This window comes from Cryptomeria japonica, chromosome 1, assembly GCF_030272615.1.
Source record: "Cryptomeria japonica chromosome 1, Sugi_1.0, whole genome shotgun sequence".
In the NCBI taxonomy this organism is placed as follows: domain Eukaryota; kingdom Viridiplantae; phylum Streptophyta; class Pinopsida; order Cupressales; family Cupressaceae; genus Cryptomeria; species Cryptomeria japonica.
The window spans coordinates 153,929,568-154,001,656 of NC_081405.1; the positions used below are offsets into that span (position 1 = coordinate 153,929,568).

At 35.0% G+C, this 72,089-nt stretch overlaps 1 protein-coding gene and 3 non-coding genes across 4 annotated transcripts; 2 read left to right on the forward strand and 2 right to left on the reverse strand.

Annotated features, from left to right (window-relative positions):
- The first annotated feature begins 841 nt into the window (after positions 1 to 841).
- Positions 842 to 923, forward strand: TRNAS-GCU (transfer RNA serine (anticodon GCU)). Its single transcript has one exon. It is a non-coding gene; the product is annotated as a tRNA-Ser (tRNA).
- Positions 924 to 36,454: 35,531 nt separating this feature from the next.
- Positions 36,455 to 54,951, forward strand: LOC131079728 (purple acid phosphatase 2). The gene is made up of 8 exons (XM_058017762.2): positions 36,455 to 37,316; positions 38,744 to 38,944; positions 39,830 to 39,941; positions 44,795 to 45,018; positions 50,756 to 50,894; positions 52,222 to 52,442; positions 54,148 to 54,269; positions 54,381 to 54,951. Exons 1-8 carry the CDS (start codon positions 37,137 to 37,139, stop codon positions 54,574 to 54,576), a joined length of 1,395 nt encoding a protein of 464 aa, XP_057873745.1. The 5' UTR covers positions 36,455 to 37,136; the 3' UTR covers positions 54,577 to 54,951.
- Positions 54,952 to 55,687: 736 nt separating this feature from the next.
- LOC131079738 (small nucleolar RNA SNORD25) lies at positions 55,688 to 55,767 on the reverse strand. The gene has a single exon (XR_009114024.1). It is a non-coding gene; the product is annotated as a small nucleolar RNA SNORD25 (small nucleolar RNA).
- Positions 55,768 to 56,176: 409 nt separating this feature from the next.
- On the reverse strand, positions 56,177 to 56,256 carry LOC131079739 (small nucleolar RNA SNORD25). Its single transcript, XR_009114025.2, has one exon. It is a non-coding gene; the product is annotated as a small nucleolar RNA SNORD25 (small nucleolar RNA).
- Between the last annotated feature and the right edge of the window lie 15,833 nt (positions 56,257 to 72,089).

Genomic DNA, 72,089 nt, shown 5'->3' on the forward strand with positions numbered 1-72,089 from the left:
GAAAGAAAATCAAAAGATAAAATAAATTATACATTAAGAAAGATATAACCAATGAATAGATATAGAGCAAATTTGAATATACAAAAATAAAGCAAACATGAATGAGGTTGCAAGGATAAGTATGTGTATAAGAATATGCTTAATTAAGAGTAACTAATTATTTACATATACATAAACATAAAACATTATCTTGATTCTTATAAGGAAAGGGTATCTCTACTAGTTAAAAACTAGATGGAAAAAGAAGACCTTATTTTTGTATTCTCAAATTTATTCATATATTTATTTATTGGTTATATTTTACTAACGTATATTTTATCTTTTGATTTTTTACTTGAACTTAATTTCTCTCACATAACCCATCTTCTCCACTTTTGTCTCAAGTTGTTCATTCTCGTCCTCCCCTATCTTTCTTTTTAAGTTTATCTGAACAATTTAATTAACTTATTTTCCTTATCTTGATGGTGGATTACTACATGTAATAATAAAAAACTATATTTCCACTACAATATAGATTGTAGAAAGTTAATACCAATTAATTTATTAGTAAATGCTATGACTAATAGTTTATGGTTCTCTCCCACTAAAACGGTTAAATGTCTTTAAAAAAATGATCTTAAATGTCTAGAAAAAACTATATGATCTTTCATTTGTTTAAAAAAAAATTAAATCATTAAATTGAAGAATATATTAAATAAACAAAATGAATATATTAAAACTGAGACCAGAGTTCAAAAAAGGCCCGACATTCTCTTCGTATTCGTATCTACTTTTTCTTTTGCTTGCGGCGGCTCGTAAAAGTTTCTATAAATAAATTAGAATCCTCTTTTATAACAACAACGTCGCTTTGGCCGAGTGGTTAAGGCGTGTGCCTGCTAAGTACATGGGGTTTCCCCGCGAGAGTTCGAATCTCTCAGGCGACGAGTAGAAATATTTTATTAGTTTAATTTTTGTAAGGAATCCATTATTATTATTTTAATTAAAAAAAATTTATTATATTAATATAAATATTTTTGGTTTTATATAGTGGAATAATTAGGTTATACAGATATTAAAAAATTTGTTTATATTAGTGAATATTATTTGATGTTAGAAATGACTTTTGATTATGTTATTACAAGCATTCATTGAAGTTAAATTTGGTTCACTCATAACTTTTAAAAATTTAAATATTGGTAATTAGTTATTTATATTTTTAAATTTTATAAGATAAGTAATTTCATTTTCGAAAAAAAAAATTTGAAACGATTAAATTGATTAATGTTTAGATTTTAATTAGCAACTGTAAGGAAGCTTTTACTATTTCATTACTGTATGGGAATGAAATCTTTCATACAAATTTAATCTAATTAAATAAATGCAAACAATAAACACCAATTAACCTCGATTAAATTAAGTAGAATTTGGTAATTGAATTATAGATATGATAATTAAATAGGGAGATATATGCGCTTAGTTTTAGGAATAATAATGATAAATTAATGTTGATGATGTTTCACAAAATCTAGGTGTTAGGTACAAGAAACTAATGTTCATGGAGTGATGAATATCAAGGGCTTTGTGTAGTCTCAAAATATTAATGTGGATCAAACATAAGTCCCTTTGGATTGAACCCAAGAACGACAAGATGATGTAAAGTGTAAAATGATATGTGGCTTACAAAAATGGAATAATATGTAGTTTTAGTAGTCATAGCTAAGTTCAAGTTGTCATAGGTCACTTATCATGTCATTATGTATAGTTGTAGTAGTGATAACTAAGGTTAAGTTCTCCTAGGCCATCATTCATATCATTTATGTAAACCACATATTATTCTATGTATTAAGCCATTCTCACAATGCTCAAGTTTGATCAAAAGATACTTATATTTAACCTGCAGATTTTTTAGACTGCATAGAATCTAAGATATTCATCAAACCATAAACAATAATTGCTTGTGTCTAATGATTGTATTTTGTAAAACATCAACATTAATTCTTCATCATTGTTCTTAAAACTACGTGCATATATCATCCTACTTAATTATCACATTTATTATTTAATTATTAAATTCCAGATAATTAACTCTACATTAATTGTTACTTATTGTTAAAGATACTTATGTTTGACCTGCAAATTTTTGAGACTGCATCGAATCTAAGATATTCATTAAACCATAAACAATAATCGCTTACATCTAATGATTGTATTTTGTAAAACATCAACATGAATTATTCATCATTCATCATTGTTCATAAAACTAAGTGCATAGATCCTCCTACTTAGTTATCCCATTTATTGTTTAATTATTAAATTTTAGATAATTAAATGTACATTAATTGTTACTTATTGTTTGCATTCATTTAATAAACCTATAATTATATGAAAGGGATTGTACTCCCATATCCTCATGAAATAATAAATCATTGTAATAACTAATATAAATTTGTATCATTCAACACTGAGTGATATGAAATTATATTATTCTAAAATAAATTATTTATCTTATAAAATTCAACAATAATATTTGATTACCAATTCATAATGTATATGGGCTATAAAGAACTTTAGCTTTTATTTGTGCTTGAAATCATTTATGTACATTATTATAATGTGAGTACATTATTCCTATTATAATTCAAATATATGCTAATCAAGTGTGATGTGGAAAAACTATCATTGAGATTGAAAGGAATGTAGCTACCATCATGTAGAAAATATTGTTGGATTGTAGTGAAGTGAACGTGTCCCTACAAGTGTATCGCTAATTTCATCACACTGGAACACATGGATGAGTGATATACTTTTGTGAGAGAACTTAGCAACGCCATCTTCTTCAAAGTAATGCATTGGGATGCCACCTTCAAAAACCATTTGCATTTGCATTTTGGAAACGTTGAATTGATTTTTGTCTATGATCACAAGATAATTTTCTATGTAGGAAAATTTATGGGTAAATAAATGAAAGTATGTTTAGCTTTCATGAAAAGCTTGTGTTGCAAAATTATTGTTATAAAGCATTACAAATTAAATAAATTAGAGAAATAAGAGATACATGAATAGTATGGTCTTATATTTGTTGATGTTGTGTAAGTGTATAAAAATTATATAAAGGAAATGACAAGAAGCATAATCTTATGACCATATAGTAAATAATGCATACACTTGATTTACTAGAGGTACTTTGGAGAGCAACAAAAGTGGTTGAATGAAATAAATTGGCTTATTAGTTGGTATACTAGTCAATAGATTAGACCTAGCCAATACACTAGTTTACATAAAATGTAATGATGTGTATTTATACAATTTACTATAAACTAAGCCTTGCATGATATGTTGACAAGTATCATGCATGTACATGGTAATCCCATGTGACCAAAGCTATAGTAGGTGATGGATATATATGGTGCCACTAGTTTGTGAAACCATGTGCATCACATGTCGAACTTAGCTAAGCTTGTTGGTATAGATGCATGTGTAGGTCACATGTGCACAATACAAATGTATTGCAATAAATATAAATTTTATTGTTGAAGCTAAAGTACAAATTCCTAAAAGTGGTAAGGCGTGAATAAAGAGTGCATGTAAACAATTATTTTATTATATTATGCGTGCAAGGGAAAAAAGTGACATAAGAGGATTTTACTAGCTCATCACATTGTAAATGACCACAAGTTTCATGGGTTTACATAAAGATCATTCACCCTTTCTTGTAAAAAAATGTCTTCCATTCTATTTGGTGCACAAATCCAGGATTCGATTGATGTTGTTTTGTAAGACAACCAATAGAATCTAATTATAGTGCAGACATGTCCAATTATTAATAGCCTAAATTTGGGTAAGGTTTTGACCTCCAAGGTAAGGAGTGCATAGGTGGTACATAACCTTGCATTCCATATATACCCATCACTTGATAGATAATATATTTGTGGTCTCACAAGGATTGACACACCTACCTAAATAATTCTAAGATTGTGTAAATTGTTTGTCTATTATTGTAAGATCCACCCCCACCCCCCCCCCCCCACCGCCTTGATCCATAAAGGAAACACTTATCCTTTCTATCCTTAGGACTCTAGTTTTTGTTTTTTGTCTTCTACTTTGTGTGAATAATATCTTATTCTAAACAAAAAGAATTAAAAAAATAAACCAAAAACTAAAAAATTGTCTTTGATTATTTGTATTCACATCTTGTTAAGGTTTGGACATCAATCCTTTTCTTATCAAGTCAACCAACCCCAACAAATCCACTTCATATACATTAGGAAAAACCATCCTCTGCATCTAAAATTCTAAACTCCACCACTTATCCAACAAAATCCTACATACACAATTCAAATTTGTACCCATGCTACCATTTTTTTTAATGTCCCCTTCTAAATCGAAAAAAACCCTTTGATGGTGATGCTAGCCTTATTGATGAACCAAAATATAAGCCTTATAAAAATAATAAGAGTCATGTGGATTAAGACAAATACCTTTGATCCTTAGACTATATTGCCTTAAGTAATTTCACCACAATCTTCAACTTCCTATCCATCAATAAATACCAAGAACTAACTATCACAAGGTATACCTTTAATCATTAATGCATTTCCATTAGTCATCCTCATCCCAACCTTGACATGATATGCCAATCTTTCAATTGAAGCATTCCTTATGTCCAAACTACATCTCAAATCCCCATATCTGATTCATCCCTCAAATCTTCATCTCTATCTCCAATCCAAGAAATCTCTAGCACAAACTCCCCCGCCAATATTAATAGCTTATCCATTGATCCTTCCCTTAAAAGAGACATCTTAGACAATATTTCAATCCAAGACAATAATTCTATGGCTAGGTACCTCATATTAAATGGAACCCAGATTCCCACAAATTTATCACCTCAAACAATAATTTGTTGTTCATATCTCCCTTACTATTGACAAGGGAAAATAATCCTTCATCCTAATCCTCCCTCAATGCCAAAATATCCCTCAAATCCCTATCTCACATCCATATGAAAAATATTTATCCCTATTAGCAATCCAAGAAATCCTAGTATCATTCACCTCCTATTCCCACCCTTTTGATGGTTATTATTCCTTTTTCCTAGCTAACTATTTGAAAGCTTGTAAAGATTAGTCATCCTCATTACATAAGGCTTCAAGTCAATGGACAACAAACAAGAGAGAATTTCATAATTTTTCTCCTTTGCACTTCACATTATACAAGACCTAGGGGGTTAGCCCTATGGCAACACCAATCAATTTTTCTAAATATCAAGCAAGGTATTGTATAACAAAAAAATTCTCATATGAATTCACCAAGAAAATGTATAATCTACTTAGAATTTGGCACAATTCTTGGAGATATTTTACTATTGTCTTAAAGAATATATAATTTAGAAATGCCTTATAAAATACATGAAAACTTTTGAATGCTCTGTCATTTTAAATATCTCCTTTTGGACAATGGATAGAGTATTTTCTAGACCAATGCCTTCCTAGGGTAACATAGTCAATTCAAAGCATATAATTATATTTCCTAGCAATTAAACTCAAACTATTGGGTTCACAACATCAATGCACTACAATAACGCCCCCTACTAATGGAAATTGTTGCAACACTTCACTTGGATCCTCAAAATACTATCCAATTCTATATGTTTTGTCTAAAGCATTTTAAAACTTTCCTTGAAAAGGAAAAGCAAAAAATAAAAACATACCCCACAAGACAATAGTAGAGATGAAATTAACTATGCGGGATCATTTTATTCAAAAGAGATTGAGTGTACATCTTAGAGACAATTGCGACAATAACATGTATTCATTTATTTGTACTTTGATAAGAAACTCGCTATAGACAACTATGCATTTACAAACTGTCACCTTCTTCCAAAACACTAAGACCTCACACTTCTACAAAAGACTTACCCAAGAACAAAATCCAAAATCCTTTGTACAAGGCTTGTAATTCCCTTTTATAGAAACAAGGAAGAAAACAATCTTAAAGCCTCGTATAGATGTCGTGTTTCTATTTGACTATCATTACAAAAGAACATGCCATCAAGGCACAATTGTTTGATTAGAATAGAAAAAACATCTCAAGCCTAGAGAATATGCTACAAAATTTGTTAAAACCACTTGAGCATGTCTTTGAAAATCAACCTCAACCACATCAACACCAATAAGGCCAAATGCTATTAGATGACTAAAGTAGAAGAGAATTTGAAATTGTGTGAGTTGAAAGGTCATCTACTTAGTGGGATAAAATCATTTGAAACCTAATGAATGATTGAAATGCAAATATACCTTAATCATTATATTTTTCAACTCATTCTACATACATTTTCTCTAAGGACTATTGGAAAGCAAGCAATCTTGCAACTCTATCATTGTGCAAGGTAAATCTAGCATCTAAAATTACTCTGGTCTCCTTGATGAAGCTGTCAAGATTTGTTTTTCAAACAAACAATTCATTGAGTGTGATGTTAAAAAAAATTGTATCTACTTCTCCATTAGAGTACACAAAAGAATACAAAGTGGGAACCATTATATTGAATATATCTTTCCACATATCCAATGGTTTGATTATTTTATGATCACCCAAAATAGTTGTTGTTATCCTCTACTCTATGTTCTCCAACAAGTTTAATTTTTCTTTTACCTACTTGTCTAATGATGCAAGAGAAACTCACCCTCTACACACATATAATCTTGCAACACAAAACACACCCAAACAAAAAATTTACACAACATCAAACTTTTAACTTATAAAAATTCAATTCCATGAAATAACACACTACATAAATCTGCAACACCAATTATATAATTGGCCTCTCATGGCTCTTTCTCTTCTTCTTTGTTCTTTCCCTTTAACTCTACATTCTTCTCTCCTTTATTGCTCTCCCAAATGTATTTTATTTATGTTTATGAACAACCCAAAGAATGGAGTATTGTACTCTTTCCCAAGCAATATTTTCACCTTTTTTCTTCCACATTACCCACCAATCCTTCCACTTCTTTCCATATTGCCTTCTTATAATTAAATCTATATTTTAAAAAAAAACAAACAAACAAACAAACAAACTTGCTTCTTGTGAGGTATTTTTTTTGTCTTTTTATAGTTTTTCCATTTTCAAAAGATTTTTTAAAAGATCAATATGTAATTAATCGAATGGGAATGTGACATGTACAAATGCTAAACATCTAATTTCAAAACTTCCATATATACACTATTTTGGGCTCCCAAACAATTTTTTTTTGCCCAATTTCAAATTCAAACACCTCAATATTTTTATGCCATTCAAAGATGGAGCATAAAAGAATAAAAACCAATAATTTCATTTCTACAAAATTTATATTATAAGACAAAATAATTCGATCAAAATTGATGCTTTGGAAGTGCTCAATTAGATGCCAGAAAATAAAATTTGATGCAAATTTTTCTCAAGAGCTTTTTCTTTAAAACTAGCCAAGATAAGTGAAATAAAATCATAACGCTTCCCTCTAAGAATTTTTCCTTTTTAAATTTTAAAATTCTCATAAAATTGTCGACACAAATTACTAGCACTAAACTCTCCCAAACAATGAGGAATTGAAATGTGATTATTTTTACATATTTTTTGAAATGGAATAATAATTGACCCTTAAAATGAATTTTGTCCAGCTCTTATGCATATTTTAAAATAATTGTTTCCATAAAATTGCTTGCAACACATTAAAACTGCAATCTAGTGAAAACTTGAAATTTGCAAATTCGAACACATGGAAGCTTTTTTAGATGTTGAGAGATGCTTAAAAAATTAACAAAGAAAGCCAAAACACATACACCAAAATTGAGAAAACAAAACTATAAATTTTTTGGGTGATGTAGGATCTATGGACCCAAATGCTCCCGCTTCATCTAGTTTTGCTAGATATGTTGTAACCTCCTCCATTATAATTAGCATATCATTTGTTGAAAGAAGCTCTTCAAGAACATGTCTATCATACTTTGCACATTAGTAGATAAATTTGGACATTGCGGTCTTGGGGACCATATGCCTACTATCCACTTTAAATTATGTCTATAAGTTAGGTAGTTTTGGTATGCATCCTCAAGATCTGAGTAAGCTTTCCATGTGTAGAATAATGTTACTTACAACAACTTTGAAAGATAGATTGATCAAATTAATTTATTGTTTAGAATAAAGTTATATGTTATATTAATAAGTAATTATTGAGAATAGATAATATCTCCAAGCAATTATTATTTTTTTGATCAATCACAACCGAAGTGATGTTTGTTTTTTACTAGAGCTATGAACCAGTGAGACCACATTTTTTATAGGCCTCATCCTCATGTTTGTTTGGCAATAACACCCTTATATCTCTATGTGTTGCCATGTCTTCCACACCCAGGCATCACCTTCATGTGCGTGGGACACATGGGCCTTGAGTAGACTTGAACCCAAGACTTCCCATGTAGGAGGCTCGCAACTAACCACTGCATTATGGGGTCATCCCCTCCAAGCAATTTTTATTAAACCTATTTTAATGATGATAATTAATTTTGTAATATTTGATAATCAAATTAAAATGATCAATTAGCTTCATAAGCTTCTATGGTTAAGAGAATAATTCTTTAATTCTTATTAGTTATTCAAATGTGCAAATAGTAGTTTAATTCTTTTATTAGGGAAATTAGTTTAATTTATTTAAGAAATTAATAATTGCATTGACGATATTCTTGAAATCTATCTCTTGAGCAATAGATTATTTTCAAAATTAGTTGCACTTATTCCAAAATATTTTGATTCATTTTCAAGTAATTACTATTAGTTGATTTTAAATAATTTCATTTCAAGCACTTAGTATTAATTTTCAAGTACTAGTTCCATTTTCAAGTTTTAAGGAATTCCCTTTCAAAGCAATTAATACTTTACAAGTATCATATTCATTTACAAAGTTTTATTATTTAATAATTTTCCTCTCAAAGCAATATTACTTTTCAAGTATTTAGTTTTTTTTTTCTTAAGTTCAATTATTAAATAGTTTTCCTTTCAAACAATTAATTCTTACAAGTAATTAGTTTCATTAGCATAGTTTTATTTTCAACCAAATAGCACTTGTCAAGTAAATTGATTTACTTAAACTTCAATCATTTGATAGTGAATAGATTCTTTTCATGTAATAAAGCTAATTTCATCTTTCATAGTTAGAAAACTAAACAATAGGATTTAAACCAAAAACTAGACACACCTAATATCAATGAAGCCTCTGGGTCATGCTTACAAGTATTGTTGTTGTGTTGAACTACTACACTTATAGCCTAATAAAGCTGCAATAATGACATCTATGGGGTCATCCTTTTAAATCACAAAAGAGAAATAAAGAACATTCGGAAGATAAAATTTAAGGGGTGGGAAATCTCCCTTGGATCGAAAATCTAATAAGATAAATTTTCTTAATGAATCATCTTTCACATTAAAATAGTAGAAAACCTTATAATAGAGTTTTTATATGTGAAATATTTTTTATATTTTCTTTATCTTTAAAAGATTTTATGAATTGATAATAGGTTAAGGGTGACGTGATTCATAGGAAAAATGACTTAGAGGAAATAGACAAGTAGAAGGTCACTATGGACAATTTTATGCTTTATGAGCTTCCCAATGTAGGTAGTAACCACAAGGAAATTGTCTAGGACAATGAACCTAGAAAGGGTTGCGTACCTACTATACAGTTTATATCAAACCTAGTTAGAAAATAGAACTACATATATGTTATGCCTTGATTCATCTTGAAACAATGTATGTTGGCAATCTAGGGTTGGAGTTGTCCCTAATATGCTAACATTTGTGGATGGGGTTTAGGGTTTGATTAAGGGAGATTGTGATCACATTATTCAATATTTAGGTGTTTAAGATATCTATTGGTTGAAAAAAGATGGATAACTCTAAGTTGAAAATTTTAATATATTTGTTGTATACTCATAAGGAATCCCAGATGGATGCACTTGACTCCCTGAGGCTTTGGGCCAAATTCTAAAGTGGGACTCAAGCTATATTATATTTTCGCATACCCCTAAGGATGGCAATCTCAGTGTGCTCCTAGTAGAGGAGTGTAGTCTTTAGTGAGTATCTTAGGACCCATTCTATTAATAATAATAAAAAAATATTAGATTATGGTTAAAATAAAATAATATATCTAAAATATATATTAAACAAATATATTTATATTTAATATATGCATTATTTATTAGATTAGGTTAAATATATTAATAAAAATAATAAAATAATATATAATCATAAGAAACTTACATAGCTTTTTTTTATTGGTGAAATATTGTTTTATTAATATTATTGAAATAGTTAGAGGTTTACATCTTCGAATCGTAGCTTTTCCACATATAATCATTCTTTTGCCTTCCCCTGAAAAAATATCTCTAACAACTCATACTATTTCCCCCTGACATCTTCATAGTAAATTACAATTGTATTATCATATCTACCTATTCTACAAAAAGTATGCATCTTCAAATCTTGGTTTTTTCACAACTAATCCCTCATCTACCATGACGCCAAAAAAATTTTACACAAAAATTGTTATTTTTTCCCCTTTGTCATCTACATACAAAATTACAATCATACTCTAATATGCCCCTTTACATACAAAATTACAAAATTTGGGTAATAAGACATTACGAAAAAAATATTTTCTTCTCCTAGTATACCTCCTAGAAGTCCTCTTTCTTGAACACCCACTTCCTTCTTTTCTTCAGTGTGTCCTTCAGCGTTCCCCACAGGTCCTCCTCCCACTCCTACACACATTCCTTGAGGAATTTCCATCCTACTAGATCTTTTGTCTAGCAATCTTCTTTGTCAGATGATGCCTTCTAGAGGAAGAATGATCGTAGAGGTGGATTGAAATTTGGAGGATCCATCAAGTCCATCCATTTGCTTCTTGTGAAATTTATGGGTTGTGATATTACATTCGGAAGTAGGTTCGGAAGAAGATCCAACACCTTTTAGGACAATCTTGGGTCTCCAATTAGAATTTTCAAGGTTTTTGTCCTTGATGATAATGGTAGAGACGTAATTGTCCATCGAGATGTGATTGATGGTTGAATCATAGTTGTAGGATGCTCTAGTATAGTTAGCTTGATCATCTGTGACTTTAGCTTTTCCCTTGTCATGCTTTGGGAATGGTTCCTTAAACATCTCATGTTCTTGATTGGATGAGTGTCCCTCAATCTCAATGTCACCTCTATCAATGAGATCTTGTACGATATTCTTCAGTCAATGACAATTTCCTGTCTTATGACCCTTGCTCTTATGAAATTCACAATACTCATCATCATTCCACCAATTTGGTTTAACCTTTGGTTCATATGGAGGAAAATCTGGAACTGTGATTACCTTGTTTGCCACCAGCTTTTTGAAGACTGATTCAAGTGGTTCTCCCAATGGAGTGTACTTCCTTCGTGATCTAGAAGTTGTTTGAGTATTCACTTGATTGTTTGTAGAACTTGATCCCGAAAAGATGAATTTGGTTCGCACTATATTGGCATCAACAACACCATCATCGACTGTGTTTTTGTTTTTATTCCAAAATCTTGGCTTGTCTTTTCCTTTGAAGTCATCTTTGTTCTCCTTAAATATCTTAATGACTCCTTGCTCAATTAGGACCTTTTCTATTGCTAATCCTTTTTCAATGACGTCCTTGAAAGTGGACAAACAAGCTTTCCTTAGATCATAGCCAATGTCTTTGTTAACATTTTGTGTGAACATTTCTACCATTTGTTTCTGTGGAATTTCACAAGAGCATCTGCTGGCTGGATTTCTCCATCTTTGTAAAAATGATGCAAAAGACTCTCCCTCTTTTTGCTTGGTGTTGCATAATGTAGTGACTGATATGTCTGTCTCTATGTTGTAGGAGAAATGTTGAATAAATGCCTCTGCTAAGTCACCCCATGACTTAATTCCAGGTGGAAGTTGGGAGAACCATTCCATAGCTTGATCACCTAAGCTTTGTGGGAATAATCTCATCAAATATGTCTCTTCTGCTGCTACCTCAATGCAAGCTGTGAAAAACTGTCTTATGTGTGCCTTAGGATCCCATTTTTTTTTTTACTTATCAAATTTAGGCGTAACAAAGTGTGTAGGAAATGGAGGCATTGGAATGCTCTTGTCAAATGGATAAAGACATATGTCTCTCATTGTGTATGTTGGTTTTGGTGTATTTATGTCCTCCATTTTCTTTTGTAAGTCCCTGATTTGTTGTTCCAAATTGCTTTTAGGTGGAGATCAACTTCTTGGACCATACCCCATGCTTGAGGCACCAATTGGAGGAGGAGCATGTTGCATATATGGATGATATTGATCATACACATGTTCATATGGAGGAGGTCTATAGTGGTGTTGTGTATGTGGACCACTTGGTATAGATTCGTGTTGAGGAACACCATATCTATTTTGTGCATGTATACCATACTCTACAGGCATGTCATGTTCTATTGTATTGCCCCCAAATTTGACACGGGGTTTCCTTGTGTCCAAATTTTGAGCATGCCTTTGAATATCCCATTGCTTTGGTTGATCCATAGCTTGAGCATATCTATCTGCATAAGACTTCCATGTTGGTCTGCGAAGGTGAGTATCATATGCTTGACCATGTGTATGTGGGACCTTTGGTTTTTGAAGCAAAGATGATGGTGATTCAGGTACCATATATGGTCCTCTATTTCCTCCACTATTAGGTCTCCTTTGATCCATGTTGAAGTGAGATTGTTGCAAAGGTCGGTTTTCCATTATTTGCGACATGTCAAAATCATGAGGTATCTTGGCTCCACTTTGTGCCATCATGTGTAAGAAGTATTGTCTATCTCTCCTCATTATTTCCTCAATCAGTCGATTGAAATGGGGATTCATAATGGATTCTTCCACATCTGCTGAATGTATTGATAAGTTGTCCAAATTGTCATTGTGTGTAACATTGTTGTTTGTAGTGCCTGTGTTTTCAACATTTGGAATGTTTCTATAGACATCCATGTCAGGTAATGTAGTGTGATCAGTGTTGAAAAAGATATCATTCTCATACTCATAAGAACTCATGTTTGCGGACTCTTGAGCCTCTTTAGTTTCTCTCCTAGATTTTTGAAGACGAGTTTCAACCATGAACTAGGTATTGACCAAGATGTGTGAGACTAGATGAAAATGGAAAAAGTATGGAAGACCAAGAGTTGGATGGAGTGTAAATGAATCTGAGGTGTACTTGCAAATGTCCAAAGTGTAAGACCAAGTATGTATGTAGTAGAGTAGGTGTGACTTCCAAAGAGAGGATAGTTTCTCTTGATGAGGTAAGTTGACCTTGACTCTAAGTAAAACCAAATGAGACCCAAAGGTAAGAAACCTTGATGAGGGACCACTTAGCAAAGTGTTGTTGTATGTAGTGTGTTGACAAAGTATGATGAGGACAAGCAAGTGACCTTTTGACTCAAGTTTAGACAAATGTGAATGTAATGTAAGGTGTAAAGCAATGATGGATTTTGTGAGACCCAAAGACAAGTTGAATGCTAGATGAAAACCTGGAGAAACAACCTAGGAAGCTCAAGAATTCTGAAACTGATTGCTCTTGTTTGCTAGACTGTAAAATTTTTCCAATTTGTGAAGTTATTTGTTGTGACCAAATCTGAATGTTTGACTGTTTTTCGTGACAAGAGGACACAATGTTGATGAGGACTCAATGTTTGCAAGTGTTTAGACTGACAATGACTCCAAGAAAAGTGTGTTGTTTGATGTAAAATTGTTTTGCATACACTTGAAGACACAAAAGACACAATGTTTTGATGTTTGGTCTTGAATGTTTGAATGTTTAAAATAAGTCAAGCACAATTCTTATGGCTGGCCAAGACAATAGTTGTTGATCCCACATGGGGTTTTACCCCCGAGGCTACGCTATTCAAAGCGGATACTTAGATGCTTGACCTCACTGGCTCCACCCTCGGCACTCACTTCTTGGGTCAGCCAACCATCAGTCCCCACGAAAACTCCCCGTGGTGAACTTTGTATCTCTACTAAGAACCGTATGTGTGTGGGCCGCTACCAGAGGTCCGACCTCCTGCCCCAACAACTAGAAGGATTTGGGCTTCTAAAACAAAAAGGTGCTAGTAAGGGCATCCGCTCGTGTGGCCATACATGTGGCACTTTCAGCTCTATAAATATAGAAGGCTCCCAGCCGGTAGGGGTTACGCCCTACAAATGATCAAATAAATTTGATCAAACGGGTTTATGGGGAGACATAGTGTCAGTATGAACTAATCTGCGCACGTTATCCATAGTTTTCACCATGAATACATTTGTTTATAGTGGTTCAGAAGAGGTGGGTTTTCCTCGCTACCACTTGGGTCATTCTCTTCTCACTGGTAGTCCTAATGACCACACGGGAAGACAGGCCCTCTAAAGATTAAACAAAAAAAGCCTATTGCTCAAGACACAAAAGACAATGATTCAATGTTAGTGCACCAATTGAAGTGTTTGCTAGTCTATGAAAACAAGGCACACAATAAAAATCCAAAAACCCTTGCCAAGGACCTGCAACAAATATTTATTAGTAGTTTGGATTGTTTGAAATAATCACCCCTTCCTACAAGCACACAAGTTAGGTAAATTTTAGATCCAAAAGACTTTGTGAAATAGGGGCCTTCAACAATGCGTTTTGTTGACCAATTCAAAGATCTGATTCATCATAAAAAAAAGAACATCTATAAAATTTCAAGAGATTTCCAGAAATGTAAGAAAATCCAAAAAAATTGCTAATTTGCTTCAAAAATTAATTTTTTATGAAAAATCATAAAAAATTCATATAAAATGCAAAATCAATCCAAAAAATCTAAAATTTTTACTGGACAGTCTTGATGGTCTTTCAAACCTGCATAAAAAAATTCCTGCAACAAATCCAAGCAGTTTTTGAGATATGAGTAAAATAATGCAAAACCCTAATTTTCAAAGATCTGATTTTTGAGGAATTATTTTGTATCAAATTTAAAATCACAAAGACCATATCCTATGTATAATTCTGAGAGATTTCCAAAAATGTAAGAAAATCTGAAAAATTTGCTAATTTTCTCTCAAAATTAATTTTTTATGAAAAATCATAAAAAATTCATATAAAATGCAAAATCGATCCAAAAAATCTGAAATTTTTAGTGAGCCTTTCCAATACTTTTCCTAACTTTTAAAAAAAAAATTATGTCAAAATTCAAAGCCGTTTGTGAGATCTGATCAAAATAAGGAAAAACCCTAATTTTTAAAGATCTGATTTTTAGAGAAACATTTTGCATCAAAATTAAATTCACAAAAAACAGAAACTATATATAATTATGAGAGATTTCCAAAAATATAAGAAAATCCAAAAAATTCTCTCATTTTCTCTCAAAATTAATTTTTTATGAAAAATCATAAAAAATTCATAGAAAATGAAAATGTGCTCCAAAAATTCTAAATTTTAGATTGAAAGCTCCTGATACTTTCTTCAACTTTCAAAAAAAATTTGGTGCAAAATTTCCAAGCCGTTTATGAGATATGATCGAATCTCTCCAAGATCTTGATTTTGTGTCCAAAACCCTAGCTGCACAAGGTTATTCTCCAAAATGTTTTACAAAATAGCAATATAGGGTTAGAAAAATCTGCAAAAAACACAGATCTAAGAAAAATCCATGTCCCACGGGGTGTGCCAAAATGTATATGGTGAAAATGGATAACAATAATAACAAAATTGAAAGGCTAAATGAATTCAACCACCAAACCCTAGCCTAACAACAACAAAGATCCACCATAACATATGAAGATTACCTAAGACAATGCAAATCAAATGAAATTACAAAGATTATACCATCACATGTCCAATAGGGTTTTGATCTCCATTCTTCCTATCTCCATTGATCTTGCTTGATATATTTGCTCTCAGATTTTATGTGCACAAGAGCTCAACAAAGAACGGAATGTGGTTGCAAGTAGGATTGTAGTGTAGCCAAGTCTTCAAGATTGTCGATTAGGTCATTAGGATGAATGATTAGGATGATTGATTAGGATGATTTATTAGGGTTTGATAATGAAGGAAGCATCTCCTTATATAGAAGACACTATATGAAATGGAGGGATAAGATTGAGAGGTGTAAAAGGAGGTCGGCTATGATTAGAGGGTAGGTAAAAGAAATAATAAAATAATGAGAGGGGTAGGTAGTGTATGAATTAAGAGATGAATGACATGTGTCATGTGTAGAAAAAGCTAATGAATTAATTAAATAAATAAAGATTTATTTAATTTATAGAAGAAGTGGGATCAATTAAATAAATAAAATATTTATTTAATTTAGGAAAAGGATAATTTAAATAAATAAATGTATTTATTTAAATGAGAAATAAGGCTAGAAGAGGATAAATGAATTAAATAAATAAATAAATATTTATTTAATTAATAGAAGAATTAGGCTTAGATAATTAAATAAATAAAATATTTATTTAATTAGGCATGACAATTTTGGGTGTCTACAGAAACCATGACCTAGCACTGCCATTGCAATGAAAACATTCATACCGCAGCACCACTCTTATCACACACATGTCTACATCACTTTCCTAACATCCTTTTTCTCTCCTAGCTCAAGCCACCACACTAAGAACATCAAGGCAACATCTGTGTTGGTGTAATATTTGTATTTTGCTTTCAAAAAATCGTCACCCAAAAGCATTTTCACCTCTTGGTAAAAGAAACTGTAAAGCGGAAAATCGCGATCGAACCCTAGTTGCTCTCCCCTCTTCCAACTCCGAGGAGAGAGAAGGGAGGTTACTAGGGTTGATGGTTTTCACTTAGGGGAGAAACTTTACATTCAAAAGAGGGGTTGAAACCCACAAGATCCAATCCCACACAATGCAAGATTGGATGCTAAATGAGTTTCAAGGGTTAAGAAAGCAAGGCTACCCTCTTTTGTAAAGAATGTTGATAGAAGAATTAAGCTAGGAATGCATAGAAAGTGACAAAGATTCGCTTATAAACTGAGATAGGGATATAGTATGAAGCTGCGGACCTGGAATTAGCAGTAAAATGTCGATACGGCACTGTCCTGCAAATTTGAGCAAAAGTTGTCGGGACGATGGCGCCCGGCGCCACGGTCCTCCGAAAAATCTGCGAAACGAAGGGGGATCTGTTTGTCTCTGCACAAGGATTCCAGATCTTCAATTTCAGCCGCGTACCTGCAACCTACACACAGAAAAGCGAAGACGATTGGGGGGTTAGGGATTAGGGGTTTGCCTTTAGGTCAAACCCCGGTTTTGGAATTAACCAAGAAATGAGCAAGTGCTGTAAATGTAAATGACTGTAAAACAAGTACTAATACCTTGTTCTAAGGATGTTTGTATCCTTATGTGTGAAGGTATAGATGTTGTATGTTGTTGTAGTATGTTGTATGTAGTATGTAGTAAGTGATCTCCTCTTCAATGGTTGAATCCTTGTCTTGAATGCAACACTTAGCCTTGAATGGAAACTTAGAAGGAATGCTTGAATGCTTGAATGCTTGAATGTTTGAATATAGTTTCCATGCTTGTACACATATCCTCCTTCTCATGCCAAATGAGAGAGAAAAATGTAGTTTATATACTTGTCAATTAGGGCTAATAGACTGATTTTCCAGACCTTAGGCCGACCAGGAAAGTTAATTTCCAAATTTCAAACAAAAAGACCCGAGACCCCATAGGAGACCGGGCCCAAAATAGGCCCAGAGACCAGGGCGCTGGGCGCCATGGTCCTGGGGGACCAGGGCACTGGGCGCCCTGGTCCTGGGCGCTGGGCGCTCAGGTCCCACCTCCCGGGATAGCAGGGTGCAAGGAGGTTCAGGCCAGGGTGCTTGAAAAATGCAGTTTTTAGTGTCGTGAGCAAGTTTCAGGGTCTCCATTCAGGTTGCGTGTTGCGTCGCCATCGTGAAGACCGAAATGCAGTCGAAATTGCAAGTGTCACAATTTTAGGACGCTACATGTAGCCCCCACTTTAGCGGGAGTATAAGCGTACGCTCATACTTCCGGTAAAGTACAAGGAACAATCATTGAAAGACTTTCACCACGTCAAGGAGGCAAGACACACCAAGCCCCCAGTGGACTAAGGATCTTACGACTTCGATTGACAAAGTAAAAGGGAAGATCACGAGGGAGAACCATGACTGTCAGTAGTAAGGTTCCCTCACTATGAGTCATGCAAGAGAAATACCTAAAATTTTTCAAGGCAAAGCTAAGTTCGCCAAGAAATTTTCAAGTATCTTGAAGGGATAGACAGGGTGTATGCCCCCCTACGTTAAAGCGATCGCACACGCCTCAACGGGGGTGATTGTTTTAACGTAGTGATACACATAAGAGATGAGAAAGGAAAGGAGCACGTTATCACAAAGATTTAGCCCCCAAGTGTGAGATAAACCCAAGGATAATAAACACAAAACACAAAGCACAAGGTGACTTCGCTTTCCTTGGGGTCAATATGCTGTATGATAAGTCATGTATATATATCATATGTATGTATGCATAATTGTTCTTCATTCCCCAATCAAGGAAGGTCACCTAGAAGAAGGGAACACATGTGTCTTTTGAGTCAACATGAGAGAGACCAAAAGAGATCTCAATGCTTTGCATCGTCCTCAAGTAGACAACACTAAGGACGACAAATAGAAGAATGAGAATAACATATAGAAGAAGTAACAAAAGAGAGGGGGAGAGAATCTGCTATGCTAATGTAACTAGTCTAGCACGTCATCTACCCCCCGATCTTGCTGATCAATATTTCGGGAAGGCAGGGAACACGCTAAAGGAGGAACATCCAACACAGCAGATGGAGCTATCACAAGATCCAAACAAGGGCTATGTTCATGTTCCAAGCCACGTTGTTCTTGTCTAGGAGCTAGGATAAGTGCTTTAGAAAATTCGTTAGATAAATGGTTATCAATATCAACAAGTTCATATTCACTATCAAAAGCAAGAGGAGTAACATGTTCATCATGAATAACATTTTCATCTATATCATCATCAAGATTTATAAAAATAGGATCTTTAACTCGCACAGGATCAAGACCATCATGCATCTTATGTTTAGGAGATTTAGGCTCAATTTCCGGCTGAGGAGAAAATGGAATAATGCTTGTTGAAGGTGTTTTTGGAGATTGCAAAGTTCTCGAAGCAGCTACTTGAGCCCTAAGATGACGCTTTCGTCGGCGTTCACGTGCAGAACGATTTCGTCTAGTCTTAGTAGGAAGTGGAGAAGATTGAGGAGGAGGAATGTTCTCATCCTTATCACTTGGGTGCTTAGGTTGTGGTCTCTTAGGCTGGATAATAGGAGAAGAAGAAGGTCTCTTCTCTCTATAAAAGGCAGGAGGAGGAACTGCTCCATATAAAGGAGGAATTTTTGGTTTAGGAAGAAGACCAAGTCCATCATGACGAGGAGGTATAGGTCTACTTTTAGAAGGTTTATTAGGCATAGACATAGTCACATCCATGGGGATGGGTTGGGAATCTTCTTGAGGAAAGACATTAGTTTTATCTTTCAAAGGAAGAACTTCCTTCTCAAGAACGATAGGAATGTCAAGTTTAGGTGTTCTAGGTTCACTTAGAGATAGGATCATATCTGTTTTCCACTTTTGATAAGATTTGAAAAGATGATCACTTCGCGGAGGAAGAGATTGGAATTGTTTAGGCCAAAAGTAATCAATAGGAACACTAGAAGTTCTTTTAGCTGGTTTAAAGAGACTATGATTGACAGTAACAACTTCACCATTATGGGGAAATTTCAAACACTTATGAATATGGGAAGCAATAGCTTTCATGGAAGATAGCCAAGGATAGCCAAGCTTCACACGAAATTGTTCGGATGAAGGAATAATAGCAAAGTTCACATCAAGAGATTTGTTATGGACCTCAATGGGTAATGTAATAGAACCAATTGCAGGAGAAGAAAATGCATCAAATAATTTCACAACCACATCTGTTTTGTCATAGATCACTTGATTCAATTGCAAAGTAAAAAGAAATTCTTCAGTAATAACATTAACCATGCACGAAGGATCAATAAGCACTCCACGGCAAGGTGTATTCTTAACTTTTGCAACTATGTATAAAGGACCATCAGGTGCCCTGATAGTTTCACTAGAATCAAATGTGATGGAAGGTTCTTTAGGGTTTTCTTGCTGCTCTACAAAGTTAATCACATTCGGAGTCATAGACACAAGACCAGCAGATGAGAGAGAGGAATCATTAGCCTCAATCGCATTAGAGGTATGAGAAGGTAATGGATCAGTAAAAATCTGAAGATTTTGGTTAGGAGGAGCTACAGATGTGTTGCCTTTATCATTCACTCTGAAAACAGAGATAGTATTATTATCAATCAAATCTTGAATTTTACCCTTTAAAGAAAAACATTTTTCAGTATCATGCCCAGGCTGACGATGAAATTGACAAAAAGCTTTGTTATCAAAATAAGGTGAAGTAATCTTTGCAGGATCAATTTGTCGTACAGGAGGAAGAGTAAGCACATTTTGTTCCAATAACTTATTCATAATACTATGCAATGATTCATTCAAAGGAGTATACTTTCTTTCTTTCTTGAAAAACTTAGAAATAGGAGGCACACCTGATGCTGCATTCACATTGTTGTTGATGATGTTTTCATTAAATTTGATAGAATCTCTGTTCGGTTTAAACTTCCCAAATGGTTGTTGACTGCTATCACCCTTATCACTCGGAGCCATAGGATGTGATTGTTCCATTTGACTCACAGTCAGTTGATAATTGTGAAGAGTGGCACACAACTGTTGGAAAGAAGTAAACTCAGAAAACAGAAGTTTGTCTCGAATATCTTTTTGTAAATTAGAAATAAAGATTCTTTGAATATCATTGTCAGGCACTGGAAAAGAAATTTGAGCATACAAATGCTTATATCTACCAATGAAATCAGTCACTTTTTCTTTAACACCTTGTTTACAATGCATTAAATCAATCAAGGTAACTTTAGGACTTATATTGTTTTGAAATTGTTGAATGAAAGCATTTGCAAGTTGTTCGAAAGAAGAAATAGAATAAGAAGGCAACGAGCAATACCATTGTAGGGCTTTGTCTCTTAATGTTCTAGTAAACAGTTTCGCAAGCAACCTTTGGTCATAAGCAAAATCAGTACATATTGTTTGAAAAGTCTTAACATGTGTTAGAGGATCACCTTTACCATTATAAAGCTCCAAATGCGGGATTTCAACATGTTTAGGAGGGATAGCTCGAACAATGTCAAGAGAAAGTGGGCTCGCAACATCAAATGTGGGCACACTAAACTTAGATTGATTCATAGAGGCAATTTGTTGCTGTAAAGAAGAGACAGCTTGTGCAAGATTATTAATGGCGCTTCAGTCGAAGAATTCATATTAGATGTGTTAGATTGAGATGGAGGTGTTATGTTATTGAAAGAAGGTAAAGATTAAGGTGGTGGGACTCTATGATAGGTAGTCATAGGAGATGATTGGACAGGAGGAACACTACAAGGAGGAATGGAATGGTTGAACGAATTGCCCCCTTGCGTCATGTTCATTTGTGGAGATGAAATAGGAACACTCATTGAAGGAATGAATGAAGAAGTTGGATTGAATGAAGGAAGAGGGTTAATTGAAGAAGAAGGATTGCGCCCATGACTAGTGATCATAGGAGGAATGTCTTGTATAGAAGTAGTCATTATGTTTGATGTAAAGGTAGGTATGCTAGCAATAGAAGTTGTCAAAGGAATAGAATGATTAACTTGTGTGGGAGGTTGTGTATAACCTAAAGTTTCGGCACAACTCTTTATAGGCATCACATTCGAATCCACGATGTGTGCAATACCACGCAAAATATCAATTCCATTCTTATCACTTTGAAGCATGCGTTTTAGACCCTCAATTAAAGGAAGAGCTTGACTCTCGGGATACTCATGAGACATCCATTGGTGAAAATCGTCAAATTGGTTATCCAATTTCGAAAGTTGTTCTACAGAAACCTCATGGAGAGCTTCTTCATCATTAGGAGGATTAGAGGAATTACCCATGTCCTCGTTAAAAAGGCTATTCAAATTAGGTTCCATCTCCTCGGTAATTAAACCTCGGAAAGACTTAATTCTACGGCTTCGTCTAACGGGAATAGTGTAGGTGGGGCTTATTGTTGTAAAACTCATGCACTAGAAAGAGAGAGAAGATTTTGAATTTAGAGGTAGCAATTTTCAGTAAAATCAGCCAATCTTCTGGATTTAAGCTGTTAAATGCAATCACGACAGTCTCCCGAAATTTCGGAAAAAATGTCCGGGACCGTGGCGCTCGGAGTGCAACACGGTCCTTGCAACTTTTTTCAAAATTTGCAGGGATGAAAGGTATGATGATTTTAGAGCTAATCTGAAAAAATTGAGTGATTTTACGATCTGTAGATAGGCCAAATTAAAGTTGCAAATTCAAAATTGAACCCTATCAAGATTGTCGAAAAATGCAAAACTTGAATTTTTAAAAAGAGAGGGAAATTGAAATTTTGAATTTTATGATTTTAGAGGGAATGCCAAAAGCAATGCAAATTTTGAAATTCAAAAGTTGACTCAATTTCACGCAAAATTCAATTTTGAAAGCGGAAATCAAAGTTGTTGTAATTAAGCACTTAATTTCAAAAGTCACAAATTGCAAGAATTTGAATAAAGCACTGAAATTTCGAATGAATGCAAACACACTTTTCAGATTTAGGACAGTAAGAACACAATTTTGACACAAAATTTCAATTTCGATGATTTTTGAATGATTAGAAGCCTTAATCCAAGCAATCACAAGACCAACTTTGACTGTAATTTTGAAAGTGTTATAATTGATAAAATCAGCCAAAATTCTGGATTTTAGCAGAAAAATACAGTAAGATCTCGCTCCGAAATTTCGGAAAAAATGTCGGGGACGATGGCGCTCGGAGTGCACACGGTCCTCGCAACTTTTTTCCAAATTTTCAGGGATGAAAGATATTGTGATTTTATTGCGGAATCCAAAGTTACAGCCGATTTGGAGATGTTTTGATCAGTGAAATTGTCGGACAAAGGTTGAATCAAGAGGGTTTCAAAAATTAGGGTTTTGACACTTAACCACTTAATTTTCAAAATTAAAGCACAAATATGAATTGATAATTTGTAATAGAAGAGCAGATCTGAAACAAGCATTAATAATTAAGCATTTCACAAGTTCAATTTTCAAAAAGAAAATTTAGGGTTTTTTATGCAATCACCTCTAAAATTTTGCAAAAGATCAAACATGGAAATGTAATCAAGGAACCAATTTTCAGATCTAAGCATGAATAATCAGAAAGGATGTTCACGTCGGGTTCACCAAAATGTAAAGCGGAAAATCGCGATCGAACCCTAGTTGCTCTCCCCTCTTCCAACTCCGAGGAGAGAGAAGGGAGGTTACTAGGGTTGATGGTTTTCACTTAGGGGAGAAACTTTACATTCGAAAGAGGGGTTGAAACCCACAAGATCCAATCCCACACAATGCAAGATTGGATGCTAAATGAGTTTCAAGGGTTAAGAAAGCAAGGCTACCCTCTTTTGTAAAGAATGTTGATAGAAGAATTAAGCTAGGAATGCATAGAAAGTGACAAAGATTCGCTTATAAATTGAGATAGGGATATAGTATGAAGCTGCGGACCTGGAATTAGCAATAAAATGTCGATACGGCGCTGTCCTGCAAATTTGAGCAAAAGTTGTCGGGACGATGGCGCCCGGCGCCACGGTCCTCCGAAAAATCCGCGAAACGAAGGGGGATCTGTTCGTCTCTGCACAAGGATTCCAGATCTTCAATTTCAGCCGCGTACCTGCAACCTACACACAGAAAAGCGAAGACGATTGGGGGGTTAGGGATTAGGGGTTTGCCTTTAGGTCAAACCCCGGTTTTGGAATTAACCAAGAAATGAGCAAGTGCTGTAAATGTAAATGACTGTAAAACAAGTACTAATACCTTGTTCTAAGGATGTTTGTATCCTTATGTGCGAAGGTATAGATGTTGTATGTTGTTGTAGTATGTTGTATGTAGTATGTAGTAAGTGATCTCCTCTTCAATGGTTGAATCCTTGTCTTGAATGCAACACTTAGCCTTGAATGGAAACTTAGAAGGAATGCTTGAATGCTTGAATGCTTGAATGCTTGAATGCTTGAATGTTTGAATATAGTTTCCACGCTTGTACACATATCCTCCTTCTCATGCCAAATGAGAGAGAAAAATGTAGTTTATATACTTGTCAATTAGGGCTAATAGACTCATTTTCCTGACCTTAGGCCGACCAGGAAAGTTAATTTCCAAATTGCAAACAAAAAGACCCGAGACCCCATAGGAGACCGGGCCCAAAATAGGCCCAGGGACCAGGGTGCTGGGCGCCATGGTCCTGGGGGACCAGGGTGCTGGGCGCTCTAGTCCCACCTCCCGGGATAGCAGGGTGCAAGGAGGTTCAGGCCAGGGTGCTTGAAAAATGCAGTTTTTAGTGTCATGAGCAAGTTTCAGGGTCTCCATTCAGGTTGCGTGTTGCGTCGCCATCGTGAAGACCGAAATGCAGTCAAAATTGCAAGTGTCGCAATTTTAGGACGCTACAGAAATGATCTACAAATGTAAATATCTTCTTCAACCGGCTATGGGTGATGACACCCCAAAAAGCCATTTGTTGCTTTCTAGTTTACATGGAGAAATTCACTTTCATTCTCACTTTGAACTTGGCCCTTTTGCACCCTCTGCAAACAATGAGTTTACCATTCTCTACTCATGGCCTTATTGAGATAAATAATGATCTCTTTTCCTTTTATTTCTCCTTTATAAATGGTGTCCTATTCTATGCATTCCTTGCATCTTGTCACTATTAATGTTGCTCGCTTCTATCTTCTCCCCAGGGCCATCATATATCCAACTTCTCCCATTGTATGCCTCAAAATTGTCAAATTGGACTTCATTATTACTCTAGCTTAAAGATGTTGCCCACTTGGAGAGAGTGTCAGCATATGAATTGGCCTCTCTATGTAATGTCATAAATTGCATCTCATGCAATTCCGTGTCATATAAGTGTCTTCGCTCCATGTCGATGGAGATCATGCATCATCATATTTGTCCTTTTTTTTCCACATGGATCGCCCTGTCAGCTTGAAACTTGTCTTTTATCGACCATGCTAACCAATTAACCATGGGACTCTAACACATCATGGACATGTCTACATGTCACACTAGTGTCCCATGAATCTGTCAATCTGTAGCTGGTCGTTTGAGCATTATGCTTGCACCCAAAAGAGTTTGTAACACCTCTATCCACTACCATCGACGTCGGGATTCATTTGGGAGGCTATATCTTTCACATTTCTAGCCTTTCTTGAGACTTCTTGATCATTTGGAGATACTTAGAGCTCTAGGCATCCATTTTCCTCTTATCTTGCACACATTTTCTAGCATCTAAAGGACCACCATTGTTGCAATCTCTTGAATAGCTCACGGTGTTGTCTTCACAAGTGTTGGAAGGGGAGTTCACTTACTTTCCTTAGTTTATTTGCATACTCATAATATTTTATTTCAATCTATCTACTATCCTATTCATGTTTCTTTCATCTGTATTGTTCCATTTTCATCATTTCTATTATCTGGGTTGTTCGTGGAGGTGGAAACACCAAAACGAGGGTCTAATTGAGGCAAATCTCTAAACATAGCCCCCAACATTTTCCTTCTTGCTTGTGTACAGGTTTATAGTCGTGGGAAGGCGATCATCTTGCGGGAGGCTTCAATCATAGACCAGTTGTGAGTTTCACTCATTCTTTTTCCTCACTTCATTCTAGTATTTCACATTCTATGTTGTTAGCTTAATTTGTCATTTTCTGTGTTTATTTAATAGTACAGTCACATCTGTTGTTCCCATGCAATCTTTGTACCTCATCCATATAGGACGAAAGTGTGTCACTCTTGTCCTCAAGACAGAGGCTTAGCAGGGTTGTTTGGGAACTCTGTTTGTTAGTCATTTACCTTATTCTGTATTTAGTTTTACATTTTCATCCCTTGGTTCACCTTTAGCTCCAGTATAAGTGAGGTAGAGTGAAGGAAGGTTTCTTCCTTGAGGTTCATCACCTTGAGGGTGATAAATCTCGTCCTCTACGTTTTGGTGAACCTAATGTGAACCAACTGTATCGTCATTTTCTTTAGTCATTATTTCATAACTACATTTAAAATCTAAGGCAAAGTAAAAATAGAGAACCAAAAAGACAAACATAATATCAACCTTGAAACACACCTCAAAACAACTCTCTTTTATCACAAGAGTGTTATAGACTTGTGACATCCTAGTAGTGTGGTTGAAGTGTTTTGGAGCTTGTCCATGACCTTTACGACCCAGATTGCCACAAGAGTTGTTGTGAGAAGGACTGCTAGGAAGAGCATTCATGCGAATTGCTACAGTCCACCTAGGTCGAGTCTAATGTTTAACGATCAGCTTCCTGACCCGAATGATTTCCTAGCTTCTCACCCTCTTGAGACCATTTTGGTAGGGGTTCCTTCTCCACCTAATTCACAATCCAACTCTCAAAAAAATTCTCCAAGGAATTCTCCTCCATCTTCCCCTCCTATTATTGATCACGATTTTGTCATTACCATTGATTTTGAACAGATTAACATGTTAGAGCAGAATTTGAGAGACTTTGAGGGTTTCTTAAATTGGGAGAATGTCCTCCCCTAGGCCGACAATGTTGTAAGTACTCTGAGAGACATGTTGATCTTAGATAGGAGATGCCTAGAGATGTTGAGGGTGTTATCTATGATTGTCAAGAGTCACATGCCTTTGGCTAGTTCCTCTCCTCAAGATAGACAGTCTAACACTTGTGGCTCTCAAATTGGCATGGACATACCTAGTTTAATGGTGCATATGGTTGATCTTGGGCCTACCATTCCCAGCATCAATGCTTCTACCACTCCCCTAGGTTATACTGGTATGGCTAGTAGTTCTACTACCACTTTCGTTGCAGGGCACACTGCTTCTGTCAGTGTTGGTCCAGATGTTGGTGCTATCCTTTATGGTAGTATCGGTCCTCATGTCAGTGCGGGTGGAGGTGGTGGTGTGCATGGTGCTCCTCCCCGTTCTCTACTACCTACTAATCCTGTCTTGAACACCATTTTGCAAAATATGGGTCAGTTGCAATTGCAGCTCACAAACCTAGCATCCACCTCTAGTTAGTCTTTGATACCTTCATATTATCGTATGAGCCCACTTGACATCACCATCCTTAATACCATCTATCCCCAAGGGGATGAGTCTCTAAATTTTAATCGATTCAATGGTGATGGAGATCCCAATGTGCATATCGACTCTTTCATGACCATGTGTAGTGATTATCACAGTCTGGATTTTGTTTTTCTTAAACTATTCTCTTGTTCTCTTAAGGGGACCATGTTAGAATGGTATAGTTCATTGACTAATCACTCTATCCAAATGTTCGATCAACTTATGGATCTTTTCCTCAAACAGTTCCAAGAAAACATTGGTAGCAAGGTCACCATAGTTGACCTTGTTCACTATAAGCAAAGGTCGAATGAGAAGATTACAGACTTTATCTCGCGGTACCAATCTATCTCTACTAGGATCACCATTACCCTGCCAAATAGTGATTTGCAAAGGATGTTCATTAGAAATTTGTAGTTGGCATTAAGGGAGAAGTTATCACTCAATTGATATCAAAAAATTTCCAATATGTGTTCAGCACTCATCGATTACCAGCATATGTTGACTCAGTTCGAAGAGTCCTATTTGGTTTATGTCATTTCTATGCAAACAATTGATAAAGTTTAATCTATTTAAATTGTTGTTTAAAATCTTCTTAAAAATATAAAATAATTATGGATTTTAAATAAATATATAATTGTAGTGTAGAAAAGTGTGTGATGCTCTGCAAAAAGGCAAAGGTTAGTCAATGATATCAAGACACAAACAAGAAGAAAAGGCAAACTGTTAGTGTCAGAAATCACAAACAAAACACTTTCCTACACAAGCATATCAAAATAGATATCAAAAGCATGATAAAATATCTAACAAAGAAGGTAAATATGATGAGGCATCTCCAAATGCCTCCTAACATGTTCTTGGTTTCTTCCCCCTTGTTCCTCTCCTCTCCAAGTTCCAAAATAGTGTAGCTCTCAGCAGCTTTTTGCACTATGGATGCTTATGGAGGTTTGAGATTGAAGTATTTGCTCTAAATGTAAATAAAGAAGCTAATACTAAGTTATTGATATTAAAATGATTTATTTTAACCAAAATGACAATATTATTAGTTGATTATGCTAAAATGTTCTCTCAAAATGCCTATAGCTTAAATGCATACAAGTTTTCAGGATCTTGGATTATGAAGAAATGGGCTCTATTTATAGGAAAAATGGAGCAATGGATGGTTTAGATTGAGCAATCTCAACAAGGGTCAGGATTGAATGATTTGAGATCCATGTGAGGGCTTTCAACCCAATCCTAGGATGACAAGTGTCAATGTGAGATAGGTTGAGAGGAGAGGGAATAAGCATTAAATGCTTGACATGACTTTGGGAGTTAAGGTTTAAGGTTAGTTGAATGAATAAACTCTTTATTCAAAGAATAAAGCTTTTATCCAATGGATAAACTCTTGTGCAAAGGCTAGAGGGATAAATATGGTCAAAGCAATAAATGCTTGAGGAGACCCATGAGTGCAAGTTGAAATAACCATAAATGGTTATGTAAGAGCCATTAATGGTCATGTAAGAGCCATTAGTGGTTTTGGAAGACTTTGAAGGTTAAATTGTTGAACACACAAAGCATTTAATGCTTTTCAAAGACTTTGGAGTCTTTGAGAAGTGACTTAAAGTTGCTTAGGAATGTGACAATAATTAGGGAATGGATTAGGCTAATTAGGAAGGGGTTTAGGAATGCAAGTGGGTTTGGTGGGTGAGGGAAAATAGGATTTTATTAAAATAAAAATTCATTTATTTCAATAAATGTGTGCAAGTTGCATTTATAGGAAAATGCAAGTGGGGGGGGATAAATGATTTAAATAAATGTTTTATTTAATTTATTTAAAAGAGGAAAAGGGGGATTTAATTAAATAAATAGATTTATTCATTTAGTTGATTTGAATTTGGTTTAAATGAATTAATTAAAATAAATTGAATAATTTATTTAATTAATAGGAGAATGTTTGGAGATGAATTAATTAAATATTAATTTAATTAACTGATGACTAGTGGATTTTTAATTAAATAAATAGAAAATATTCATTTAATTAGAATGGACATATTTATGTGACTACAGTGTGTATTTCTTTTAATTGTTGAATTTGTTTTACTCATGTCTAAAAAGATATGTTGTTTTAACATTTGGTTCAAAGTCATATACAAAGAATTGATTGTTATATCTTGTTTAGTGTTATTTATATTTATTTTTAATAAGATCACTATTGAGATCTATTTGTCAAATTTAAATTTGATATTGATTTTATACATTTTTACCATTGGTTGTCAAATTATACATTAAATAACTCAGATTTAGATTTAGGTTAGCATATTTTAAAAGATTTGTCATATGATCCTAGGTATAATCATCAAGGATTCATAATACATCATTAATAAAAATTAATGCATCAAATTCATGTTTAAAAATTAGCATAGAATAATCATAATAGTTTGCACTAGCATCTTATAGGACAAATATTATGCCTCTACATTCAATCATTAGAGCAAAATCGAAGAGGTTTGCTCAAGCATGAGGAAGTGAAGTACTTCAATCTTAGCTCAGTGAGCTGCTAAAGGTGTTCTTCAACACTGCACTATCTTAAATGAGCTAATAGGTGGAGGTGAATACATTTTTTTTATTTTTTTCCAAAGGAGGTGAATATATTTATCAAGTCTAGAAGCACATGAGATATAGCGTGGTATAAAATGACACAATCACATAAAGTATATCTAGAGCATAATAGCAATCATGTCTAGGTGATGAAAACAATGAGGTTGATTCATTATAGCCATCTACAAATGTTCTTGGTCTCAAATCCAACTCATAGTCAACTTTAGCTTACACATTAACCTATCTATCCTAATGAAATAAATACATAATACTTCTTCCCCTTTTTTGTCAATTTATGTTTTTCATTTCTTGTATTTGACCTAACCAATTTTGTTGGTTTAGTTTTGATCAATAATGGAAATATTGTATATTAGACCTAGATTAATACTTGGTAAAGGAATTAAAAGAAACACATTCTTATCTCATAGGGTTTTCATTTTCCTTCATTTTGTTGATCCTAACATTTACTACATGTCATAGGGTTTGACCTTAGGATATGCCCTTTTTCTCTTCATCATATCAAATATGATTTATAATTGCAATCATTTTACTTTTAGATCTAAGATAACCTATAATGTCATAAATTTCATGTTCTTTGCAATTTCATGTTATGTTGTGGGCTTGCTTTGGTATCCATTTCCCTATCATATTTTAGGACTCATTTTAACCTTAAGTTTGGTCCTTTACTTCACTAGATTGCCAATTATCTTTATCATATTCTAAGTCTTGTCACTAAGTTGAGGCCAAATGTTGAATTTTGAGTGATTTCTTCAAGATACAAGCGTTATACATGTACATCTATGTGACACGCTAACGCCCCAAAAAAAAATTAACTTAAATTTTGATTTCTCGCATAACTACTTGTTATTGCTTTATGTAATGCCTATTTGTTTGAAAAATACCCCTTGCACCTAAATCTAATACTTCAACTTCTAAGAAACCCTTTTGAAGACTTATCTTTTGATTTGAATCCCTCTCTCCAGCAACAATAACCCTCTCGTGGCTATGGTTGGCTAAACTTGCCTCCATTTTTTAAGCTTGTTGAGCCTACATGCTACTAGATTTTCATTAACAAATCTACATGCTCATTTATTTCTTCTACATCATGGAGGTAATATCTTCTCGATAAGTTATTATTCTTATTTAATTAATTTTGCAGATTTTCTTAAACTATTCTCATGTTCTCTTAAGGGGACCATGTTAGAATGGTATAGTTCATTGACTAATCACTCTATCTAGATGTTCGATCAACTTATGGATCTTTTCCTCAGACAATTCCAAGAAAACATTGGTAGCAAGGTCACCATTGTTGACCTTGTTCACTATAAGCAAAGGTCGAATGAGAAGATTACAAACTTTCTCTCGCGGTACCAATCTATCTCTATCAGGATCCCCTTTACCCTGCCAAATAGTGATTTGCAAAGGATGTTCATTAGAAATTTGTAGTTGGCATTGAGGGAGAAGTTATCTCTCAATTGGTATCAAAAAATTTCCAATTTGTGTTCAGCACTCACTGATTACTAGCATATGTTGACTCAGTTCGAAGAGTCCTCTTTAGACCCTCATATGGGTACTTTCCCAGGTATGTCCTTGGAAGGATAACAAAAGAACAAAGTTGTGGATAATGTCATAGCTACTCCTTTGATAGTTGTTGCATAGAAACCACATCGCAACAGGGTCTTCACTAAATTGAATGACTCTTACCTTAGCATAATGCAAAGATTGTTGAAAGACAATCTCATCACCCTTCCTGAGATTAGACCTCTTCCAAACAACAAACCATACCCTCACTGGTATGATGGTTCAAAGTTTTGCCAATATCACTGTGTGCTCGGTCATGACACTGAGAAATGTTATCATCTTAGACACATAGTCCAAGACCACGCTGATAGTGGAACTATAAAGGTCGGTGATAAAAAGCATAAGTCTATAGACAAAATAAATAGTGAGTTGCAGATATGCATAGATCCATTCCCTCTGCATTCATTCAATTTCATCTCCGCATCAGATTCGGTGTCAAATGATGGTCCTTCTGTTAATATAGCTAACATCACTTCGATCTCGCCTCCTAGTCAAAAGGTGAGAGTATCTAATATATCATTCACCCTTCTAGATGCCTCATATTGTGGAGAGACTGCTCCTTTGTACATCCCTACAAAGCTCAACGATTAAACTATTACAGGCATGATTGTTGACCCTTTGTGCAGAGTCGATGTCATCACAGAGGAGACCTTGTTTGTCAATGGATGGCATAGATCAAGATATGACGAGTGTTGTGTGACTTAAGAACACATAATGAACTATCTCTTTCTCCATTGGGCAGTATCACCTTGATGGTCCTGGTGGGACCCAAGCCTCTGTCGTCTATGTTTGTGATCATTCTTGAATCAGACCTATTTTGGGTTAAACTAGGTAATCCTTGGTTGATTGCTATGGATGTAGTCCCTTCAATGATTCATAAATGCCTCAAGTTTCCTCATGAGGGTTCAATACATGTCATCTAGGATACTGGATATCGACCCCTAGTAGCCCGTGGGGATTTTTCACTGGATCATTTTTTGCCTGCTCCGGTGGGGCCCATGCTTCCCCGTGGTGACTTGATGTACTGCACAAATTATCGATACAAGACAGGGGAGTCGGCCCCTAAATCAGTCCAGCCTGGTTATTCGTTGCCTCTTCTTGCATCGACCTCTACTTTGTCTATTATGCTATTGGAGCGAGTAGTACCTTACACCCCTTCATCATTGGGGGTTGTAGCTAAGCCCGTTCCTCCGAATAGACCTCCTCATCTACCCAAGACTACGCAACCTCTGGTGGTGTCTTTTGTTCCTGTGACTGCACCTAGTGTAGATAAGGGAAAGGTACCCGCACTATCACAGTCTGGGGCTCGCCCTCCCTTTGAGCTCCCAATCATGGTCAATATCCCTCGACCTTCTCTATATGAGAAAGGGAAGCATTCCTCTCGTGTTCGTTTGTCACCACTTACACCCATTTCACAGCCCATGTCGACACCCTTTGTTCCTCTAGTTGTTTCGTCAATGCTTGAAAACGAGAGGTTGACCGTCTTTATCTATTGTTCTCTCCTAAAGGACCCTAGTTACTCCGTAGGTGCTCGAATACAAGAGATTTTATGTTGTAAAACTTCTTCTATCTATTATCTACTTATTCTATTTGTCGTATCTTGCTTTTTGAAATTCAGGGACGGTGTAAAGTGTTGGGGGCATTTAGGCCTTCTTCCATGTTGACCCAAATTTTTATTTCCTCTTTGTCTTCATGTGCTCTTCTTCAGATCCAAAAACTTTGGCATTATGATGAAACACCCATCTGTAGTTCTATTCCATATTTTTTCTCTCTGCTATGGGTTCTAATGTCAAATAATCAGATCCCCCTGTGCTCCTTATGTGTCATCCGTCAAAGATGACATTCCACGAAAACATCTCGCTATGTTGACGTGCCACAACATTGCTTCTCCTTAGAATGGCATGCCTTTCATACATACCATTCTAAGGGGGGGCTATCATATCTGCATTATCTGCATTTTGCATCTGTTTATCTCGGCTTTCTTTGTATCATGTTTGCCTTGGTGGGGGCCAAACCACTTGATCTATTTTATTTATCTCGTCGCATTTTGTGGGGACCAACTCACTACTTATCTAATCGATCTACAATCGCATGACTATATAGCACTTTTCTATTCATGTCAACCAAATCTAGCCCAATCGCATGACTATCTAGCATTTTGCTATTCATGTCGGTGAATTTTTGCCCCATCGTATGGCTATCCAGCATAACACAACTTGCTACCCATATTGGCGAACTCTTGCAAATCATTGCCCTATCATATGACTATCTAGCATAACACACTTTTCTACCGATACTGACGCTCTCTCTTTTATCATGGCAACTTTTATTCCTTATCTTTCGTAATAAGATTTTTCCTCCATTAAGCAGGGTTTGTTTCTATTATGTTATCTTACCTATCTTATTTATCCAATGTTCAATCAATTTTTTTACTAACACATGGGACTACAGCCGACGTGTTTGTCATGGAATAGCTCAACAAAATTTACCTCTATCTCAAGTCATCTAGTTGGGGGCAACCTCGTCTGATCGAAAAATGTTGATTCATCTTCATGAATCTTGATATCATATCTCTACTTTAGCTTCACATTTCTCAACAAAGATATGCTCGCTAAAGTGGGGCCAAAATGTTATGTCGTAAATTGCATCATGTGCAATTCCCGTCATATAAGCATCTTTTCTCCAAGTCGATGGAGATCATGTATCATCATATTTGTCATTTTTTTCCACATGGATCATCTTGTCAACTAGAAACTTGTCTTTATCGACCATGTTGGCCAATTGACCACGGGACTCTAGCGTACCACAGAGACATCTGTGCACTGCGCTAGCATCCCACAAAACAGACAATCTATAGGTGGTTGTTTGTGTGTTATGCCTGCACCCGAAAGAGTTCCTAACACCTCTGTCCATGGCCATCGACGTCGAGATTCATATAGGAGGCTATATATTTCACATTTCTAACCTTTCTTGGGACTTCTTGATCGTTTGGAGATACTTTGAGCTCTGGGCATCCATTTTTCTCTTATCTTGCACATACTTTCTAGCATCTTGAGGGCCACCATTGTTGTAGTCTCTTGAATAGCTCATGGTGTTGTCTTCACAAGTGTTGGAAGGGGAATTCACTTACTTTCCTTGGTTTATTTGCATATTCATAATATTTTATTTCAATCTATCTATTATCTTACTCATGTTACTTTCATCTTTATCGTTCCATTTTCACCATTGCTATAATATGGGTTGTCCGTGGAGGTGGAAACACTGAAACGGGGGTTTGACTAAGACAGACGTCTAAACACAACCCCCAACATTTTCCTTCTTGCTTGTGTGTAGGTTTATAGTTGTGGGAAGGCGATCATCTTGCATGAGGCTTCAATCGTGGACCGATTGTGATTTTCCCTCATTCCTTTTTCTTACTTCATTCTAGTATTTCGTATTTTGTGTTGTTAGCTTAATTTGTCATTTTTTCTGTTTATTTAATAATATAGTCACATCTATCATTCTTGTACGATCTTTGTACCTCATTTGTATAGGACGAAAGCACGTTGTGCTGATGTCCTAGTTCCACGCGCTCGTCCTTGGGATAGAGGCTTAGCAGAGTTGTTCGAGAACTCTATTTGTTAGTCATTTACCTTATTTTATATTTAGTTTTACATTTTCATGCCCTGACTCGCCTTTAGTGCCAGTTTATGTGAGGTAGAGCGAAGGTAGGTTTGTTCCTCGAGGTTCATAACCTTGAGGGTGGTAAATCTCGTCCTCTACACTCTATATATACGTGGGATAATTTGAAATTTGGAAATTATGATAATTTTTCACTAATTAACTTGATTATTTTATTCAACTTCCATGCTTAAGCGAAGTCATTTTTTATTGCATTCAAAATTATTTGAGAATCACCCTCAAGATGGAGATGCTCAATGCCCAAACTACTCGTCAAGTTTACAACGAGTGAAACCGCCATAACTTCAACATCATTATTTGTTCCATCCTCCAATCTCTAGGTGCCTGTAGCTATAGTATTCCCACTCCAATATTGGGCAATGCATCCAACTCTTGAGAATCTGTTGAAGTTGATCTTGATCCATCTCTCCTCTAGCTTCTCCCAAACTACATCCCTCGAACTTGGTGGATTTGGATCAACCCAATTATGCCCATTAACAAACAAATTTACATAGCCATTATTATTAAAATAATAAATATTAAATTACAATCAAAATAAAAGAATATAAATTATGAAGTTCATAATCACATTTTCTAAGTTATTCACATGTCCATAAATTTTTTGAATCAATTAGATGGAGAAAAGGTAATTTCTACTAACATTTTGTTAAAAAAAATTACATCTATTATTAATCAAGACAAATAAAAAAATCATCTATGATTTGTTAAAAAAAGAATTATAAAGAATTACAAAGAACCACTCGCCTATATATATATATATAAAATAGCATTTTGTACGATTTTCAAAATGTGCAAAACACAACGGATTTAAACGAAATTTTCAACATAAAATCTTCATGATCTTCATCCCCATTGCTGTAAAAACGTCGTGTTTTGCACATTTGAGGATTTTTTTATTTTTTTTAAATCAATACCATTTTATGTGTAGATTAGCCTGTTCCATATATATATATATATATATATAACCCTTTTAAAAGGATTTTACATCCTCTCTTTAGTACGCTTGGACCATCTTACATTGATAAATGATTTGCAATGGTTCGTAGATAAGAAACACTCTCAAATAATTATATAGTTCTTTACAAAATCAATAGACTTTTCAAAGGGAAAAAACTTTGTTACATTTGTGGTACTATGACCAAGGTAGACAGCTGTTCATATGAAAAATTGACTCATTGAATGAATGAATGAATGCTTTTAATAAGCCAAACAGTCTATGGGACCCACGGATAGCCAGTAAAGAAGACTATGCAAAAACCAAAGACCAATCTTAAACTGTGTAAAGATCACGGCAATAATACAAAAATTTGGTTCAAAGATGCCACACTGGTAATTGGTGGAAGGTTAGACTTATTAACAAAAATTTGGTTCAAAGATGCCACACTGGTAATTGGTGGACTTATTAATGTTCTCATCCTATCTCACACGTCTCTTGGCTTTTATCTCATTACCCAGTCAAACACATCGATCCCCCAATCCACATGATTTGAGGTTTGCTTGAATATAACTCAATCATTGAACAATGAGCTCAGTTGCAATGAAAACTTGTCTTGTATACTTGACTTACGTTGATATATTCTGTGGGCACATAGTTATCTATTATGTGCACACAAGTCATTGGATTCGTGGCCTTTTTAGATGATGAACCTGGGTGGGTAGCCTACAACTTGCTTCGTTCATGTCTGACCTTTTTAAATTTACAGACTTCACCCAACTTGTCTTCAATAATAAAATGACTCGCTTTAAACTTTTCAGCATGTGAATAGAATAATTTAGCATCTGGAAAAGTCCGAAATCCAGATTCCAAGAGAAGTCAATGCTTTAACACTGAGTAAATTCAAACTAAGAATACCCGTTATGTGTAATCTCCAAGTCAAGGCTATAATTATATAGAATTTGAAAGCATATCCTCACTGCATATTCCAGTTTAGTTGTCATCCTCACCAGATCTTCAGGGACTGGGCAGGTCTCATCTTGCATTTATTAATTGTGGGGAGATGACGGATGTGTGATAAGCAGAGTTTTGTGTATACGATTAGAATGCAACATGGATTCCCAGAGGAAATTTTCAAGTTTATTCGTTTTAGTCGTGTGCTTGAATGCTGTTGTATCATTTGCAGCAGCGGGAGTTACCAGTAGATATGTGAGAAGGCTTGAAGCAACTCTGGATATGCCCATGGACAGTGATGTTTTCAAAGTTCCCGAGGGTTACAATGCTCCTCAACAGGTAACAAATGAGTTGCTATAAAAATTTGGAGTCTAGTTGTAAGATTCTCAATTTTAAAATTCTAGTTTCTTCTATTATGAAAATGAAGATTGCAATCAAATGAACAGGCTGTATCTTGTTGCCTATCAATTTTTTAACATTCTACAAGATTTTCAGTCTGTCAAAGTTTTCGTAGCATGGCTGGTTGCAAGTTGACTCACCCTTTGGCATGGTAAGACATTGACTGGTCCACTTAATGTGACTGTCAAATGTTTAATCCATTGTCAATGTGCACAAATAATGAATCTCCAAAACAAAATCTGTTACAACATTTCTTTAGGCAGAACTTCTATAAACCTGTCAAGTGACCCTTGGTCTATCAGGGGAGTTGTTGAATGGTTCACAAAGAGACGACATCTATGCAGGGATCAGAATGCTCTGTTGATCAGAATTTTTAATTAATTAAAAAAAATTTAAAATGGTTGTATTCTTATTTTATTATTTTTAAATTAATTAACAATTTCAATTCTGATCCCTACATAGATAAAAGTTCATAAAGAGCCGCCTACCAGGGGTAATATCTTGCTTAGTGCAGGTCCCAACAGCATATCCTCTCGAATAATAAATATATATTTTTTTTTTTAAAAATCATTTCCGATCATATTGACATTGTTGTTTGCCATCATGTTTGCCATTCCGGTTTCTAGTTTCTGACCAAAACTACTTTTATTAATAATATACTTAAAAACTCTAAGCTTTGTAATACTAATGAAACTGAAGATGAAAATCGTTTCCTGCGTATTGGTTCAATATAATTTTAAGAATATAGTAGTAAATCTTCTAGTTTATGAAAATCAGGGTTAGTTTGACTTTATTTACAATATGCTAAATCACCCCAAAAAATGTTCTGAGTCATAAATAACATATGATTTTTTACCTAGGTCCAACAGATTTCTGTGTCCGTAAAAATTTCATTAATTCGGTACTCAATGTATGAGGAATATAAACGTGGCGTATCTTACTATGTTCATCTTGACTATTTTAGGAAGCATTAGAACTACAGTTTTTACCCAGTTCCTTGCTGATTACAGCCGTCACAGTTCTGAAGATTTGCAAAAATGTTATAAAGGCTTTCTCTGTCCCTTGGTTCTATTGCACAGAAATATTGTTGTTGTCAATATCTCTTTTGTTTAACACCAAATTTCACAAGATATGCTTGATTTTGAACAATTAAATTAAGTCCACTATCTACATTGTTTACTATGTTAGGAGCAACAAGGGATCAACATTCTATGCAAAGAGTTTGAGAGTTTCTGAGTGCTAACTCTCCGGCAAATGTGAAGGAGAGTTTCTAAAGAATTAAATGCAAGATTCTGATTCTAATCATTCTATTTAGGATTATCTGTTAAAAGGCTTTAATTTTGATCTAATAAATACCTTATTTCCAGGTCCACATCACTCAAGGAGACCTTGTTGGTAAAGCTGTAATTGTATCATGGGTTACACCATCAGAACCTGGATCAAGCACTGTTTTATATGGAACCAAGGAGTACAAGTACAAGAATGCAGCAAATGGTATTGTTACAACTTATAAGTACTACAATTATACATCGGGATATATTCATCATTGCACACTGAAGAACTTAAAGGTATTTATACACCCGAGAGAATTTCCTTTTATTGCACAATACGTCAATATACTGTTCCCTTGCAGGAGAATGTGTAATTTCATTTCTAAAGAGAGAAACTTGCATTGCTAGACTAAAGTAGATTTAAGCCACCTTGTTCAAGTAGCATGGAAAGGTTTTAAAGAAAAAAAATCTGCAATATATTGCCTTCTTATGTAATAATTCATCCTTCATGGGCCTGGGACCAGAAAATTGGCTTTTGATAGTGCAAACTAGTCACACATATGCCAAGAAAGGATAAGTGAATGCATGATCTAACAAATGAAATAATGTGATGTTTTGATGCTGATGATGTGCTGTTGATAGTCTATGACTATGTTAAGGGTCAGCACCCTGGTTAACGCTGCTTTACTAATAAAAAACAAATGAATTAATGAGTTTTGACATATAGAGATGCTTAATCCGTAGTTGCTCAAAATTTATGCAAAGGATTTCACAAGTGGTAATAAACTATAAATACATGCACAAATATGAAAGCTTGCTTATAAAAATGTTAATTAAATTTTATCAAGTTTATCAGGCACCAGACTATGGCCAGAAAGTTTTTATAAAATGATTAAAACATCTGCCACACAGATCTAGGCATCCACAAATTATAGTCAACATTAAACACATGAGAAAAATATAATAATATATTAGAATTATGTGTGTATTCTATTTGTAAAGCAATTATTGATATTGAATCTCAGCTAAAATCTCAAGTCGAGTGTCATCATGACTTTGGTGCCTTAACTTTATAATACAATTTTTTTCAAAGGTAGATTCTAGTTCTGTACTTTTCTTCAAGAATTTTTTCTTCAGTGCAAGGCAATATATTCAATTTTTCTTCATTTCTTCTTATTGCAGTTTGACACAACATATTTTTACAAGATTGGAGAAGGAAACACAACACGTGAATTTTCATTCTCAACTCCTCCAAGACCCGGTCCTGATGCCCCATATACTTTTGGTGTCATTGGTAAGTCCAGCTTGGAATATTATGTATCACTATTCTAATTTGTTTTAGTTTAGTTATAAAGCAACTTTTTTGTTGACATGTCTAACTTACTAAATTTTAGCTGGTTAGATTATGCTTCCTATTCTATGTAGTTTTGATTTGGCTTCCCACCCTCATTCAAATGAAATACTCTTGGCAATAAACTCCAGCTTGTTATAGATAGGGCAGCCATATACGGCCGAAATTATAAATGTATAAAAGAGGTTTCTGTGTAAAGAGAAAAACAAATTCGCATACATCTGTAGCACAATCTGGACAGTAACATTCAATCACAAAAATTCCAGAGTCACTGGATACTTCCCCTGACTTGTTTGGATACATATATTTGTGAATCAGATGGCAAATATGGATAGGATACTGTGGATACAGCATGGATATAATAACCAAACGTTTCCACATACAAGCCTATATTTGGGCTGTATCCAATCACCCTCTGCGGCATCCATAAAGGCTTTATGAAAACATTCAAAATTTGAAAAAAAAAAAAAAATGTATAACACAAAATATGTGTGCGAGCGTGCACACACACACAAAACAAAGTCACAAACTTAATATACAAATAAATAAAAATGTTATAAACAAAAATATAAAAACATCCCATATATGCTTGCTGCTGTTTCTGGATAAGATTGTGTGTGTGTTTACATCAATGTTTTGGATCACATTAGTGATCCATCATCAGGATTTTAGAGGGTGTGATCCAAAATGTTGATGCAAAAACACACACACAATCTTATCCAAAAGCAGCAGCAAGCATATATTATGGATTGTGGAAAACTGATATCTTTAACAACATATATAAATAAATATTTTTTAAATTATGTTCTATACCCTTCAATGTATAAATAATTGAACTGTAAGCATATGCATATTTTACAATTGGCATGTCTGGCTTATTTGTATCTATACCCAATGTCGTATTTGTTTCCATGCAATTCTGCAAAATTCATTATGGCACTGAAAGCAAGTTTTATCCTATGTCTTACAATGAAGCATGCTTATATTTTCAAATATATGTTTGATTGTTCTACAGTACAGAAATACCAAAAATTCTATAAAGCAATACTAATTGGAATGGAAATTTCACAAGGATAAAAATACCTATTTACTGATTTAGCTATCACCTTTGGTTTTAACTCTTTCATACTGCTACAGTAAGAGCTAGTCTAGTTTTGCCCCAACTCCAATTCACTTAAAGGTAATAGTAAATCACGCTCATGATAAAGTGTACAATACCCTTGTTGTGGATATGATTTCCAAGTCATATTGAGGACTAAAAGACTATTACAACCTAATCATAACAACTTGCTATGTTCCACAAGGACACATCCCCTAGGAATTTACACCCTTCCTACACGGTGAGCACAGGGACAGGTAAAAAATTTCCCAAGGAATATTCCCTAAAAAACTGTAAACATTTCTGGTTATGCTGAAAAAATCACAAGGGGCAACTAGAAACGGTAGGGTATGGCTAGTCATCCCTGAGACAGCCAAGAGACACCTAGATGTTCCTTCACCATCCCGAGGATGGCTAACCATCCCCTATGGCCCAACCTACAAAAATTTCAATTGAAAAAGAAAACAGAAAGGGGTGTGGGGTAAGGGCTACATGGATGCCCGTACCCCTTAACAACAACCCTAAACTAAAACAAAGACACAAACACCTAAAAACAAAAAATTTCCTCGTTTTTTCCATTTTTTATAGCAACTGTAAACTTCTTTTGTAGCAACAAAATACTATTGCACAACAACTAAAGACTTGCTGCGCAGCAACTGAAAACTTATTGTATAGCAACAAAAGACTGTTGTGCAGCAACTGAAGATTTTGGGCATTAACTATTGTGCAACATCTAGAGCTTTTGGGTATCAACTATTGTGCAACATCTAAAGATGGGCATTACACTTAGTCATTTGAGTCTTAATCCTTTTTTAAATAATTGTTTATAAAAACATTTGCTCCTTATCTCACCTGTTGTGTGGTCATTAGATTTGCTTTGGTAGATGAAGAAAGCAATTCATAGCAAAGATCCTGATTTGGGATCATATAGGAGCATATCATGCCCATGGTGATGTGACGAAACAGTATGAAAACCTCATTTTATATGGTAGCCCGTGCTTTCAATCCCAAATGGTATGTGCTAATGCCTCAGAGATTTTCTCCTTTTGATGATAGAAGTGGTGAAAGATGGCCCATGAAGGCCCTTAGAGAGATATATAGCAATGAGAAGGCAACTATACTTCAAACACCGTGGCTTTTCTTTTGTCAATCTTTAGGGTCCAACATCTAGAAACCAAAGGTGAGGATAAAGAGGGCTACATAAAATAAATTCAACTTCATTATACTCTATTAGACAATGGAAATGGCATGGCAATGATGGAGGAGAATTAAGGATACTTCCCACTGCCTTCTTTCACAATGTGCTAGTTCCACTATTGTAGAGAAGAACTGATCCACGTACAACTTCATTCAATCAATTAAGAGGAAATAGGCTTAACTCCCAATGAGCTGAGAAGTTGGTGGTCATACATCGTGCTCTAGGACTTCAAGATTGACAAATTCTACATGCATGATGAAATGCTAATTCCAAAAATGCCACACAAATTGATGAGGTATAGAAGGGATTGGTTGGGATTCCATTGGATGAAGGAGTCTTAATATTGGTAGCGACTCAAATTCAAAATTTGATTTTGATTTACATGAAGATGAAGCAGAGAGGCATAGCAACAACAGATTTAATTGTCCACATTTTGTCATTTTGCAGTTGAGACCTTTCAGCCTTTTCGTTTTGTTGTATGTGTATTGAATCTTGATAATGAGAACTCAAATGATTAGACATTGAAAAGTTGTTAATTTGTATGTTGACTCGTGTGAATTCTCAATTCAGCTATAATGTTTCATAATGTAGTTATAAATCAATATGGTGAATGTGTTATTATATGAAAATTTGAAATTTCTTATATTTTTAAATTTTCCCTATTTTTAATTGTTCTCTTGGCATCCCCTAAAAAATGGCCTCCCACAAAAACCATCCCAGATATGCATCTCCATGTACCCTACCATCCCTATCCTGAAAAATCGGTGGAACATAGAAAACAAGTAAACCTCCTCAATAATGGCACAAGGTAAGGAATCAAAGTGTACGTTTGTGATCTAACCCTTTAATTGATCATAGCAACTTCAAGGAAAATCCTACCCAACTAGAACAGTCACAAGCTGAAGTAGTAGCAAGGTATGAAGGCCCTTGTCACCTCCAATCATCTGACAATATGTGACAAATGTTGATAGGTTAGTTGCCCGGAAAAAGGGCACTCATAGAATTGGCCTAACAGAAAACTTTAGTGTTACGTATATAAACAAGCATTAATTGATACCTTCATCAAAATTGCATCATCTTTTAGTGATAATCTACATCAAAGATATTTAGTCTTTAAGATTAAACTTCCATCATAGGAAGTATGATCTTTGCTAATAGGGGATTTTTTATTCAATTATGCAGTTTAGGGTATCTGAAGTCTAATTGGAAGATCAGAAACATCGATTTACACTTTTTGGGGCAATCTACAACTTACTTCATTCTAAATTTATAGGAAGTCTTTTGCAATTCTTCATGCTATAGAGATAATTGTTCAGCAGCTTCTTGGTGATAGTAACCTGATTCCTTACAAGATTGACTGCAAGCTTGCCTTTTTTGTAAGTGTGAACCCAACAAGTTACAAAAACTTGCCAGGCATTTTTCCATTAGTGAACTGTTTATGAAGAATGAATAGTCACTCCACTCTTTGCAGTTTCCATCAGCATAGTGGTGATAGAAACCTGATTTCTTATGATATTGACTGCAAGCTTACCTTTTTTCAAAGTGTCAACCCAACAAGCCACAAAACATTAACAGAATATTTTCTATTCATGAACTGTCTATGAAGAATGAATATTATATGCTTTAAAGTTTCCATCATCATACAATACCTATGGAAAAGCTATGAAATAATGACACCACCCCTTAATGAAGTATATGCTAGTCAAATATTATTCTGAGGAAGATGACTGGCAGCCAAGATGCGTTTCTACTTAAATACCTATTCTCCCACAGAATCGAAGAGCTTTAACACAGAGAGCAACCTCCTCAAGTGCAAAGGGAATGTGAAAACATAAAATATCCATCTAGCATTGCATTGTAATGCCCAATTCCATGCCATTGCCTTCAGTGCATATGATAGTAATGCCTTGTACATGACTCCTCTTCTATTTGGCACTAGTCATAGGAAGAGTTTAGCCTTGAAGCCCTTGCTGATAGATATGCTATGAGTAAGTTAACTGCCTCAGAGATTGCGTGGTAATATTTGATTTCCAAACAGGCATTAGTAAGTTAGCTGCCTTAACATGGTGCTGTTGAAAGCTTCCAGGAAATCAAAATCTAGGAAATCAATTGACCTCATGAATTAATTAAGGCCTCGTCTTAAATGAGAATTGTAAAGTCACGGACCAGCTTGTTCATTAACTCATTATTATCACCTCAATGATAATTTAGAATGCTCTTACCAGTGATGTTACTATATAGAAAGCATGTTCACCTCATTTAAGAAGGGTGCGCCCTTAGTTTTCAGTGTAGGAAAACAACCCAAAAAGATCAGAAACCTTAAACCTTATCTGTCCCTAATATGTCACTTACTGGACCCTGCTGCTATTATTTAAGCTAATTATTATGAAACTGTCATGTTCTTTAATAAGGATCTTATCAACCAGAAACACTTTTTAGCTTTTCCATGAACTTTTTTATAGTTGCAAGTGAAACCTTACAGATAAAGTGTGTATGCAGGGGATCTTGGTCAATCCTTTGACTCAAATAAGACCCTTCAGCATTATTTGAAGTCCAAAGGACAGGCAGTTTTATTCGTAGGAGATCTTTCCTATGCAGACAACTATGAATTTCATGATAATAGGAGATGGGACTCATGGGGAAGATTTGTTGAAAAAAGTGCAGCTTATCAACCCTGGATATGGACAGCAGGAAATCATGAGCTTGATTTTGAACCTGAGATTGTATGTGTACTTCTCTTTAAGCATTACTGTTTTGAGGATAATTAAATGTTTTTAATTTTTATCACAAATTTGCTACTTGAAATTGTGTACACTGCAAAAACCACTACTAACATAATTAAGAAATTAATTTGTAACTTGGTCTAATTGGTTGTGTTCTTTTAGCTTCTTTGGCCCTTATATTTCTCAACTAGAGTCCAAATATTAGTTATTTAAGAAAACTGATGTTTTAAATGGAAAATATGATTTCAGAAGTAAAATAGTATAATAATATTCAACATGTTAGTATTTATTTTTATTAGCAAGGAGCCCTTTTCTGAAAGTTTTAAGTATTTTACTGACAACATCAAAGTCAGATTATACAAGTCACGTAGTTGTAAGGGATTCGAGAGAATAAATAACTTGGAAGACTTCTTATTAAAAAAAATTGATTCCAGAAAATCTATACATCTTCAACCAATGTTACTAAGAATAAAATGCCCCCGACTTTCCCAAAATTGTTTCTAAAACTTCTCCATGTAAATGCTAATCCATTGCCATATGGCAATAATGATAATTTGTAAAGAACCCAACAACATAGGCCGGTAGTCAATAACACAACAAAACTTTAAGAAACAGAAAATTAAAGAGAAAGAATAGCAATGCCAGTAAATACTTTAGACAGATAAATTTTTAAAAATAAATCTTTAAACTCATCAGTGCTCTTGCTACACTTTCCAACAGTCTTGATTTGTAATTTAAATTGCTCAATCACCTGATAATAGAGGAAACCATACATAAAGCATGTATTTCTATATATCCATACTGCACGAACAAGTGGTTTAACTACAAGCAGAAATTTATGAGCTTGAGAAGTTTAGCAGGTCTCAAATTTTCTCCACACAAGAAAATATATAAATGGGGTGTTGATACTTTTTAATTTAAGCATAAAGAGGATTTATATCATTTAGTTCAAAGACCGGTCATTAGACCTTCCCACTCCCCTGGCATACACAGAAGATATGCCCATATATAACCTCACCAATAAAAAACAGAGGAAAATATAACACATACAAGTCCCCATAAAGAATGCTTAACCTGCAGCAAGTCCTCGAATAGCATTCATGAACTCAAATTTTTCTTTTGTTCCAACAGAGACTTTATTCGCTAGGACGGTGGACAAGATTTGAAGTTATCTCCTAGGGTTCTATTCTTGTTGTAGTATGTCCCTCTGAATAAAATAAGAAAGACAACGGTAAGAGTGGGCAATCAATTCTCTCCCCTTAGAGTGTGTTTTCAAAAGCTTCAAAGAAATATTTCCACCATTCCCTCTTCCACAAAAATGCAAAGACAGAATGACAAACTAAAAATCTATCATGTAAGCTGCTACATAATATTTGGAAAAAAAATGTAAAAAACATATCGTCCCATCTAAACCTTTAACATGATGTATGTCTACCCATTCCTTAGAGAAATGGACTTAACAAATTGTTTCATTTAGTTTAGGTAACCACTGTTGGAACTCTCCTTGCATTCCAAACCAAACCGTGAAAAATTACAGCCCCAAATTGTAATTTTCCATTATTATAGAGTGATGAACTTCTCTAATATGACAATCCTGTGAATCACATTATGAAGAGTCAAGGGCATGCCTCTCGTAAAGTGAAAGACATCGATGCCCACACAACTGACTACCTGTATATCAATACCCATACCCTCATGCCGGTATAGAAAAGATTCAATTTCAGGGTTTCTTTTTTCATTCATGTATTCCAAATGGCAAACATGCAAGCTATCATAGCACCAATGACCAACAATGGGCATTTGGCCCTGCTTTTATGGATCTTTTTTAAACTCTTCTTGGTCTCTATCTGAGCATCTGCAGCCTTGGTAACTGCATCTAATTTCCATGGGTGTATAAATTACATGGATGTTAGGCATGAAAATAATTCTGGCTTTCAAACTTATCTCTTTCTGTGAATCAGATGGACCTCACCAACTAGGCAACAATCTTCATGAACTACAGACCATTTATTTCTTCCTAAGATTTGTTACTGCATTAAATACTTCTCAGAACTTTAGTTCCTGATCTGTAATATCCAGTGCATACGAACTTCTACATTCTTAGATTCTGAGCTTTCTCTCTGCTCCTGCCAATGGTTCAAGACTTTGTTTTGCTTATTATATGTATGTTATGTGGTTTTCTGAACTTAATTCCTGTTTTAAGGCTAACATATGTATATATATGTTTAAGATTTTTATATGTTTATTGTATATGGGGGTACCCAAACACATAGTTAATTATATGCTGTTATGTGTTTGAACTTAATTTCCGTTTTTAGGCTAAAAGTTATGAATACATATATATGATTTGTATATGTTTTTATATATGGACGTACCCAAAACATGCATAATCCCCCCCAAAAAATTGCCATACCAGCATACCAAACTGGAACCAGTAACTGAGACGAAAACCCCATTAGTAGTCATCAAGAAATTTTACTAGTCCTTTAATAACTAGTTTCCAAGGCACACTCAACAGAGCAGGAAGTAAATTGAAAGGTTTAACATCATAGACTTAAGCACTGCAATCCTTTCAAGTTTCAACACAGAACTCTATTTCAGGCTTGCACTTTGGGTTCTGCCTTGAGAAGGGGTTATGCCATTAATACTCCCAAGTAGCATAAAGAAGAATTCCCATCCATCCTTGGAATGTGCAAGAATGTATATAATCAATGCACAATTTGACTTGTACAAATTAATTTTTGCACCTCGCAGATATGAAAATGGTTAGAGCATGGTGCTATGTTTAAGTCTCTTCCAGTCAAGTGCCACTTGAAAGTATAATATTATTTAAAACAGCTGAGATTAACCACAAGAATATCAACAATATTTCTAAAAGCGATTACAACTTAGATGGCACTCCACACTTATCAGAGTGTCCAAATTCAAAGTTTGGTTGTGAAGAATTTCGACAAGCAAGTGTGCACCTGTTGGACAAGGTCGGGCAATCACAGTGACACAAGGATTGCAACTAATCACAGAAGCAATCATCCCAACCCTGCCAATGGTAAGATTCAACAGTATCACCTCTACATATTGTACAGAAAAGGTTTGCCTTACCTGATTGCATATTAGATTAAATAATTTTTAGTGCATCTCATAAGGTATCAAAGGTTGTCTTCTGCCATTTGATACAATAATGGCGATTAAGGCAAACCTTGTTTTATCGCTCCTAGAGTGACAAAATAATGAGATGGGGACCCATTCACCATAACTTTGTCATTAGTTCTGCAAAAACTAGAGTAGAGAATTAAACTGTGAATAAAAATCATATCCCAAATGATCATAGGTGTAATATAAAATCAATCTTTAAACACAGTTAGTTGGCATGAAGAGAGGAATAAATTGTCTCCATGACAACAGTAAAGCTATTATTAACTTTCCAGCCTGGCACACACAATTTAATTTTTAAGAAGCCTTTCCATCAAGCCTCTTAGAAATTACTTTCACAAAAAATTGTAGCTGATTATATGCAGAGAAGCCACCAATTCATTATGTATTCCAGGTTCCCTTCATCAAGCACCCAAGCAACAAAAGTAGATTTGATTGCCAAAAGTACTCTGCCTGTAATCTAAACTTTCCTTATCACCTGGGACAAGATACTTGCCAGTAAATCTATTTCAATTTGGCGCTGAAGCCTTTTCGTCATACACATTAATAACAGCTTTGAACTCTCAAGAGTCCTTATTACCTGGTCCCTTCCTACGTCATATTTTGTGGAGTCCGGTATTACTCATAATCCTGTCTTATTGAAACTTGGCTTACTTTTAGAAAATGCTTGAAATAATGAAACACATTCTCTGCCTTCCTGTCCTATATAAGTTTGCTTCATGCATTGACTTTATCATAATATTCTTCAACTTTAAGCTCATCCAACTACAGATGGATAATCCTGATCTTTCTTATATCCAGCATCCACCACCCTGTAAAGGTGACTAATTAAAGATGTTTTGGATCATCAATCGAGCTTTTCCTCCAACAAATATGGCAGAGAAATGAACCTGTCTGCAAAGGTTTGGCCTTATTCTTGATAGACTTGAAAATTAAGAACTTTCTTATCTAAAGGGGAACTTGATTCCTGGTGTCAAATGTCTCATCCCACCACTGGTGACACAGCATATAATGATCAATTCCTGGTATCAAATGTCTTATCCCACCACTGGTGACACAGCATATAATGATCACTACGACAAATTATCAAACCCAAAAGTAACGGTATGTTATTGATTGCAAGAACAAAAACTGTATAAAGGATAAATATCATCCAAAATCACCTATAGGGTCAGTCCTTTAAGCATGAGTCTTAAACAAATCAACCAAATAAGTCCAACGAGCCTCCTTTAAATTCATCAACCAGTTTGTTGTTTATCTAGGTCTGCTGCATGGGACCATTGCTTGTAACTTCCATCAATTTGTCCACATCTTGGCATAAGCAGATCAAATGTTATGTCCATTTTTCTTTGGTGAAGACATTAAATATTTTCAGTTATGAACTCTTGGAGGGAGATGACAAAATATAATTGATGAAATTGACCTTTTGAGGAATTGGAGGCTTTGTACGGATATAGGAATAAAGACATGCTCTGGGTAGTTTGACGTACAGTAAGCAGACAGGGCTGATGCCATGAGTAGAACTGATGCCTCAGTTTAATGTATTGAACACCCATGGTGCTAAGTGCTGTAAAAGGACCTCAGAGAGTGTAAAATTGATTGCCTAACATGGATAGAACAGATTCAGAGGAAAGTTTTGTGGAGAATTGTGTCATTTGGGTGAACTAATGGTTGGATTCCTCATGTAAATGTCAATCGTTCAGAGGCGAATCAAACCCTCAATCTTAGCTCACCCTGTGCTGAATAGACAACAGTTAAGGTGGATTAATGATGTGAGTTTCAATAGAAATCTGCAGTGAAAATGAAATGATATACTCGGTTAAAAATTTGTGCAGTACTTATGATTACTTTATACATGATATGATGATGGTTTTATGCTGTGTTAATTGTGGTGAAAATCAAGTGACGGATTCATAATCCCTTCTTGTATAGACAATCATTTAGTTTAGGATCGTATCTGCTAAATGTTAAGCAGTAGATGCTTCTGTAAGTGTTATTGGCTTCTTGATTGGTTAATGGAAAAGAGCTAAGGCCTCAATTACAGGTTAACCTCCAAGACCTTGAAATAGCTGGAGATGCATTTTCAAGATACCTGGTTAGAACCCATCTAGAAATCACATAATAATTCAGTTGCGTGTGTAATGAAGGGAAACTGAAATCCAGTTTGGCTAATGTAAGAGCTAGAGGCTTCCAACGTTTTTTCATAAGAACCCTCATCTGGAAAGCCAATTCGAAATCAATGCATACTAAGTGCAACACATTAATATCCATGGAGAAAGAGTTGCATGTGATCGGAAAACAGTTTATGGTGCATGAATTGTATTAGCTGCTCTACATTTAAGAAACAAACAAAGGGCTTATAAAGTAGTTTTATTGTCTGCACATGTTACACAAAAAAATATATCCTTCTCTCTGGGGGATGTCATGGAAAAGAAAGATTCTGCTTCCCAATTTTCCTTGTGATCTTCATCCTGTTAAAACATTGATACTTAAATGTGTACATATACTAGTTTGAAATCAGTGCCATGAATAAAGTATTGTAAATAGTGAAACGATTTTCTTTTCATTTGATTTTATTTTTATGCAGGGGGAAACACAGCCCTTTAAACCATACAAGCATCGATACCATGTTCCATATCGTGCTTCAAACAGTACAGCTCCATTTTGGTATTCAATTAAGCGTGCATCAGCATACATCATTGTTCTCTCCTCATATTCGGCCTATGGTGAGTTTTTCAACATGATCAACTTCTTTGTGTACTGGATATAAAAGTAAAATCTTATTCAAGCTTCTAAAATTTAATTGCATCTGTACTAAAGTAAGCTATTCTAAGTAGAAGCAAAAATAAATAATACAGCGAATACAATAGAGTTGCAGTTCCACATTACGCAGATACAAAAATAGACAACTCACAGACAGAATGACAATTAAGTTCAACAAGAGAAATTATAATCATCCATGCAATGTAGCGAGAATGTTGGTCTCATGAAGTCTTTACACACTGTCCCATTTCTCTTATGTGGTCTGAGATAAATCAAATCTTTTACACCTCTTTCACTTGTGATACTCTGCTTCTTGATTTGGATTATTTGCATTCAATAATGCCTCACTGTATTTGCTAATTACCCATATCTCCTAATGCCAATCCAAATTTTGCATTCTTGACACTAATTCCCAAGAGTTTGATAAGGTAGATGCTCACCAAACAAGTAACAACATGCATAGGATTCCCTAAATTTTTTCAGTGCCAAAACAATAGTGGTACATATGGATTGTTAAAATGAGCTTGGCAGAAACTATCACAGTTCACCAAATAAGGTGACCCATTCCTGCTAGAATTTAGAGTTACGCTTCAAATGGGCATACAAATGTAACCTCAAGACCAGTGAAGTTGATGGCCTTCTCAGAAACCATAAACCTATGCACCTTCAACACAGGTCCCTGCAATACCTTAAGGCAAATTTATTCTGCATTTAATCCATGCTATTAATTTTAGTGGTTCTGTTTTGGGAGGCTTCCACAAGCCTAGACCGGTTATGACAGAAGGCTAGGTCTAAGACACCAAAGAGCTCTTTTGTTTTATCGGCTTCTGCAACCATGCAAATTCTGGGAGTGCTCTCAAAGGCCTTTTTTAGGGTTGTTTTTATATATTAATCATTAAGTATCATGGCAGTAAAAAGTAATGGCTGTGGGATTCTCCAATAATCTTTCATGGGAAAGGCACGCCACCTATCTCTGATGAATGGAGTTTTATTTTGTATATACTTGTCCTTTCTTAATATATATAATATTTTTCCTTATGATAACTTCGCAACAAACCAATATTCTCCTTTGATAAGATGCCCAATTCCAACGACTACATGGCTGTCACTAAACTACAGTGGCCAAAAACTATATTCCTGACAATGACCGTAATAATTCAAAGACATCTATAACTATAGTTTTAATTGCACTAGTTAAGTTAATTAGTTACTCCTGAGAATTAAAGACGTGACTCTGTTAAATTTGATCTGCTCTCCAAGGTATAACAAAATTGTTCAACCAATGTGCAGGAAAGTATACTCCCCAATATAAGTGGCTTGAGAAGGAATTTTCAAAAGTTGACAGGAAGGAAACTCCATGGTTGATTGTGCTCATGCATACTCCATGGTACAACAGCAACAACTACCACTTCATGGAAGGGGAGACTATGAGAGTACAGTATGAATCATGGTTTATAAAATACAAGGTTGACATTGTCTTTGCCGGCCATGTTCATGCTTATGAAAGATCTGTAAGTTCAAAATATTGTGCATTTTCCAATTGAATTTCATTTTCAAGATTTTTTATGTCCTTTCTATTAACTATAAAGTATACATTCATACTATTTTTTCAAGCAATCATTTTCTTTACATAAATGGAATGACGTCCCTCAAATCCTAAACTAGGTTATCAAAGGATTAAGAGTAAGATAATAGCAAGTAAAATCTTTTTTGTAGTCCTGGAATGTAGTGGACCGTGGAAGGAGGCTGCCTGCAGTTTCTAGCAGGTATTCTGAGAAACGTTCAAGCCTTATGCATGAGGAATAGTTAAGTGAGTGGTCTTTTTAAATTTTCTCAGCATTATCTACTGAGAAAATTTATGATCTTTTTGCAAGAAACTCCCTGTAAATTCCACTTGGGATCAACAAGCAAGATGCAATCTCTCACTGCAGTTTCCTCACAAACGCTCCAGCCGAAAATGTTGCCACTCTTTTTCGTCTTTTGGAGAATCTATGTTTACCTGTATTTGCAACTGGCAGACTTCAAGGGGCCGGCTCTGCAGTGAAATAAAAACGATAGCCTCTCCATTTGTCACTAAGCTGTCATATAGCTACTTGGCTAGAAACACATTTCTAGGTTTCTTAAAAATTCTCGTCTCAGAAATAAAACTACTGAATTTTGATGACATTTTTAGAAAAAGTTCTTGGAAGTTGTCTGCACTGAAAGTATTTCTAATAGGGTAGAGATCCATTTCTAGGTTTCTGAGACATTCTCTTATCTCAGAAATAAGACTCATGAAATTTGCAAACATTTTCAGAAGCTTCCAGCCAGTTTTCAAGAATTCTTGGAAGTTTTCTTGACTGGAACTGAGCTTTCCAATGCATTCCTTAAATTTTCGATACTGTTCCAACTTCTAAAACTTCCATTTGGTTTGAAATAGCAATCCCAAGAGTTCCTATTTCCTAGATCATTTTCTTCTTAAGTCTACCCCAAAGTTACAGCATTTTCTAGTATAGATGAGAGATATCAGTCTCAAGCTATTAAGAATTATTTTACTTAGAAAAGTTATCCTTTTGGTAATACACTTGTTTTACTTTTGTATGTAACTTTTAAAATTACTTTTTTCTCCAATCCAAACTATTACTTCTTTTTATAAGTGTGTGCTTTGTTCTCCTCCATGAAAAGCAATGAACTAGAACTCAGACGTAGGACCTCCCATTGGCATGCTGGGGCACTCTACCTCTAACCTACCGACCCCTCATAGATTCTGTTTTTGCCTTGAGTGTGGATTGACATTCCAGCACAGCTTTCCAAAATACATACACCAGCTTGAACTCATTTGGCTTTGCTATAAAACCATGATGAAAAGCATGTATGAGCTAGGACTCAAACCTGCAGCCTTTGATTGGCATGCTGAAGTGCTCTAGGATTGAACCTCACATGGTTTCTGTTTTTGCCTTAAGTATGGATTAATCTTAAGGGATACCCCAGCCTTATTCTGATCATTTTCCAAGATTACGAAGATAACAATGTGCGCGTATTTTTTAATTTAAGATTCTATTACATATTAAATTAAACATTGTGTATTTGATATTCTATCTGATATAAACAAAGTTAATCCACCATTGAAACTCATGATCCGTTAATTAGGCCTGTGGATAACTATTGTGTTAATTAGTAGCAAACCAACAAAGCTCTTTGACCTTAAGTAGCAATTCAAACTGTTTGTCACTGCAGAAACGCATATCAAATGTGGCTTACAACGTAGTGAATGGGAAGTGCACACCAGTGCTTGATCCATCTTCTCCTGTTTACATTACCATTGGTGATGGTGGAAATCTAGAAGGCCTTGCAGCTAAGTAAGTTGAAATTTGAACATCATTTCTCTCGCTCTTGTTCTTTTTTTGCATTAGGAATCAAATGGGTGCATTTACCTGAAGCCTGTGAATATCAAATGTTTGGGGCTGCAGTTTTACAGAACCACAACCGCATTATTCAGAATTTAGAGAAGCAAGCTTTGGGCATGCAGTTCTTGAAATAAAAAACAAGACACATGCTTACTACAATTGGCATCGTAATCAAGATGGAGAAGCTGTAGCTGCTGATTCCCAATGGTTTTATAACAGATATTGGTATCCCCAAGAAGAACCTACAATGGAAACATGAAGCTGTAAATTTCATAGCCACGTTAGGTGAAGATAGTGAGGTCATACATTCTAAAGTTGTGGATTTTAGTTTAGGGCATATCTTCCTTTTGTTGCAAGCCTTAGCGTATTGTCATGATAATTCGTTGAATAATAGGCATGTCAGAGATCCCATCTATGAGGACTGGTGATGCATCAGATAGTGCATTCTAATAAAGGTAAGAACGAGGGCTGCAAATCCAATTGTTGGAACTCTCATAAAGAATTAAGTCGGTCTCTTGTTCATTGGCATGCAAATTGTCCTTGCAATGCAGACGTTCAGGTATCTATCTTGGAATTTAGATAAAATGCTGCTTAAACAGAAAAAAATATGTGAATCTCGTATTTTTCAGAAGTATATCCTCTGTGGTTAAATGTCTAGAAAGTTATTATATTGATTGTTAATTGTTATAAATTATACTGTTCCATATAGCGTAACTGGTTTCAATATGGCAAGACTATGAAAAAAAACTCATTCCATATAGTGGAACTGGTTTCAATACGACAGAAATGGAAAATATCTCGTTCCATATAGCAGAGAAAACTGTTTCCAATAATCAAAGCTTAAAGAAGCAATAGCTGCATCATTCTGGATTTTTTTTTTAAAACTACTGAGGCAGTACCATTCAAGCATAATAAACACAATTAACAATGAGCAACAGGAAGACGATGTGAGAATAGCTCAGTCCGAGTTAACAATGTATTAATCACCAAACCATTTGCTCACTACCCAGGACATATTAATAACTTGTATAAACACAAAAGTACATATAAAAAATAATTGCATAAAAATGAAAATAAATGAGGCTACAAAGTATTGCAAATAAAGTACAATTCAGAATGTATGGCCCAGATTCAAATCCCGCCGCAATAAGGTACGATGAAGTCCACAGCTGCATGCTACTCCTAATAAGGCCCCTGGTCTAAAAGGAGAATAACAGAAAAAGGTTGCAATTGTGATAATGACTAATGAGCAATTTTGCATAAGAATAAGCCATCAAAAAACCACATTACTTCGTTTGCGAATCCCAAATGATGCTATAATAATCGTATTGGACCGTACATGCATTAGATGGCACGGATGTTAAAGCATGGGCAACTCAGTCCCTTAGATGTTCTTTGATGCGATCATTTTCGCATTCATCGAGAAGATTATTTGGTCATCATCGCTGCCCATCCATAGAAACCCTAAAACACTTAAGCTTCCAATATCAAAACAGGTTTACAAACAATTTCACCCTGGGGACATATAAACCCTAAAAGATTTCTCCTTCCACGAATGAAGAGAAAACAAACCAAATTGAATAGCAGTTGGGAAGATACAAGTAGTCAATAATTCATAAGTGCAGAGCAGATAAAATTTGCAGAAAATGCTGCACATTTCCTGGCGTCTCATTTTTTTAACCTGAACTTTTACCGACATTCTACAAGAGGAATTGGAAAAATGGGTTTCGAAAGAAGAAAATTTATTTATCAATGACACATCAAATTCCCAAAAAGGTATATTAGGGCGAATCCCAAATGATGCTATAATAATCGTATTGGACCGTACATGCATTAGATGGCACGGATGTTAACGCATGGGCAACCCAGTCCCTTGGATGTTCTTTGATGCGATCATTTTCGCATTCATCGAGAAGATTATTTGGTCATCATCGCTGCCCATCCATAGAAACCCTAAAACACTTTGCTTCCAATATCAAAACAGGTTTACAAACATCGCCCTGGGGACATATAAACCCTAAAAGATTTCTCCTTCCACGAATGAAGAGAAAACAAAACAAATTGAATAGCAGTTGGGAAGATACGAGTAGTCAATAATTCATAAGTGCAGAGCAAAAAAAATTTGCAGAAAATGCTGCACATTTCCTGGCGTCTCATTTTCTTAACCTGAACTTTTACCGACATTCTACAAGAGAAATTGGGAAAATAGGTCTCGAAGGAAGAAAATTTATTTATCAATGACATATCAACTTCCAAAAAAGGTACATTAGTGCCAACATTTCATGGAGATAAAACTTGAGAACCAATTTTATCAACTTCTTTATGAGAGAGAATGTTGGAGGAGGTCAAAAGAGGTTTGGGAAGAGAGAGTTTGCACTTATTAAATATCAATTGTTTGCATAGAAATGACTTGAATCAAATGTTAAAGCAACTTCTAGTCCTGCTCTCGAAGAGATTTCAGCTTTAGGCTGGTAGATAAAAAATCTTCTATAAAAAATAATTCTCTTTTTAATTTTAAAAAAGAGAATTATTTTTTATAGAAGATTTTAAATCTACCTGCGTCAAGCTGAAATCTCTTCAAGAGTCAAGGACTAGAAGTTGCTTTAACATTTAGTTCAAGTCATTTCTATGCAAACAATTGATAAAGTTTAATCTATTTAAATTGTTGTTTAAAATCATGCTCTTAAAACTATAAAATAATTATGGATTTTAAATAAACATATAATTGTAGTGCAGAAAAGTGTGTATTTCTTTTAATTGTGGAATTTGTTTTACTCATGTCTAAAAAGATATGTTGTTTTAACATTTGGTTCAAAGTCATATACAAAGAATTGATTGCTATATCTTGTTTAGTGTTATTTCTATTTATTTTTAATAAGATCACTATTGAGATCTATTTGTCAAATTTAAATTTTATATTGATTTTATACAGTTTTTACCATTGGTTGTCAAATTATACATTAAATAACTCAGATTTAGATTTAGGTTAGCATATTTTAAAAGTTGTGTCATATGATCCTATGTATAATCATCAAGGATTCATAATACGTCATTAATAAAAATTAATGCATCAATAAAGCATCAAATTCATGTTTAAAAATTAGCATAGAATAATCATAATAGTTTGCACTAGCATCTTATAGGACAAATATTATGCCTCTACATTCAATCATTATGAAGAGCAAAATCGAAGAGGTTTGCTCAAGCATGAGGAAGTGAAGTACTTCAATCTTGGCTCAATGAGCTGCTAAAGGTGTTCTTCAACACTGCACTATCTTAAATGAGCTAATAGGTAGAGGTGAATACATTTTTTTTATTTTTTTCCAAAGGAGGTGAATACATTTATCAAGTCTAGAAGCACATGAGATATAGCGTGGTATAAAATGCCAGAATCACATAAAGTATATCTAGACCATAATAGCAATCATGTCCATGTGATGAAAACAATGAGGTTGATTCATTATAGCCATCTACAAATGTTCTTGGTCTCAAATCCAACTCATAGTCAACTTTAGCTTACACATTAACCTATCTATCCTAATGAAATAAATGCATAATACTTCTTCCCCTTTTTTGTCAATTTATGTTTTTCGTTTCTTGTATTTGACCTAACCAATTTTACTAGTTTAGTTTTGATCAATAATGGAAATATTGTATATTAGACCTAGATTAATACTTAATAAAGGAATTAAAAGAAACACATTCTTATCTCATAGGGTTTTCATTTTCCTTCATTTTGTTGATCCTAACATTTACTAAATGTCATAGTGTTTGACCTTAGGATATGCCCTTTTTTCTCTTCATCATATCAAATATGATTTATAATTGTAATCATTTTACTTTTAGATCTAAGATAACCTATAATGTCAAAAATTTCATGTTCTTTGCAATTTCATGTTATGTTGTGGGCTTGCTTTGGTATCCATTTCCCTATCATATTTTAGGAGTCATTTTAACCTTAAGTTTGGTCCTTTCCTTCACTAGATTGCCAAATATCTTTATCATATTCTAAGTCTTGTCACTAAGTCGAGGCCAAATGTTGAATTTTGAGTGATTTCTTCAAGATACAAGTGTTATACACATACATCTATGTGACACGCTAACGCCCCAAAAAAATTTAACTTAAATTTTGATTTCTCACATAACTACTTGTTATTGCTTGATGTAATGCCTATTTGTTTGAAAATAACCCCTTGCACCTAAATCTAATACTTCAACTTCTAAGAAACCCTTTTGAAAACTTATCTTTTGATTTGAATTCCTCTCTCCAACAACAATAACTCTCTTGTGGCTATGGTTGGCTAAACCTGCCTCCATTTTTTAAGCGTGTTGAGCCTACATGCTACTAGATTTTCATTAACAAATCTACATGCTCATTTATTTCTTCTACATCATGGAGGTAATATTTTCTCAATAAGTTATTATTCTTATTTAATTAATTTTGTAGATTTTTTTTCATTTTCTTTTACATTTATATTGGTAAATCTCTTGGTGGCTATCACCACTCATTTATCTATTTTTCATACACAAGCTAATTTATCAATCCTTGTGGACCTAGCATTTTATATTAGTTTTATTTTTATTTTTGTTCTTAATGCTAGATACACTTTGGCTAAGCATGCTATCATTTTTCAATTTTCTATTTGATTCTTTGTCAATGTCAAAAAACAAAAAAAGGGGTTTGACCATTTTTTGCAAGCTCCTAACCAATCTCAATCGTTTTTTCTCATCCCTAACTATATTTTGTTCAAATTTCTTTTCTCCTGCAAACTTTTGCACTCTTCTAACCCTTTATTTTCAATTTCACTTATTTCCTAAAAATAAATAAATTTATTGTCACTTGGCTTTGTTTTAAGTTGTTACCTATATTTCTTGTTGTCTAATTGTGTTTGTTTTTTGGCAAGCAAAATAGGTCATTTTTTTGGGTATAAATAGGGTGTTTACTAGCTAGTTTGTCCAATAGTTTCTATTCACACAAGTTCACATGTTAAGTTTATATAGGGTCTAAGGATCTTTCTATAATTCTTAGTTGTCATGTGATCTTATCGTATCTTATCTTTAGTTGTCTCATGCCACGGGATTAAGACACTTTTCATGATCTTGTCTAATCTTATCTCTCACCTTTCTTACAAGGCCTCTTGTACATTATAAAATAATAGGGGTGTGTACAATCATTGATCTATTATCAATAATAGTACATTATTGCATCCATAATCAAGAAAGTTATTCTCTTGTCATACTCTCTTGTGGGAGGTTTTTTTTTATTTGCAAATGATCTAATGGTGTGTGAGCTCACTCTCAACTCGTACATGGTATCAAATCTCCATATTTGCAAACTCCTTAGATCTAAGGTCAATTTGGGCATGAGCTTTTTTTCAATGCATTTTGGGACAAACAATCCTTGTCGTTCAATCCAAAAAGCCCAAAAACATATATTTTCATATTGACACTTGATATTTGGGTGACAAAAAACATTCAGCCATTTTTGCTAGGGTTTAGAAAAATTTGTATTTTTCATTCATACAATTGTGCTAATTGTATGAACCTATACAACTGTATGAATACGTATTGTCCATACAATCTGTAATATTTGTTGACAATGACAAGTCACAAGTGAGTCAATATAGAGCATATTCCATGGGAATGTTTCTTTTGCATAAGTCTGTCACCTCTAAGTAATTCGATATAGATGTAGTGTCATAAAACAAACAATGTAAAGAGTGTGAAAAGTAATTTTTTAATTTGGTTTTAGTGTCCAATCATGGATTGAGGCTAGCACCAAGTTCTATGCCCACATGTGGGGCTTAACCCAACAAGGTACACAATCTTTGTCATCGTTGATAGTTTCCCAATGTTTTTTATTAAGTAAGTAGGGAAGGGACCTAGTCCCATACAATTAACAACAGAGAACAACCAACCACAAAACAACCATTAGAACAAAACAACTAGTGGCTCCAACCAACTATCAAACATACATAATAAAAAACAATTAAGTATTATTAGATTATCTATGTCAACCATAATTGCTAAAGTAAATAACTAACCATCCAAACATGTAATAGGCACGCAGGACAGATAATAACATTAACATAAGTCTTAGAAGAACCACCATAAACTAAAGAAAACCTATAATATTTGCAACCAAAAATGCAAGCAAACCCTAGAACAACTGCCTATTTCTTTTTGTCTTTGATAAGACCCTAGTTCTTTTCCAAAATGTGGAGATTCTTCTTCCAATCATCGACATCTGGAACACAATCTTCAGGGTCTTTCCATTTCTTCTATTGTTTCTTCAACTTGCTTTTTCTTGAGACCACACCCATCACTACCTTCCTCATGATTCCATTTGTGATCAAAGTAAGGAATTTGACTACCTTCAACATGAACTTTTTATCAACTCTAAGGCTCTCCATAGTAGTTTACATGTTCTTCAATCTTACCTACATGTCAACCACTTGGACTTTAAGATTAGCCATCATGTCATTTGTAGCCAAAGGAGAATTATCCTATACTTGAGTATTATCTTGCATCTCCTGTACTTTTGACATGCCCATCTCCCGCACCACAACATTATCCTTGACCTCCTCTTCTTTCTCCTAAGCAACAGTGGTATCTTTGATTTCCTCATCACTATAGCTCGACTCTTCACTATCTTCATCAAACTCCTGAAGGAATTCTTCTTCAAAAAGGCATCTCAAGGTCCTCATCTTCTTTAGGTTTTTTTGTAATATATATATATATATATATATATATTTTTTTTTTTTTTTTTTTTTTTTTTTTTTCTTTGAGTCTTGCAGACCTTTGACCCCCCTGCACAACTTCCTATTTAGCAATGTCTTTTTGGAGAATCTTCTTAGCATTAATCTCTTTCTCAATATTATCCAAGTCAATAATAACACTTTTAGCTTTAAAATGCACATCTGTCTTTCTAATTTTAGACCCCCCGGGTTTAGGGCCTGTAGGTTTCCTTTTTTCTGGGGTCAACTTGAGGAGTTCATCTTCTTTTGTCTCCATGCAAGGCTTTTCAACTTTCTTCTCTTTTTTCTTACCAGAGGAGTTAGGTTTTTCAGGGTATGTGCCTTGCTTTCAATCAACTCAATTTTTATAGAGGTCTAGGGATCACCTTAGGTTTATCAGTTTGAGTAAGAAGCCATCTGCTCTTAGGAGTGAGGCTAGAAACATAATTCTACAAAGTGAAGATTAGGCCTTGGTGTAACGAGGGATTGGCTCCCTTAACTTCAATATTAGCACACAAATTCTTTATGTCTAATGTGGTTGAGGACGGAAAAGTGATGTCTTCAAATGTGTAGTCTCATGGTTAAAACACTTCATTGGTGAAGCAGCCACCAAAGTTCAAATCCCTGTTGGGCCATTGAGCTTGCATGCCTTGTGCTTTTGTTGGGTCATTGTGCTCACAAGTTTGATCAAGTGAAGTGTGGGGATGAGGTCCCCCATTTGTGGACACACTGGTGCATAGCTCTGGGTCAAAAATGTTTCACATGGAGCCGAAGGGCATGTCAAGCCAGCGTCACCGATCCTGTTAAAATTTCTACCAGACGTAGTTTTTTTTAAAAAAGGATGGGGAAGTGATAACTATTAATAGTGGAGTAATGACCCTCTAAAGTTAAGTATCACATTACATGATAACTAATCAAGGCATAAGGGGAGGGGGAACCGACCTATCAAATCCATTTTGAAGAGCAACCACGCTCTCAACTTCTTCAAAAAAATTGTTCATGAACATCTTATGATCCTTGCTGCTTCTTCTAACCACTTTCACGCCTTTGCATTTTAGGCCCATCGCCTTGGCAATTAATTTAGGGGTGACTTGAAGTTGAATACTGTCAACTATCACTTCACCTTTTTTTCCAAGAATTGCATATACTAATTTTGAGACTACGATTGTATCCTCTCATAGCTTCAAAGAACAATATCAAGCCAGCTTCAAAGAACAACTCCCATAGCTTCTCATTTTGCTTCAGATCATTACACTTCCTAGGCTCTAAACATTTCAAAGGGCCTCCTATCTTGCGTTTTTTGTCGCAGATAAAAAAAGTCCCTAAAACCCAACTGAAAATGTGCATATAAAGTTTTCGATTGATGACCCAACTCAAAATGTGGCTTGTTGGATATGTATGAAAGGATATGAATAATTATAATTTAAAGCTAGCACACAAGCAAATTGATCATCAATTAATTTAACCTTTCCCCTAGGCATACTTCAACAAAACTTGTCATGATTACACAACATGCAAATATAAGGAAAGATACCGCCTTGGGAATGATTACCTTCCCACACTGTAAACAATGTAGCAAAGAGGCTCTTGCTAAAAAGATCTTCAATTAGTGCAGACACCCATAACATAACAAGCTTATTATTATAACACATAGCCATAATAAATGAGGAATTAAAAAGGCATACCATTGCAAATAATATTTCCTCTTTCGTTACACAATTTTTTTTCACCTTGGGCAAACAATGATTGAATTGAATACCCCTCCACTCATTAAAGTTAAGCGCCCAATTTGAGACTTCAACTGCAATCTTATTAGATTCCTTATAAATATGTCAAACCTTGGATTAAAGAAAACTCTAGATATTCCATAAACTATCAGCATGTAGTGTCCCTCCTTGATTCCTCTTTTGATTCTTGCATCGATAGGCTTACATAGAATTTATGATGATGTTTTGATTTATAAATATGACTATCTATATCTTAGATGTTATTTTGATGATGCTAGAAATCTATGTTGATATATGTTATATGATGACTCTATGGATGATGACTTGTCTTGGATTATCATGATGATGGATTTACATTGGATGATTTATATGCACCTACTATTCTTAGATGGGTCATATTGCTTATTGGATTATGATGGTATAATGATTATGCTAATCTCACCTTGTAATAATATTGGATGAGATGATGGTATGATGTGAGTGATTGTCTTACCACTATATTCATGATTGCCTTACCACTGTATTCATGATAAGGACAATGGTGTATCACTCATTACGAGCATGATATGGCGTTGTGATTCTCTATCACTTGCTTATTTTATGATGTATATATGTTATTGTATATGTTGTCTCGTAGTTATTGGTGGTTGCAGGATTGCAGGTACTAGACATCAACTCCATCTAGTCTCACAAGTATGGGCGTGTCTTTATCCCAAAGGCAAGTTGATTGGAGATGACATGAGTTCCCTTTACATAGTATAGGCTTAAGTTGTCATCCTTGTCAGTTGAGCGTCTTAGCGTGAGTCATTGTGATAGTCGTCATGTGGTGTTTTGAGTATTTGATTATTTATTTGATTATTTATTTAATTAATTTATTATATAGTTTTGATATTTAATTATTATTGAGGTTTAATATTTATTATTAGTGTTTGATTAAGTTTTATTGATCGATTAATATTTATTTGGTGCTTTTATATTTGTATAATTGATTTAATGATTTATTGCTTAATTGATTGTTTATTATTTATCTATTGTTTAATTATTTATGATTTTATATTTAATTGTGACATTCATTTATAAGTGCCCTTTATTTATTTATCTTTGCCTTTGGTTTATTTTATTGGGCCTTGTGATGAGCCAAAAGAATGGCTCTATTTTATCTATATGTATGTGTCATTATTGGGACATTAGGAGTCTAGTTATGTCTTTTGAGTTCAGAACCTTTGCGAAGTGATAAGATTTTATATGTTTTGATGATATGGTCATGTGACATGAACTCGTTTGATATATGTTCCTTTTTGATGCAATATAATAGGAAATTATTCTATGAGGAATATCCATGGTAATGTTGCATGTGGATTTTGAATGTTACTTTAATAGGGATAATTAGGCCTATATTTGTGCACGTTGACAATTTCATGCAGGGTAAAAGAAGAATGTTGAACCGGTCTAAGGTGTTCAGCAATAAAGATTATGGATTTGTTGGCCAGGAAAAGGGACAAGAAGGATTGCCATCGAAAGAGTCAGCTGGTAGTTGAAAGTGGTTCATTATGACTTATCTGAAGACTTAATGATTTACTTTGTTGAAGGAGTAGATTTAGGGTTGAGGTTACACTAGATTCTCTCTGTTGTTCCAACAACCTTTGACTGATACTCAGCATTTGTAATTTCACCTTCTTTTTCTCCTTGTTCAATAAAAGAATCCTCCTTGAACTTTGGGAGTGGTATGCTAGTTAGTTAGGAATTTCTTTCTTTAAATAAACTCCCACCTTCTCTTGTTCGATGGTTGAGAATAAGATAGTTTCAGCTATTGTAATACAGTTCTGAGTTAAAAGAAGCAGTCTTCCAACAATTTGTTGTTATGTTGTCAAGTACTTTTAAAACTAATAGAGATGATACTTTAAGCTCCAAGCGTGTGATTTAGTTGTTTGGATGCTTGCTAAGGGGGCCCACTTAGTGAGTATTCCTTTGATTACTTTTATCATTCATTTCTTATTCTGTACTTAGCATTATCTTGATCATGGATTGTTCCTACAGCCATTGGAATACTTCCTGTGATTGTTCCTGCAGCCACTACGAACTGAGTAGAATCTTGTTTGTTGATCATAGATAAGTCTTTTATTTCCTAGTTTTTTCTTATAAGTTAGTTAGTTTTCCTTGCAAGCATTTCATTTATTTATTTCCAGCATTTTCTTAAAGTAACATTTCAATTCCAGTTATAGGAGAAGTGGTCATTTCGGTCTTTCTAGTGCATATACCTTGTAGGCCCATTTCAAGTATGTGCCCCAGGTTGACAACTAAATGAACCGTCATGATGAAAGATAATTACTTAGTCGGATGTCCAATCCCTGAGGTATGATTTCAAGGTCTAAATATTGAACCATTAGGAAGGTCAGTCATTTTTGGCGCCATTGTTGGGGATGGTGTCAAACTAGAAATCTTTGCAGTCATTGATAATTGTACTCTATTTTCACTAGTTAAAAAATTATGTTTCCATTTACCTTTCTAGAGTAATGACCCATAATACTATTGTATGCCTAGGAGAACAGACGCTTTAGGGAGGTTTCTTCCTAAGGACCCCTATCCTGGTAATAATCTTGAGCAAGCTTATAATCTATTTGAAGATGGAGACCAAGATATAAACCCATTAGCTGAGTTGTTTGCCAATGTTGAGGAGCTAGCAGACCAAGAACTTGTTGAGAACCCATTTGCTTTAATACGTTATCTGGAAAGAATGGCTGGCCAAAATCCACCTAACCAAACTACCTTTGAATTATGTATCACTGATCAACAAGATAATAACAACCTCAAGAATATCCTTGCTTCAGTTCTCCCTAAGTTTTATGGGCTTGTAACAGAGGATCCAGACACCTTTTTTGTTTGAGTTTGATATTCTTTGTCGGAGCTATTATTACACTACTGATGCTCACAGACTCAAACTGTCTCTGAAAGAAGGGACCATGAGATGGTTTATGAGTCTAGGGAGAGATGTTGTTGACCATTAGGAAACCATGAAAACCAAATTTTCTAAGAAATACAAAGAATATTGCATAAGTGGTAATAGGGGAGATGGCATCTTCAAGATGCAACAAAAATATGATGAAAATTTGGAAGACTATATTTCAAGGTTCTTGTTCTGCCTAAAGAAAAACTCGGATTATACTCTTAATCAAGAGTCCCAAAAGTTGCTTTTTCTCAGAGGAATAAGTGACGACTGTATTGAAGCTCTGGACCTAATAGGAGGGGGATACATCACTCAAGTCCCTTGGGATGATCTAAAGAAGATATGTCAGAACTATCCTCGAGCAGTTGTGAAGAAGGGAAGAGGATATCAAGCTACCAAAGGAAAATCCTCCAATGGAGTTTCAAGGATGGAAATTACTCACTTTTTGTCTGACTTCAAGCAAGTTATTATAAACAACATGGCCACATAGCTAGACACGCTTCAGGCAAAAAGGAAGCATGAGGAAGCAGAGGAAATCCTAACTGAATATTTCCCTCACTGCAGGCAGAAGAAAAGAGACTGCAATTGTAAGGCAGTAGCGAATATTGAAAACTATCATGATTCATTAGAGTTCAAACCTATTGAAAGAGAAGAGGACCAAATCTTTTGTGTAGCTCAAAGAAGACCATGGGCTCCACGACAAGGTATGCCTCCTAATCCTTTATCCTTTAATGGTCCTTATTCAAATTCATATAATCCTAGTAATCAATGACAAAATCAATATCCTGCTTATTATGAGAACTTTCCTCAACAACATTGAAATAATTCCTAGATTTCATGGACCAATTATCAAAACTCCCATCCTCCTTGGTAGCAAAATCAAGGAAGTTGGTATCCATCTCAAGGAAACTGGCAGTAAATACCTCAGTGGAGAGGACGACAACAATGGCCAAATCAGTCCTCTGGTTTCCTACAGCCTCCTCAACAACCTCAAAAGCAGGCTCTAATGCCTCCACCTAATCAAAATACTACTACCCCACCTAAACCTACTTAGGTGCCAGCTCAACCTATTCCAAATCCTAATAGTAAAAAACCACAACAACAACAACAGGTTTATGCTACTGATCCAACTCAATACCCTACCTATGATGTTAGTATTAGTGATATCCATTTAAGGTTAGGAGCAACTCTTCCTGCACCTTCGCCTCCAGTGATAACTAAAATGCCTATTGAAGGCCACATCCACCAAAGTGTCATAGCCCCACCGGTTCCATCAAGGCTAGAATAGCAAGAATCAAACACTACACCTCCATTTCCTCAAAGATTGGAGGTAGAGCCAACCAAACAAAAAGAGAAACCCATATTTGATATTGTGGATCAGTTAAAGAATGTATGTGTCAAGATTCCTTTGTTTCAAGCAATAAAGGATGTTCCAATATATGGAAAGGCAATTAAAGAAGCTTGTTTGAAAAAGTTAGGAAGAAAGAAGAAAGACCCACAGACGGTCCATGTTGTAGGCCAATTAGTAGACCTCATGCTAGGGAAATTATGTGTCCCTAAGTATTCAGACCCAAGAAGTCTTGTTGTAGCAGTAGTCATTAATGGAGTTCAAGTTCAGAATGCTCTTATTGACCTTGGGGCAGCTATAAATGTTATGACAAAGGATGTGATGCAGAAAGTCAACATCACTAACATGAGATCTACACATATTGTCATACAATTTGCAGACAGTTCTATATTAAATCAAATGGAATGGTGGAAGACCTTGTTGTAGCACTAGATTCTTGGGAATATCCAGCTAACTTTGTCATCCTCTCACCTAAAGCAACTTTAGGAGGTTATCCTATTATCTTGGGTAGACCTTGGTTAGCCACAACGGATGCTTTCATAGGATGTAGGTTAGGGGACATGACCATTTTTGGTTGGACAAAAACTTAAACACTTGCATTATACTCACTTGCACAACCTCAACTTGAGAAAGAGTACTTAGTTTGGCCAGATATAGAAGAAGAATCTGATGAAGTCAATACAATACAACAGTTGATGATGATAAGAAGGGAGCCCTTCCTGCAACTTTAGGAAGAAAAAGATGTGCTCTCTAATATTTTGCAAAATCAATATGGAGTTCCCGATCAAACTATTTACTGTAATGCACAAAATGCATGTTCTCTACAACCACTATTGTCAGGCTCGTCTACAAAATCTCCTACAGGTGTAGATTTATTGCATACATTGTTGTCGCATGAAGTAATAGTGCCACATTTTCCTGCAGCATCTAAATAGAACTAACTAAGCAAGTTGAAGTGGCCCCAAATAAATGATTGAATGTTAATAATCACCTTACTCAGGAATAAACTATGTCTCTAACAAAAATACTATAGTCTCATAAGGAAGCATTTGCCTGGGACTACACTGATATGAAAGGGTTGCATCCTAAATTATGCACACACCGAATCTACATCAAAGAAGATTGGAAGCCAGTGAGGCAACCTCAAAGAAGAATCAACCCTACATTAAGGGAAATAGTTAAGCCAGAATTGCAAAAGTTACTCAATGTAGGATTTATATATCCCATCTCTGAGAGTGAATGGGTATCACCTCTAGTTATTGTTCCTAAGAAAAATAGAAAGTGGAGGGTTTGTGTACAGATTATAGGGAGCTTAATGCTGCAACCAAGAAAGATCGCTTTCCTCTTCCTTTCATTGACCAAGTGTTGGACTCCTTGGCGGGAAAGAAATATTTTTCTTTCTTAGATGGTTTAGTGGATACAACCAGATAAGAATAGCCCCTAAGGACCAAGAAAGAACAACATTCACATGCCCATGGGGGATCTATGCCAACTCAATACTTCCATTTGGTTATGTAATTCCCCAGCTACTTTTCAAAGGGCAATTATAAGCATGTTCTTAGATATTTCTCACAACTGTATGGATATATGCATGGACGACTTCACTACCTATGGTGGTACTTTTGAAGAAGAATTGAGTAACCTAGAAAAGACTTTACAAAGATGTGAGGATCACAATTTGTCTTTAAATAGTGAGAAGTGTTTTATGATGATGCAAGAAGGTGTTGTTCTTGGCCACTATCTTTCTCATAAAGGAATACAAGGAGACCCAACAAAAATTGAAGTTATTGCTAACTTGCCTATATCAACAAAACAGAAAGATGTAAGGAGTTTTCTAAGCCATGCAGGTTATTATAGGAGATTCATCAAATATTTCAGTAAAATTGCAGCACCACTATATACACTCCTTACTAAAGATGCAAAATTTTGGTGGACAAAATCATGCAGCAAAGCATTCTCTGAGTTGAAGGAAGCACTAACTCATGCACTAGTACTTCAAGGTCCTAAGTGGGAACTTCCATTCCATATACACATTGATGCATCTGATCATGCAATTGGAGTTGTTCTAGGACAAAAGGAAACAACAGTGGAACATGCAGTTTATTCTGTCAGCAAAAACTTGTAGGGTGTTGAATTTAACTACACAGTAACAAAGAAAGAAATGTTGGCAGTTATCTATGCTCTCAATAAGTTCAGACATTATATGACTGGATATAAAGTCTTTGTCCATACTGACATGCAGCAATCAGATATCTGATGAACAAACCTTCAATCTTAGGAAGGTTGGCTAGATGGATTCTTTTGATGCAAGAGTTTGATATCACAATCATAGACAAACCGGGAAAAGCAAATGTAGTTGCAGATTTTCTTTCACGATTAACAACAAACCAAGAATCACCCATTTTGGATTATTCATTTCCAGATGAGCATTTATTCTCCATTGTTGTTCAAACACCATGGTATGCTGATATAGCCAACTATATAGTTTCTTAAAAGGTACCCTCTCATTTTTCTCGAAAAGAAAGGAAATTACTTGTTGAGAAAAGTTTCAAATTCACTTGGATAGTAGGATGCTTATTTTACATAGGACTGGATCAAGTAATGAGAAGATGTGTGAGAGAAAATGAAACTTATGACATACTGCATCCATGTCATGATGAACCCTGTGGGAGACATTTTGCAGCCAAGAGAATAGCTATCAAAATACTTAACATAGGATATTATTGGCCAACCCTTCATAAAGATGCAACCAAGTATACAAGGCAATGTGACAGGTGCTAGCGGATGGGAAGACCAACCAGATCAAACGAGATGCCCTGCATCCTCAAGTGGTAGTAACACCATTTGACAAGTGGGGCTTTGATTTTGTAGGACCAATTGATCCACCTTCTAATGGTAAGTCTTACATTTTGGTTTGTATTGATTATGTCACCAAATGGGTAGAAGATAAGGCAATGAAACATGCAAGAGATAACAAAGTTGTTGAATTTCTATACGAAGAAATATTCACAAGATATGGAGTTCCTAGATAAATTGTCACAGACCAAGGAGCACAATTCACATCTCAACTTGTTATAGAATTACTGAATGAATACAATATCAGGCATAGGAAATCTACACCATACCATCCTCAAGCCAATGGACAAGCAGAGATTACAAACAGGGAAATTGAAAGCATCTTGACTAAAACTGTTAATCTCCATAGGAAAGATTGGGCAGCTAGATTGCCCGAAGCAATCTAGGCATATAGGACATCATGGAAAACAACAACAAGGTTTACTCCTTTTTAGATGCTATATGGAAAGAAAGCAATGATGCCCATTGAATTTGAGCTTAAAACTCTAAGAACAACAATTGAATTGGGGATGGATATTACTATTGCATAACAAGAAACACTCATATAGTTAAATGAGCTAAATGAAATCAAAAAATTATAGGGGTTAGAAGAGGGTTTCTAAAAAGGAGACTAGGGTTTACAAAAAGAAAAGGAAAACTTCTCCCGGAGACTCAAGCTCTAAGGATATCTCTGCTACAGAATTTCCTACAGCAAAAGTAACCCCTAGCAATGTTGAGCCAATTCCTGTAGTCACTAGTGGAGATGTTCTAATGGAAATTTCCAGAAAGAATAGGGCTTCCACTCGAAGGGAAAAGGGTAAGGCAGTAAATTCAACCGAGGTTGAAATTGATGAAGAAAACCCAGTCCCTGCACAAAGGAAAAAGAAAAAGATAAATGAGGTTGTTGAGAAAAACCCTAGTATGGAGAGATTTCAGCAAAAGCAAGGTGTAAAGTGGAAACTTGATGAGGAACTAGAAGAAGAAACTTTAGCCCTTGGAAGGAAAAACCAAGAAGATGCAAAATCTTCAAGAAATAAAAAGGAGGTTGTAGTCACAAAACCTCCTGTTGCAGCTTTTTGATTTAAAGAAAGTGCGAAGGAATCTAAACCTGTTAAAACCCACAGGAGTGTTCCAACTAAGTTTCAGAGAAGAAGTCATAGGCTTAGAAGAAGGCCCAGTAAAAACTCAAATGTGAAATCCAAAGGACCTATCCAAGTTGATACCTCAAATTCATCTTCCCAAACCCTCGAGTCTAAAGAAAAAGAAAAAGAAGTTTAGCAGGAAGAGGGAATGAGTGAAAATTCTGAAAAGAATCAAACTTCTAAGGAAGAGCAGAGCACTGAAGAACAACAGGAAATTCAGGATGGACAATATTATGATGAAGGGAATATGGATGGGTTAGATAATCTGGCAAAAGCAGTAGAAAAGGTAATTGAATAGGAAAAAGGCACAGATCCTGCAATAATTGCTTCCGTGATAGGACAGGAGGAAGTTCCTACAGCGAAAAGGCAAAACTCTGCCACTGAAGAAGAACCATAGCAAGAAGAAATGCAATAGACTCCTTGAGCTGAGAATGAAGTAACTCCTACAGGAGAGAAAGAAAATGAAGGCAAAAAGAAACTCTTGCACAAGAACCAGTAAATATACAAATGGCAAAGCAGGGACAATTGATTGAGGAACAGAGGAAAGGAAAGAGGATACTTCAAGTAGTTAGGCACAGGCCTACTCATTTTTCTTGGATGTCAGTTGCATTTGATCTATATCGAGATATGTTGCATAAGGAAGCAGAATGGGAAAATGAGAAGCATCAACTACAGAAGGAAATTAAGAAGAAAGATGAAGAGATTGTCGCTCTTAAAGGGAAAATAGACATTGGGGTGACTATGATGCCCAACATTCTTGAGTGTAGACCACCACCTAGGGTATATGCCATGTATTTAAAGGAACTCTTCCTCACTTTCAAAATATCCAATATTCTTTTAGATCAAGATCATTCCTTGGAGACTGCTCGGGAATTTAATCAGGTTTATCAAGATTCTCCTACAGTAATTAGAAACTTACTTTGTGAATTTGTTTTGCACAACTATGCAGTTCCTCATGATAGAGAATGGAACCTTCTATTATATATCGGTGATATACATTTTAGGGCACTAATGTCTTGGATCTAGAATGGACATGCAA

Bases quoted from the DNA above. Each gene is read 5' to 3' on its own strand.
- LOC131079728 (XM_058017762.2), top strand. From the start codon at position 37,137: ATGGATTCCCAGAGGAAATTTTCAAGTTTATTCGTTTTAGTCGTGTGC. The intron at 37,317-38,743 runs GTAACAAATGAG...CCTTATTTCCAG, and splicing joins GTTACAATGCTCCTCAACAG to GTCCACATCACTCAAGGAGA. The intron at 50,895-52,221 runs GTGAGTTTTTCA...ACCAATGTGCAG, and splicing joins CTCCTCATATTCGGCCTATG to GAAAGTATACTCCCCAATAT.